Source organism: Rutidosis leptorrhynchoides, chromosome 3, assembly GCF_046630445.1.
Source record: "Rutidosis leptorrhynchoides isolate AG116_Rl617_1_P2 chromosome 3, CSIRO_AGI_Rlap_v1, whole genome shotgun sequence".
NCBI lineage: Eukaryota > Viridiplantae > Streptophyta > Magnoliopsida > Asterales > Asteraceae > Rutidosis > Rutidosis leptorrhynchoides.
This window is the reverse complement of record NC_092335.1, coordinates 418,451,217-418,523,305: the sequence shown is the minus strand read 5'-3', so window position 1 is coordinate 418,523,305 and position 72,089 is coordinate 418,451,217.

The window sequence follows — 72,089 nt, the reverse complement described above, 5'->3', positions numbered from 1 at the left end:
AGTTTAAAAGGGACTATATACTCACCAAACTGTATTTTGTAGTAAAAATACATATAACATCATTGAACAAATGTAGGGTTGGCCTCGGATTCACGAACCTATATCATTTGCATATTTATTAATACATATAATGTAAATCACAAAAGTTCATTTATTAGTAAGTATTATTTATATATTTGTAGTTTCATAGATTTTATACCAAAATCCATTTTTATAAAACATATAATTATATTATTTCTTAGATTATGTTGTATATATCGATTTTTGTGTATATATATTTGTTTGTAAAAAAAATAATAATTTAGATAACAATGATTTACTACTACTAATATTAATAATCTTATTAATAATGATAATACTAGTAGTAAAAATGAAAATGACAATTTTAATGTTATTAATAATAATATTTATAATAATAACCATAATATCATCATCAATAATAATAATATTAATAATAACAATAATAATAATAATAATAATAATAATAATTTTAAATACTTAATATTAATAATTATAATAACATTAATGATAAGTGTAATACTAATAATAATAACCACAATGACAATAACAATACTAATAATATTAATAATAATAATAACATTAAAAGTAATAATAATAATTTAATAGTTACCTTATATGACAGATTTTTTTAAAAAAAAAAAAGTCCAGACCGGGTCTCGAACCCCCGACCTCTCGTTTAGAACACCAACACCCAACCATTCCCTCTACCATACTTTTTTCTGGAATTATAGCAGTTTATCATTTATTTATACGATTACAGTCTGTTATCATTATCCTCCTCCTTCTTCTTCATACTCAAAATCAATCGACCCAAAAATCCTTCAAATCTCAGTTTACTCGTTTGTATTATGATTTATTTGATAACCAGAAACGATTACAAATTATTCACTTTAATTAAAACAGTCGACAAATTAAACTAAACAGAGAAAAAGAAATGAAGAACCCGTTTTGAAAACCCACAATCGAATTCGAATCTAGAGACAGTTTTAACCGAAATTTTCTATATGAAAGATGTTGCAAATCATGTTTATAATCTTCAGATATCATTAACTTAACCAAACATATTCGTACGATCTCGAATTTTTGCTAAGATCAAACCGCTTGACTTTTTCTTTTAAACTTTGAATTGAAAAATTGGAATTCAATATGAAAATTTGGACATTGAATCTTTCCAGATAGTTTGAATGCAAGATTTCTAACCAAATTGCATTATCAGATTTTGGAAATTCGCTAGAAATTGAGTTATGGTGAAAAAGTAGAAAAAAAACAGAGACCGTCGGTTTTATTTTTATTTTTCTGTTTGATTTCCTTTTTGCTTCCCTTTCATACATGGTAATCTATGTGCTTATCCAGTGTAAATGAGATTAAAAAAGCCTAAATATTCGATTGAATTTTGTTGTGTAGTTGCAATAGTCGACAGACTATCAAAATCATAAACAGAAGAAAGATAGAAATTTGTATAGATGAAAATAATACTGAGATCGATGGATTTGGATTCATTCAGTAAATAAATCTTTGATTGATACAATTCAACGACAGGAGAATCAAAAATCGAGAGACTGAAAGCGATTCCCAACATATTATATACTTCCTGTATTTTTTTTTATATAATTATCCTTATTTGTGTATTTATGTAACAGTATTATTAATTATATTCTGTATTCTATATATCTGTGTCTGTATATCGTTTTTCCTATATATCTATATTAAAATAATATTAAATTTTTTTATTATATATAATAATGGAACTAATAATGATAATAATATTACATTACTAATATTAATATTAATTATATTAATAATAATGCTAATGTTAATAATAATTATTTATGATCATAATAATAATAATTAAGATAATAATAGTATTTATTAATAACAGTAAAAATTATGACTTTTAATAATAAGGGTAATAACATTATCTACAAGTAATATTTAAGATATAACAAATTACATGTACCGAATTTCATATTTATATATTATATAATAACTTATTGAGTACCAAAATTTTATACATTTTGATATATTATAATATACATACGATCAATAATTATGTATAGCAATCATAAATATATATACATATATATAGACTCATTTTATTAGCACGTTGCAAATTATATATATATATTAAATTCTAAAAAAAAAAATTATATTCTAAATTATTGTTTATATGTATTTATACACATAAATGTTCGTGAATTGTCGGGAATAGTCAAAAGGGTAACTGATTGTCCGAATATAGATTTCAAACTTTTTAGACTCTATATTTAAGATTTTGCTTATCGTGTCGGAAACATATAAAGATTAGGGTTTAAATTTGGTCGAAAATTTCCGGGTCGTTACAATATTATATAAACTATATGTATAAACTTAAGTGTGTTATTATAAATTAAAAACTATTTAGAAGTAATTTTAAATTAATAATGATAGGGACAAATAATGTAAATTAAATAAATACAACTTATTTAAATAAATGTAACCTTAATATTAATAATTATAATAATGAAAATATATAAAATATATAAATAAATACTTATGGTCGAATAAAAAAAATAAATAATAAGTATTATTTTATAAAAAAATGGCTAGGACTAAATAAAAAAAGAAAAGAAAAGAAGAAATATTAAACTTGATCTCTAAGCTTTCATAAATCCTAGTCTGATGCAAATTAGTGTTCTTGATCTTCAAGTAAATTGAGTGTAATTAGGAAACCAACACATCTATATAAGGCATCATGTATTCCTAGCTTTTCACCACAAATTAAATCTGAAATCTGCTGCATAACTAGTCGACTTTTCCTCCAGCTTTTCCCTCCTTCATTGTTGACAGTATAACCCTTAAACCACCTGTTGTTTTTCGGCTGAAAACCCTCCAAAATAGCCCTCCATTCTACTAGTTGCTGCTGTTATTCCAGCTTCTGTTTTTGCCACACAGACCACTACGAAGACTGCTTATTTCCTGCTGCTAATCGCCTTTAAAACAGCCCAAGAAAACCCCTTGTTGATCGAATTTTGCTGCTGCTGTGTTGCTATTTTCTGCGATCCAGATCAGACCCAAGAAGACTTCAATTGGGTCGTTATTGCTGCTACTGGTTTCTGTTTCTTTTTCGCATCACCATCATCATCATAGTCTTGATCTTAGCCTCTAAGGTAGTTATAAAACCCTAGTTTAATCATGAATATAAATCAATTATCTTTAAGTATTATGAACTAGTTAAAGATTATGATTATTAATAAGTAAAGGTTGATTGAATATGATTATGATATAGATTATGAATAATGAGTTAAGTATGATTAAAAAGATTAGGTTTATTGATTAATAAGCTAGTTAATAATAATATTTGTATGATTATGATTATAGAGTAATAAGATAAAGAATATGATTATTAGTAATAAAGTTAATGATGATGTTAAAAGGGTTATGAAAAGGTTAAAAGTATTTAGATTATGAATAAGTTTATGGATTAATAAGTTATGTATGAAGTATGATCCTTATTATTGAAGTATTAATAAATTGATGATTAGTTATTATGTTAATAAGATTAAGTGTCATGATTAATGGACTTGAATAAGGTTATGATTTTATGTGATAATGATTAATGTTATTAGGTTAAGTTTATGATAAAAAGTTTTGATTGCATGATTCGTAATGTATAATGATAATGATAATAATACATATGCATGCATGCATGCATGCATACGTATGTACGTATATATATATATAAGTAGGTATATGCTTATGTATATGCAAATATATACATAGGTGTATATATATGTATATATATGTATGTATATGTACGTGTGTATGTATGTATGAATGTGTATTATGTAAGTTACATACGATTAATAAACATAATAAGAAAAGTAATAAGTGCATATATATATGTATCATCTTACACTTATATATATGTAACACATATACCTAATATATATATATATATATATATATATATATATATATATATATATATATATATATATATATATATATATATATATATATATATCATATAGTTATGAACACATACATGTATAATAATAATAAAGAATTATATGTATGTATCATATAGGTATATTCATACATGTAACATAATGATAAGATTACATAATGGGTGATTAATTAGATAAAAATATTATTAATATAACTTATACACTTAACTATATAGTAACACCATAAAGTACACTAAGTATATTAACACTTATATATATATATATATATATATATATATATATATATATATATATATATATATATATATATATATATATATATATATATATATATATATATATATATATAACTAATAAGTATCTTAATAAATTGGTTATGTTTATACACTTATAACGTGAAGGTTATAATTAAAGATAGCATACAAAGACTACAAACATCACCGTTACTTGTGGCCTAGGGTGATCCTTGTTGCCATTATGGGACACGCTTGTGGATCTCGAATGCCAAGACTTAGATTTTGGTCAAGAGTCCTGGGCGTCCGGTAACAACTGATCATTCGAGTGACTTGCAAGGTAGCATCGAAGTTTTGGCGAGATTGTACAACATCTTTGTTAAGAATTATAACCCGAACTTCTTAAACTAGAAACTTACTATAAGTGGAAGCTTTCCATAAATAGTAGGTTTCCAAATATAGAAACTTTTGAGAAATAGGAACTTTTCTCAAAAAACCGTCACTGTTAATATAGTTTGCTATATTAATAAACAAACTTTATGTCTATTAGACATTAACTAATTAAACATTATATCTCTAGGTTGAGATCTCCGATTACATACTCCGTTCATACAACTTGGGTGGAATTTCTTACTTGCTACTAAGGTGAACTTCATAGACCCACTTTTTAACTTTCTCTATTACTTATTTTGAACTTTTGGGGTGAGACAGATGCTTGCTTTCAAACTGTTTTACGCTTAGACACAAGTACTCGAAAACTTTATTTTGATTAGTTCAAACTGTGCTATGACATGCTCTATTTCATGCTTAATCCCTGCCATGATATTGTTAGTTGCTGGAATTAGGCAAGCTTAATTGTTGTGGGTAGCGCTATTGAGAGTGATGTCTCTAACCATTTGACCGTTGGTCTTTGGTTACATAATAATGATTTAACGACACGAACGAATAAAGTGATCACGGGGTAACTTTGTTTAGTCTCGATATCATACACCTCAGCACTACTAACTTACTGATTAAACTTTATAACTAAATCTTGTGGTCTAAAACTATATTAAACCTATGTTGTTCACTCACCCATTTTTGGTTGACACTTTAAGTATGTTTTGTCTCAGGTGAAGATTGCTAGTGGTTATTTGCTATTTGGACTTTGCTGCTTTTGGAGTCCGCATTTTATCATTTATATCATTGCATTAAAACATTTAGTTTACATTTACATTTTTAAGGATTCAATTGTAATGACTTATACTTTCCGCTGCTTTAATACATTGGTTTTTAATTAAAACGTCTCATATAGAGTCGTTCTCGCTTTACACTTGTGTTATGATATTGGTTAGTATCATATGACCCCCGATCCCATTTAGGGGGTGTGACATGGAGAATTTGGCATAAAGTCGTTCTTGTATAAGGAGTTCAAGCACGAGTCGGAAGTGTTGTTCGTGTTCTTCATTGCTTTTAGAATAGACCAAGATATCGTCTATGAATACGATAACGAATTTGTCGAGATATAGTTTGCACACGCGGTTTATAAGGTCCATGGAGACCGCCGGTGCATTAGTTAACCCGAATGGCGTTACAAGAAACTCATAACTACTGTAACGAGTCCGGAAAGCGATTTTGGAGACATCTTCCCCCTTAACCCTTAGTTGATGATAACCCGAGTGGAGATCAATTTTTGAATATACACGAGATTCTTGTAGTTGATCAAAGAGGTCATCGATGCGAGGAAGAGGATATCAGTTCTTAACCGTCAATTTATTTAGTTTACGATAATCGATGCACATTCGTAGGGATCCATCTTTCTTCTTAACGAATAAAATCAGAGCACCCCATGGTGAATGGCTAGGTTGGATAAAACTACGGTCAAGTAGTTCTTGAATTTGACTTTGCAATTCTTGCATTTCGGATGGAGCAAGTCTATACGGTGCATGTGCTACGGGTGCAGCTCTCGGAATAAGATCGATTTGGAATTCAACCGGTCGATGAGGTGGAAGACCCGGCAATTCTTATGGAAATACATTGGAAAAATCACTAACAATCGGCACATCATCGATATGCTTCTCATCGGTCTCGACTTTCTTAACGTGGGCTAGGATCGCAAAGCAACCTTTACGAAGATATTTTTCAACTTTAAGGCACGAGACGATATTGAGTCCGGTGCAACTCTTATCGCCATAGACAATCAAGGGTTCACCATTCTCGATAGGAATTTGAATTGCTTTAAGATCACAAAGGATGTGAGATTTCATTTTGGCTAACCAATCCATACCAATTATTACATTGAAGCTCCCTAGTTCTATAGGTATCAAGTCAATTTCAAACTCTTTACCCAATAAGTTTAACGTACACCCTCGATAAAATTTGTCGGCACTTAAAAGTTTCCCGTTGGCCACTTCAATGACGTAACTAGTATCTAGTGGAAGTGGTGGAGTGCAAAAGGTTTGAGTCAAGGCCTTGGATACAAAACTATTATTGGCACCCGAATCAAATAAGCAAGAAACATAAGAGTTGTTGAGAAGAAACGTACCCGTGACTAGTTCATTGTCATCTCGGGCATCCTTAGTGTTAATTTTGAAAGGTCGGCCACGTGCATTAGGGTTAGCTTTCTTCTTTGGGCATGCATTTATAAAATGACCCGGTTGGCCACTGTTAACACCTATTTCCTTATGAGGTAAGGCTTAGTGTTCTAACACAATACTAGAAGTTATCTAGCTTTAGGAGGGCGGAGTGTTGCCGATTGATGTTTACCCTTGGGAAATAATCCCTGCAGACCCGGTTCACAAGTGTAGAAACTTGTGGGGTGGCTTAATCAATCTGTCGTCTGTAGAGTATAAAAGTGCTAGCCGGATGACTTCTAGTGAGAGAAATTAGAGAGAGAGAAGTGAAGTCTCAGCTCTCAAAGTTGTCAGAATATCTGAACTGTGTAAAATGACGACCCAAGGGGTCTATTTATAGTGTCAGATCCATCGGATTATTCGGGGACACGTGTCAGATGATGATATGTTCTGTTACTTGTGATCCGAAATTCATGCTGAAAGTGGCGTTCTCCAGCCAGGGCTTACGCGCTAGGCGGCCTTCAGGGCTTACACATGACGGAGCAGCCTGTACAGCGGAGAACGCTGGACGGATAACTCCACAAAACTGTTGTTTCCAGCCTTCCTGATGCTACTTTTATGCAACCATTACGTCTTTTATGCGTGTATACGACAGGATACACCATTAAGTCCCCCCAGTTTAATGACTTAAGCATTTAAAAAATGTTTAAGTTATTAAACTTTTGATAACGCATGCCAAACTAGCCTGCTCATTTCCCATTTGCATCGGGGAAAACATTACAGGCATTAAATGCAGATGAATTTTACGGACGCTGTTATGATTAATTTTGCACGGTTGAGATCCTTCACGCGCCTCCAGCTGTAAAAGTGTTATTTCGTACCCCATGTTTAAACTCACCCGTACACGTGTCTCAATCGTGGCCATAAAAATTGCATCGATGAACTCCTATATAAACCGTCATAACCCTTTTACCTTCACTTTTTTACCTTTGCCAAGATCTGAAAAGCACATTTCTCCCCAAATCTTCATCGCATTCTTCAATTTTCAACTTTTTAAGGTTTAGCATCTTCCAAGGTCAGTTATACTTCATCCTTCTACTATTTTCTTCTTGTTGATATCTTTTTACTGTATTATCATGGCTTTTACTCTGAGTACTGGCCAAGAACATGGAAAGCCTTCTTCGTCAAATACCGCTGACATTCCAGAAGTTAGCACGATGGCTTCATCACTGACAAGTGAATACTTAGATGGTTTAAAGATTTCCTTCCGCCATCTTAATCAATACAATCCTGTTCTTCCTACCAACAAACAAACTGCTGACAACCCTCCAGATGGAAAAATTACTTTATACCCTTACAAATTACCCACGGCAACCTCCGTGTTCCCCTTACTAACTTTCTCCTTCGCCTTCTTAGATATTATAAGGTCTGTCTTAGTCAAATGCATCCCCATGGCCTTCAAAAAATCATCATTTTTGAAATGTACTGAAATGCTACTAATATAAAGCTTTGAATTAAAGTTTTTATCTCGTTGTTTAGAATTCGCACAATTAGTGACTGCTGGCTTACTATTGATAGTAAACGAAATACTCATTTTGTTGGTACAAATAGAGTATCAAACTTAAAGGACTGGAAAAAGTGCATTTTTCTTTGTTGATGAGACTGTTATTCCAGAGGAGTACTCCGTTGTCCGGGAATGGGGTGCTATTGATGCTGGTGTAGGAAAGGGTGTTAAGATTTCTGTCGCAGAGCAGCGGATAGTAAATAACTTGAAAGAGCTCCGCCTTCCACCCAGATCATACGAGAGGTATGAGGGAATTCTTGTGCTGTGCAAAGTGAGTCAAGAATGGCCGAGCACTTCTGTGCCAGTACTCCGTGAGAAAAACCAGGGTAGGATGTGATATGATCATCCTATTATATATAAATACGTGTCTATTGTTTGTCATGTTTGCTTATATTGCTGTTTATGTTTAATTTTTGCAGCCAACTCCGAGATGCAAGTTCGTACTGCTCTCTTATCCCTCGATCTGGAGGATGAAGTGGAGGTCACTGCTCGTGACAAAACTGCTGAAGAGCTAGAGGCAGAGAGAGCTGCAGCTGGGGCTAAAGCTACTGCTGATGCTGCTGAAAAGGGTGAAGAAATCGTTGTTAGCAGCTCTGATGAAATATCCCATTCATATTGATTATAAACGTTCCATATTAATTGATTTCGTTGCGAGGTTTTGACCTCTATATGAGACGTTTTTCAAAGACTGCATTTATTTATATAACCTTTATTTTATCAATAAAGGTTTCAGAAGCATTACGTAGATTATCAAATAATGATAATCTAAAATATACTGTTTACACACGACCATTACATAATGGTTTACAATAGAAATATATTACATCGACATATGTTTCTTGAATGCATTTTTTACATAATATCATACAAACATGGACTCCAAATCTTGTCCTTATTTTAGTATGCAACAGCGGAAGCTCTTAGTATTCACCTGAGAATAAACATACTTTAAACGTCAACAAAAATGTTGGTGAGTTATAGGTTTAACCTATATATATCAAATCGTAACAATAGACCACAAGATTTCATATTTCAATACACATTCCATACATAGAGATAAAAATCATTCATATGGTGAACACCTGATAACCGACATTAACAAGATGCATATATAAGAATATCCCCATCATTCCGGGACACCCTTCGGATATGATATAAATTTCAAAGTACTAAAGCATCCGGTACTTTGGATGGGATTTGTTAGGCCCAATAGATCTATCTTTAGGATTCACATCAATTAGGGTGTCTGTTCCCTAATTCTTAGATTACCAAACTTAATAAAAAGGGGCATATTCGATTTCGATAATCCAACCATAGAATGTAGTTTCACTTACTTGTGTCTATTTTGTAAATCATTTATAAAACCTGCATGTATTCTCATCCAAAAAATATTAGATTTTAAAAGTGGGACTATAACTCACTTTCACAGATATTTCCTTCCTCGGAAATAAGACTTGGCCACGGATCGATTCACGAACCTATAGAAATATGTACATATATATCAAAGTATTATCAAAATATAATTACAACCATTTTTATTATGTTTTAAAGATTTGAGTGTATCAAGTCAGCTGTCCTCGTTAGTAACCTACAACTAGTTGTCCACAGTTAGATGTACAGAAATAAATCGATATATATTATCTTGAATCAATCCACGACCCAGTGTATACACGTCTCAGGCTAGATCACAAATCAAAGTATATATATTTTTGGAATCAACCTCAACCCTGTATAGCTAACTCCAATATTACTGCATATAGAGTGTCTATGGTTATTCCAATTAATATATATACATGGGTCGATATGATATGTCAAAACATTTTCATACGTGTCTATGGTATCCCAAGATTACATAATATATTAGAATACATGTATAATACAATATAAGTTAGCTAGGATATGATTTGTATAGATTTGTTAAACATTTCCCGTAGCTAAAAAGATCAAAAATATCCAATCTTGTTTTACCCATAACTTCTTCATTTTAAATCCGTTTTGAGTGAATCAAATTGCTATGGTTTCATATTGAACTCTAACTTAAGAATCTAAATAGAAAAAGTATAGGTTTATATTCGGAAATTTAAGTTACATGTCAATTACTAAAGAGGAAGTCATTTTCGTCGAAAGAACGACATCTTGATGAACATTTTGAAAAACATACTTTCACTTTGAGTTTAACCAAGATTTTTGGATATAGTTTCATGTTCATATGAAAAATCATTTTCTCAGAAGAACAACTTTTAAATCAAAGTGTATCATAGTTTTTAATTATCCAAACCAAAACAGCCCCCGGTTTCACTACGACGGCGTATATCCGATTTTATGGTGTTCATCGTGTTTCCAGGTTTTAAATCATTAAGTTAGAATATCATATAGATATAGAACATGTTTTTAGTTGATTTTAGAAGTCAAGTTAGAAGGATTAACTTTTGTTTGCGAACAAGTTTAGAATTAACTAAACTATGTTCTAGTGATTACAAGTTTAAACCTTCGAATAAGATAGCTTTATATGTATGAATCGAATGATGTTATGAACATCATTACTACCTCAAGTTTTCTGGATAAAACTACTAAAAATGAGAAAAATGGATCAAGCTTCAAAGGATCCTTGGATGGCTTGAAAGTTCTTGAAGCAGAATCATGACACGAAAATAGTTCAAGTAAGATTTTCACTCGAAATAAGATTGTTATAGTTGTAGAAATTGAATCAAAGTTTGAATATGAATATTATCTTCAATTAAAAAGATAACCTACTGTAAATAAAAAAGGTTCCTTGATCTTAGATGATTACTTGGAATGGATTAGAAAGCTTGGAAGTAGACTTGCAAACTTGAAAGTGTTCTTGATTTTTATGAAACTATACTTATGGAATATATGAAGAACACTTAGAACTTGAAGATGGAACTTGAGAGAGATCAATTAGATGAAGAAAATTGAAGAATGAAAGTGTTTGTAGGTGTTTTTGGTCGTTGGTATATGGATTAGATATAAAGGATATGTAATTTTGTTTTCAGGTAAATAAGTCATGAATGATTACTAATATTTTTGTAATTTTATGAGATATTTCATGCTAGTTTCCAAATGATGGTTCCCACATGTGTTAGGTGACTCACATGGGCTACTAAGAGCTGATCATTGGAGTGTATATACCAATAGAACATACATCTAAAAGCTGTGTATTGTACGAGTACGAATACGGGTGCATACGAGTAGAATTGTTGATGAAACAGAACGAGGATGTAATTGTAAGCATTTTTGTTAAGTAGAAGTAATTTGATATGTGTCTTGAATTCTTTCAAAAGTGTAAGAATACATATCAAAACACAACATGTATATACATTCTAATGGAGTCGTTAAGTCTTCGTTAGTCGTTACATGTAAGTGTTGTTTTGAAACCTTTAAGTTAACGATCTCAATTAATGTTGTTAAACCAATGTTTATTATATCAAATGAGATGTTAAATTATTATATTATAATGATATTATGATGTATGAATATCTCTTAATATGATATATACATTAAAATATCGTTACAACGATAATCGTTACATATAAGTCTCGTTTCGTAAATCTTTAGTTAGTAGTCTTGTTTTTACATATGTAGTTCATTGTTAACACACTTAATGATATATTTAAATATCATTTAATCATCTTAAATATAGTGTATCAATATCTTAATATGATACATATGTATTTAGTAGACGTTATCATAACGATAATCGTTATATATATCATTTCGAGTTTCTTAACTTAGTAAACTCATTTCTTATGTATATCACACATTGTTAATATACTTAGTGAGATACTTACTCATAATAATCTCATGTCAACCATATATATATGTCTATATATATCACAACATGTAGTTTTTACAAATCTGTAACGTTCGTGAATCGCCGGTCAACTTGGGTGATCAATTGTCTATATGAAACTTATTTCATTTAATCAAGTCTTAACAAGTTTGATAGCTTAACACATTGGAAACATTTAGTCATGTAAATATCAATCTCAATTAATATATATAAACATGGAAAAGTTTGGGTCACTACAGTACCTACCCGTTAAATAAATTTCGTCCCGAAATTTTAAGCTGTTGAAGGTGTTGAAGAATCTTCTGGAAATAGATGCGGGTATTTATTCTTTATCTGATCTTCATGCTCCCAGGTGAACTCGGGTCCTCTATGAGCATTCCATCGAACCTTAACAATCAGTATCTTGTTTTGCTTAAGTCTCTTAACCTCACGATCCATTATTTCGATGGGTTCTTCAATGAATTGAAGTTTTTCATTGATTTGGATTTCGTCCAATGGAATAGTGAGATCTTCTTTAGCAAAACATTTTTTCAAATTCGAGACGTGGAAAGTGTTATGTATAGCCGCGAGTTGTTGAGGTAGCTCCAGTTGGTAAGCTACTGGTCCGACACGATCTATAATCTTGAATGGTCCAATGTACCTTGGATTTAGTTTCCCCCGTTTACCAAATCGAACAACGCCTTTCCAAGGTGAAACCTTAAGCATGACCATTTCTCCAATTTCAAACTCTATATCTTTTCTTTTACTGTCCGTGTAGCTCTTTTGTCGACTCTGGACGGTTTTCAATCGTTGTTGAATTTGGATGATTTTCTCGGTAGTTTGTTGAATTATCTCCGGACCCGTAATATGTCTATCTGTAGTGACCCGAACTTTTCCATGTTTATATATATATTAAATGAAATTGTTATTTACATGATTAAGTGTTTCCAACATGTTAAGCAATCAAACTTGTTAAGACTTGATTAATTGAAATAGGTTTCATATAGACAATTGACCACCCAAGTTGACCGGTGATTCACGAACGTTAAAACTTGTAAAAACTATACGATGACATATATATGGTTATATATATAGTTAACATGATTTTATTATAAGTATGTATCTCATTAGGTATTTTAACAATGAGTTATATACATAAAAAATGAGACTATTAATTTAAGAAACTCGAAAACGATATATATAACGATTATCGTTATAACAACGTCTTACTAGGTACATATGAATCATATTAAGATATTGATACACTTGGTTAATTATGTTAAATGATAAGTAAATATATTATTAAGTGTATTAACAATGAAATACATATGTAAAAATAAGACTACTAACTTAATGGTTCGAAACGAGACATATATGTAACGATTATCGTTGTAACGACATTTAACTGTATATATATCATACTAAGATATATTATATATCATAATATCATGATAATATAACAATTTAAAATCTCATTTGTTATAATAAACAATGGGTTAACAACATTCAACAAGATCGTTAACCTAAAGGTTTCAAAACAACATTTACATGTAACGACTAACGATGACTTAACGACTCAGTTAAAATGTATATACATGTAGTGTTTTAATATGTATTCATACACTTTTGAAAGACTTCAAGACACTTATCAAAATACTTCTACTTAACAAAAATGCTTACAATTACATCCTCGTTCAGTTTCATCAACAATTCTACTCGTATGCACCCGAATTCGTACTCGTACAATTCACAGCTTTTAGATGTATGTACTATTGGTATATACACTCCAATGATCAGCTCTTAGCAGCCCATGTGAGTCACCTAATACATGTGGGAACCATCATTTGGCAACTAGCATAAAATATCTCATAAAATTACAAAAATATGAGTAATCATTCATGACTTATTTACATGAAAACAAAATTACATATCCTTTATATCTAATCCATACACCAACGACCAAAAACACCTACAAACACTTTCATTCTTCAATTTTCTTCATCTAATTGATCTCTCTCAAGTTCTATCTTCAAGTTCTAAGTGTTCTTCATAAATTCCAAAAGTTCTAGTTTCATAAAATCAAGAATACTTCCAAGATTGCAAGTTTACTTCCAAGTTTTCTAAATCCATTCCAAGTAATCATCCAAGATCAAGAAACCTTTGTTACTTACAGTAGGTTATCTTTCTAATACAAGGTAATAATCATATTCAAACTTTAATTCAATTTCTATAACTATAACAATCTTATTTCGAGTGGAAATCTTACTTGAAATTGTTTTCGTGTCATGATTCTGCTTCAAGAACTTTCAAGCCATCCAAGGATCCTTTGAAGCTAGATCTATTTTTCTCATTTCCAGTAGGTTTATCCAAGGAACTTGAGGTAGTAATCATGTTCATAACATCATTCTATTCATACATATAAAGCTATCTTATTCGAAGGTTTAAACTTGTAATCACTAGAACATAGTTTAGTTAATTCTAAACTTGTTCGCAAATAAAAGTTAATCCTTCTAACTTGACTTTTAAAATAAACTAAACACATGTTCTATATCTATATGATATGCTAACTTAATGATTTAAAACCTGGAAACACGAAAAACACCGTAAAATCGGATTTACGCCGTCGTAGTAACACCGCGGGCTGTTTTGGGTTAGTTAATTAAAAACTATGATAAACTTTGATTTAAAAGTTGTTATTATGGGAAAATGATTTTTATTATGAACATGAAACTATATCCAAAAATTATGGTTAAACTCAAAGTGAAAGTATGTTTTCTAAAATGGTCATCTAGACGTCGTTCTTTCGACTGAAATGACTACCTTTACAAAAATGACTTGTAACATATTTTTCCAACTATAAACCTATACTTTTTCTGTTTAGATTCATAAAATAGAGTTCAATATGAAACCATAGCAATTTGATTCACTCAAAACGGATTTAAAATGAAGAAGTTATGGGTAAAACAAGATTGGATAATTTTTCTCATTTTAGCTACGTGAAAATTGGTAACAAATCTATTCCAACCATAACTTAATCAACTTGTATTGTATATTATGTAATCTTGAGATACCATAGACACGTATACAATGTTTCGACCTATCATGTCGACACATCTATATATATTTCGGAACAACCATAGACACTCTATATGTGAATGTTGGAGTTAGCTATACAGGGTTGAGGTTGATTCCAAAATATATATAGTTTGAGTTGTGATCAATACTGAGATACGTATACACTGGGTCATGGATTGATTCAAGATAATATTTATTGATTTATTTCTGTACATCTAACTGTGGACAAGTAGTTGTAGGTTACTAACGAGGACAGCTGACTTAATAAACTTAAAACATCAAAATATATTAAAAGTGTTGTAAATATATTTTGAACATACTTTGATATATATGTATATATTGTTATAGGTTCGTGAATCAACCAGTAGCCAAGTCTTACTTCCCGACGAAGTAAAAATCTGTGAAAGTGAGTTATAGTCCCACTTTTAAAATCTAATATTTTTGGGATGAGAATACATGCAGGTTTTATAAATGATTTACAAAATAGACACAAGTACTTGAAACTACATTCTATGGTTGAATTATCGAAATCGAATATGCCCTTTTTTATTAAGTCTGGTAATCTAAGAATTAGGGAACAGACACCCTAATTGACGTGAATCTTAAAGATAGATCTATTGGGCCTAACAAACCCCATCCAAAGTACCGGATGCTTTAGTACTTCAAAATTTATATCATATCCGAAGGGTGTCCCGGAATGATGGGGATATTTTTATATATGCATCTTGTTAATGTCGGTTACCAGGTGTTCACCATATGAATGATTTTTATCTCTATGTATGGGATGTGTATTGAAATATGAAATCTTGTGGTCTATTGTTACGATTTGATATATATAGGTTAAACCTATAACTCACCAACATTTTTGTTGACGTTTAAAGCATGTTTATTCTCAGGTGAATACTAAGAGCTTCCGCTGTTGCATACTAAAATAAGGACAAGATTTGGAGTCCATGTTTGTATGATATTGTGTAAAAACTGCATTCAAGAAACTGATTTCGATGTAACATATTTGTATTGTAAACCATTATGTAATGGTCGTGTGTAAACAGGATATTTTAGATTATCATTATTTGATAATCTACGTAAAGCTTTTTAAACCTTTATTTTTGAAATAAAGGTTATGGTTTGTTTTAAAAATGAATGCAGTCTTTGAAAAACGTCTCATATAGAGGTCAAAACCTCGCAACGAAATCAATTAATATGGAACGTTATTAATCAATAAGAACGGGACATTTCAGTTGGTATCCGAGCGTTGGTCTTAGAGAACCAGAAAATTTGTATTAGTGTGTCTTATCGAGTTTGTTAGGATGCATTAGTGAGTCTGGACTTCGACCGTATTTTCTTTAAAAATGATTGCTTAACATTTTTGTTGGAAACTATATATTATTAACATGTATATATTATGTGATATATTAATCTCTTAACATGTTTGATATTGTGTGATAGATGTCTATCTCTAGCACAAATCCCATTGACTCACCTAATAATAACGAAGAGTCGAATATATATTGGACTGATTCACAAGTTCCCGAAGAAGAACCGGAAGAAGAATTAGAACCGAAAGAAGAATCAGAACCGGAAGAGGAGGAACCGGAGGAGGAAATAGAACCGGTGGGGGAAATAATAAAACGGTTAAGTAAAAGAAAATCCTCAACCAACCGACCAAGGTTAATTATGGTCAATGGTGTTTCCGCCAAGGAAGCAAAATATTGGGAGGATTACCAATTCTCCGATGAATCGAATTCCGACGAGAGTTCTGATGATGTTATAGAAATTACCCCAACTGAATTTAAAAAGGCAAAAGAAAATAATAAGGGAAAGGGCATAAAAATAGAGAAATCTAATTCCAACCCCGATGAACTTTATATGTATCGTCAACCCCCGAAGTGTAGTGACCCGAATTTTTCCATGTTATATATATATATATATATATATATATATATATATATATATATATATATATATATATATATATTAAATGAAATTGTTATTTACATGATTAAGTGTTTCCAACATGTTAAGCAATCAAACTTGTTAAGACTTGATTAACTGAAATAGGTTTCATATAGACAATTGACCACCCAAGTTGACCAGTGATTCACGAACGTTAAAACTTGTAAAAACTATACGATGACATATATATGGTTATATATATAGTTAAAATGATTTTATTATAAGTATGTATCTCATTAGGTATTTTAACAATGAGTTATATACATAAAAATGAGACTATTAATTTAAGAAACTCGAAAACGATATATAACGATTATCGTTATAACAACGTCTTACTAGGTACATATGAATCATATTAAGATATTGATAAACTTGGTTAATTATGTTAAATGATAAGTAAATATATCATTAAGTGTATTAACAATGAAATACATATGTAAAAATAAGACTACTAACTTAATGATTTCGAAACGAGACATATATGTAACGATTATCGTTGTAACGACATTTAACTGTATATATATCATACTAAGATATATTATATATCATAATATCATGATAATATAACAATTTAACATCTCATTTGTTATAATAAACAATGGGTTAACAACATTTAACAAGATCGTTAACCTAAAGGTTTCAAAACAACATTTACATGTAACGACTAACGATGACTTAACGACTCAGTTAAAATGTATATACATGTAGTGTTTTAATATGTATTCATACACTTTTGAAATACTTCAAGACACTTATCAAAATACTTCTACTTAACAAAAATGCTTACAATTACATCCTCGTTCAGTTTCATCAACAATTCTACTCGTATGCACCCGTATTCGTACTCGTACAATACACAGCTTTTAGATGTATGTACTATTGGTATATACACTCCAATGATCAGCTCTTAGCAGCCCATGTGAGTCACTTAACATATGTGGGAACCATCATTTGGCAACTAGCATGAAATATCTCATAAAATTACAAAAATATGAGTAATCATTCATGACTTATTTACATGAAAACAAAATTACATATCCTTTATATCTAATCCATACACCAACGACCAAAAACACCTACAAACACTTTCATTCTTCAATTTTCTTCATCTAATTGATCTCTCTCAAGTTCTATCTTCAAGTTCTAAGTGTTCTTCATAAATTCCAAAAGTTCTAGTTTCATAAAATCAAGAATACTTCCAAGATTGCAAGTTTACTTCCAAGTTTTCTAAATCCATTCCAAGTAATCATCCAAGATCAAGAAACCTTTGTTACTTACAGTAGGTTATCTTTCTAATACAAGGTAATAATCATATTCAAACTTTAATTCAATTTCTATAACTATAACAATCTTATTTCGAGTGGAAATCTTACTTGAAATTGTTTTCGTGTCATGATTCTGCTTCAAGAACTTTCAAGCCATCCAAGGATTCTTTGAAGCTAGATCTATTTTTCTCATTTCCAGTAGGTTTATCCAAGGAACTTGAGGTAGTAATCATGTTCATAACATCATTCTATTCATACATATAAAGCTATCTTATTCGAAGGTTTAAACTTGTAATCACTAGAACATAGTTTAGTTAATTCTAAACTTGTTCGCAAATAAAAGTTAATCCTTCTAACTTGACTTTTAAAATAAACTAAACACATGTTCTATATCTATATGATATGCTAACTTAATGATTTAAAACCTGGAAACACGAAAAACACCGTAAAATCGGATTTACGCCGTCGTAGTAACACCGCGGGCTGTTTTGGGTTAGTTAATTAAAAACTATGATAAACTTTGATTTAAAAGTTGTTATTCTGGAAAAATGATTTTTATTATGAACATGAAACTATATCCAAAAATTATGGTTAAACTCAAAGTGAAAGTATGTTTTCTAAAATGGTCATCTAGACGTCGTTCTTTCGACTGAAATGACTACCTTTACAAAAACGACTTGTAACTTATTTTTCTGACTATAAACCTATACTTTTTCTGTTTAGATTCATAAAATAGAGTTCAATATGAAACCATAGCAATTTGATTCACTCAAAAAGGATTTAAAATGAAGAAGTTATGGGTAAAACAAGATTGAATAATTTTTCTCATTTTAGCTACGTGAAAATTGGTAACAAATCTATTCCAACCATAACTTAATCAACTTGCATTGTATATTATGTAATCTTGAGATACTATAGATACGTATACAATGTTTCGACCTATCATGTCGACACATCTATATATATTTCGGAACAACCATAGACACTCTATATGTGAATGTTGGAGTTAGCTATACAGGGTTGAGGTTGATTCCAAAATATATATAGTTTGAGTTGTGATCAATACTGAGATACGTATACACTGGGTCGTAGATTGATTCAAGATAATATTTATCGATTTATTTCTGTACATATAACTATGGACAACTAGTTGTAGGTTACTAACGAGGACAGCTGACTTAATAAACTTAAAACATCAAAATATATTAAAAGTGTGGTAAATATATTTTGAACATACATTGATATATATGTATATATTGTTATAGGTTCGTGAATCAACCAGTGGCCAAGTCTTACTTCCCGACGAAGTAAAAATCTGTTAAAGTGAGTTATAGTCCCACTTTTAAAATCTAATATTTTGGGATGAGAATACATGCAGGTTTTATAAATGATTTACAAAATAGACACAAGTACGTGAAACTACATTCTATGGTTGAATTATCGAAATCGAATATGCCCCTTTTTATTAAGTCTGGTAATCTAAGAATTAGGGAACAGACACCCTAATTGACGCGAATCCTAAAGATAGATCTATTGGGCCTAACAAACCCCATCCAAAGTACCGGATGCTTTAGTACTTTGAAATTTATATCATATCCGAAGGGTGTCCCGGAATGATGGGGATATTCTTAAATATGCATCTTGTTAATGTCGGTTACCAGGTGTTCACCATATGAATGATTTTTATCTCTATGTATGGGATGTGTATTGAAATATGAAATCTTGTGGTCTATTGTTACGATTTGATATATATAGGTTAAACCTATAACTCACCAACATTTTTGTTGACGTTTAAAGCATGTTTATTCTCAGGTGAATACTAAGAGCTTCCGCTGTTGCATACTAAAATAAGGACAAGATTTGGAGTCCATGTTTGTATGATATTGTGTAAAAACTGCATTCAAGAAACTGATTTCGATGTAACATATTTGTATTGTAAACCATTATGTAATGGTCGTGTGTAAACAGGATATTTTAGATTATCATTATTTGATAATCTACGTAAAGCTTTTTAAACCTTTATTTATGAAATAAAGGTTATGGTTTGTTTTAAAAATGAATGCAGTCTTTGAAAAACGTCTCATATAGAGGTCAAAACCTCGCAACGAAATCAATTAATATGGAACGTTTTTAATCAATAAGAACGGGACATTTCACGAAGCCCTTAACTTGTAACAATGACCCGGGAACCTCTAAACCACCAGGTTTTTCTAAACCGTTGTGGAAAACGACAGCTTGTATTTGGGGAACATCATATATCCCTAGAAACTTGGCAAAACGAACCAAAACCGAAGAAGAAGAAATGAGCGAGTCGGAATAAGATAGTTGTATTCGTGTGGTGTAATATATGTAATATAGTGTGCTTATGCTTTATGATATATGTAAAAATTGCTTGTATTAATAAGTATTTTTTTTATGAATCTAACTCTTGTCTATTTTACAGTATAAAAACACAAAAAGGATAGACAACCCAATATTTTAAGAGACCTACCCGGAGACATGATTGATGAAATCTTGTCTAGAGTCGGTCAGAATTCTTCGGCACAACTATTTACGGTGAAATCAGTTTGTAAGACATTCGAAGAACGTTCCAAGAATGTCTTGGTTTATAAGAGACTTTCGTTTGAAAGATGGGGGATATCACATTGGGAAACCCATAAGTTACGATGTGTTTACTTTGACGCATATATTGCGGGGAACCCAAATGCTATTTTACGCAACGGGTTAAGAAATTATTTTGACTCAATGTATCCGAATATAGGACTTCATGATTTAGAAAAAGCGGCTAACATGCAACATAAAGAAGCATGCTATGCTTACGGGTTAGTAATGTTCGCTTCTCACCAAAGTGAGAAAAAGAACATCGGGCTACAACTATTAAACAAAACGTTCCCACAAGTGACGGAGTCGGTAATTGGGGTAAGAAATGAGGTTTTTAGGTTATTACGAGACTGTTGGTCATTACGTAACCCTCGTCCCTTTGACGACGTTACAACACGCTGTCTTATCAACGGCCATAACGGTTATGCTCCACAAGACCAAGGATGGGAAGTAGTCCTAGTAAAACCAGAATGCATGACTTGTTTCTGGACGTATGAATTACGTGTCTTTATTGCCTTTGCTGAATGACTTGTGTACTAGCTAGAATTATCTTCACAACTATCTTGTATCAAAGTTATTGTGTGCTATATTTCATGCTTTATGTAAAATAAGCGGTATTGTAAGTTTGCAAAATATTGTATAAAAGTTTGAACGCGAAATATTATTATAATAAGTTTTTCATATAGAATTGTAGTAGTTGAATTGTATATTAGCTACTAAGTATGAACTTAACGGGTAGGTACTACCCGAATTTAAACTTATAAAACGCTAATATGAAGAAAAAGCTTTTATAAATGAGTTCATATTATGCTACAAAATACTATTAACTACTCTTAATATTCTGTATGATTAACTTGTTCCATTTGACTATTTTGAAGGAAATGACACCGACTACTCGACACACCGTGAATATGAATGAAGAGGAATTCCGTACTTTTCTAGCTTCAAACATAGCCGCAGTACAGGCTGCGCTACATACCAACAATAACCTTGGATCTAGCAGTACAGGAAATCGTGTAGGATGCACCTACAAAGAATTCACTGCCTGCAAACCTTTGGAATTTGATGGAACCGAAGGACCGATCGGATTGAAACGGTGGACCGAGAAGGTCAAATTGGTGTTTGCCATAAGTAAGTGTACTGAAGAGGACAAAGTTAAGTATGCTACGCATACCTTCACAGGTTCTGCGTTAACATGGTGGAATACCTATCTAGAGAAAGTGGGACAAGATGATGCGTACGCACTACCGTGGTCAGCATTCAAGCACTTGATAAACGAGAAGTACCATCCTAGAACCGAGGTCAATAAGCTCAAGACAGAACTTAGAGGGTTACGAACCCAAGGATTTGATATTACCACGTACGAAAGACGATTCACAGAATTGTGCCTATTGTGTCCGGGAGCGTTCGAAGATGAGGAAGAGAAGATCGACGCGTTTGTGAAAGGATTACCGGAAAGAATCCAAGAAGATATAAGTTCACACGAGCCCGCCTCCATACAACAGGCATGTAGAATGGCTCACAAACTAGTGAACCAGATTGAGGAAAGAATTAAAGAACAGACGGCTGAAGAGGCCATTGTGAAGCAAGTGAAAAGAAAGTGGGAGGAAAACGGTGATAAGAATCACCAATACAACAACAACAGCAATTACAATAATAATCGCAACAATTATCCCAACAATCGCAACATCAATCGCAACTACAACAAACGGCCCAACAACAACAACAACAACAACAACAACAACAACAACAACAACAACAACAACAACAACAACAACAGCAGCAGCAACTACAACAATCATCCCAATAACAATAACAACCGCAACAACAACAACAATCAGAAGCAGCTATGCCAAAGGTGTGAAAAGTATCACTCGGGGTTCTGCACCAAATTTTGCAACAAGTGTAAAAGAAATGGTCATAGCGCGGCGAAGTGTGAGGTCTACGGACCAGGGGTTAACAGAACGAAAGGAATAAATGGTGTCGGAACGAGTAATGGCGGAGCAAGTAGTGTCGGAGCAAGTTATGCCAATGTAGTATGTTATAAATGTGGAAAAACCGGGTCACATTATTAGAAATTGCCCGAACCAGAAGAACACGAATGGACAAGGCCGCGGAAGAGTTTTCAATATTAATGCGGCAGAGGCACAGGAAGACCCGGAGCTTGTTACGGGTACGTTTCTTATTGACAATAAATCTGCTTACGTTTTATTTAATTCTGGTGCGGATAGAAGCTATATGAGTAGAGATTTTTGTGCTAAATTAAGTTGTCCATTGACGCCGTTGGATAGTAAATTTTTACTTGAATTAGCAAACGGTAAATTAATTTCAGCAGATAATATATGCCGGAATCGAGAAATTAAACTGGGTAGCGAAATATTTAAGATTAATTTGATACCAGTAGAGTTAGGGAGTTTTGATGTAATAGTTGGCATGGACTGGCTGAAGAAGGTGAAAGCAGAGATCGTATGTTATAAAAATACAATTCGCATTGTACGAGAAGAAGGAGAACCCTTAATGGTGTACGGAGAAAAGGGCAACATGAAGCTACATCTTATTAGTAATTTGAAGGCACAAAAACTAATAAGAAAAGGTTGCTATGCTGTTCTAGCACACGTCGAGAAAGTACAAACTGAAGAAAAGAGCATCAATGATGTTCCCGTCGCAAAAGAATTTCCCGATGTATTTCCGAAAGAATTACCGGGACTACCTCCACATCGATCTGTTGAACTTCAAATAGATATTGTACCAGGAGCTGCACCAATAGCTCGTGCTCCTTATAGACTCGCACCCAGCGAGATGAAAGAACTGCAAAGCCAAATACAAGAACTATTAGAACGTGGTTTCATTCGACCAAGCACATCACCATGGGGAGCACCTGTTTTGTTTGTCAAGAAGAAGGATGGTACATTTAGGTTGTGTATTGACTACAGAGAGTTGAACAAACTTACCATCAAAAACCGTTATCCACTGCCGAGAATTGACGACTTATTTGATCAACTACAAGGCTCGTCAGTTTATTCGAAGATCGATTTATGTTCTGGATATCATCAAATGCGAGTAAAGGAGGATGATATTCCAAAAACTGCTTTTAGGACGCGTTATGGTCATTACGAGTTTATGGTTATGCCGTTTGGATTGACTAACGCACCAGCTGTGTTCATGGACCTTATGAACCGAGTGTGTGGGCCATATCTTGACAAGTTTTCATTGTTTTCATCGATGACATACTTATTTACTCAAAGAATGATCAAGAGCACGAAGAACATTTGAGAAAAGTGCTAGAAGTATTGAGGAAAGAAAAACTATACGCTAAGTTTTCAAAGTGTGCATTTTGGTTGGAAGAAGTTCAATTCCTCGGTCACATAGTGAACAAAGAAGGTATCCAGGTGGACCCGGCAAAGATCGAAACCGTTGAAAAGTGGGAAACCCCAAAAACTCCGAAGCATATATGTCAATTTTTAGGACTGGCTGGTTACTACAGAAGATTCATCCAAGATTTCTCCAAAATAGCAAAACCCTTGACTGCATTAACGCATAAAGGGAAGAAATTTGAATGGAAGGATGAACAAGAGAAGGCGTTTCAATTATTGAAGAAAAAGCTAACTACGGCACCTATATTGTCATTGCCTGAAGGGAATGACGATTTTGTGATTTATTATGACGCAACAAAGCAAGGTCTCGGTTGTGTATTAATGCAACGAACGAAGGTGATTGCTTATGCGTCTAGAGAATTGAAGATTCACTAGCAAAATTATACGACGCATGATTTGGAATTAGGCGCGGTTGTTTTTGCATTAAAGACTTGGAGGCACTACTTATATGGGGTCAAAAGTATTATATATACCGACCACAAAAGTCTTCAACACATATTTAATCAAAAACAACTGAATATGAGGCAGCGTAGGTGGATTGAATTGTTGAATGATTACGACTTTGAGATTCGTTACCACCCGGGGAAGACAAATGTGGTAGCCGACGCCTTGAGCAGAAAGGACAGAGAACCCATTCGAGTAAAATCTATGAATATAATGATTCACACTAACCTTACTACTCAAATAAAGGAGGCGCAACAAGGAGTTTTAAAAGAGGGAAATTTAAAGGATGAAATACCCAAAGGATCGGAGAAGCATCTTAATATTCGGGAAGACGGAACCCGGTATAGGGCTGAAAGAATTTGGGTACAAAAATTTGGAGATATGAGAGAAATGGTACTTAGAGAAGCTCATAAAATCAGATACTCAATACATCCTGGAACGGGGAAGATGTACAAGGATCTTAAGAAACATTTTTGGTGGCCAGGTATGAAAGCCGATATTGCTAAATATGTAGGAGAATGTTTGACGTATTCTAAGGTCAAAGCTGAACATCAGAAACCATCAGGTCTACTACAACAACCTGAAATCCTGGAATAGAAATGGGAAAACATTACCATGGATTTCATTACTAAATTGCCAAGGACTGCAAGTGGTTATGATACTATTTGGGTAATAGTTGATCGTCTCATCAAGTTAGCACACTTCCTGCCAATAAGAGAAGATGACAAGATGGAGAAGTTAGCACGACTGTATTTGAAGGAAGTCATCTCCAGACATGGAATACCAATCTCTATTATCTCTGATAGGGATGGTAGATTTATTTCAAGATTCTGGCAGACATTACAGCAAGCATTGGGAACTCGTCTAGACATGAGTACTGCCTATCATCCACAAACTGATGGGCAGAGCGAAAGGACAATACAAACGCTTGAAGACTTATTGATTTCAGAAACAGTTGGGATCGACATCTACCGTTAGCAGAATTTTTCTATAACAACAGCTACCATTCAAGAATTGAGATGTCGCTGTTTGAAGTACTTTATGGTAGAAAGTGCAGGTCTCCGATTTGTTGGAGTGAAGTGGGGGATAGACAGATTACGAGTCCGAAGATAATACAAGAAACTACCGAGAAAATCATCTAAATTCAACAAAGATTGAAAACCGCCCAGAGTCGACAAAAGAGCTACGCGGACAGTAAAAGAAAAGATATAGAGTTTGAAATTGGAGAAATGGTCATGCTTAAGGTTTCACCTTGGAAAGGCGTTGTTCGATTTGGTAAACGAGGGAAACTAAATCCAAGGTACATTGGACCATTCAAGATTATAGATCGTGTCGGACCAGTAGCTTACCAACTGGAGCTACCTCAACAACTCGCGGCTGTACATAACACTTTCCACGTCTCAAATTTGAAGAAATTTTTTGCTAAAGAAGATCTCAATATTCCGTTGGACGAAATCCAAATCAATGAAAAACTTCAATTCATTGAAGAACCCGTTGAAATAATGGATCGTGAGGTTAAGAGACTTAAACAAAACAAGATACCGATTGTTAAGGTTCGATGGAATGCTCGTAGAGGACCCGACTTCATCTGGGAGCATGAAGATCAGATGAAGAAGAAATACCCGCATTTATTTCCAGAAGATACGTCAACACCTCCAACTGCTTAAAATTTCGGGACGCAATTTATTTAACGGGTAGGTACTGTAGTGACCCGAACTTTTCTATGTTTATATATATATATATTAAATGAAATTGTTATTTACATGATTAAGTGTTTCCAACATGTTAAGCAATCAAACTTGTTAAGACTTGATTAATTGAAATAGGTTTCATATAGACAATTGACCACCCAAGATGACCGGTGATTCACGAACGTTAAAACTTGTAAAAACTATACGATGACATATATATGGTTATATATATAGTTAACATGATTTTATTATAAGTATGTATCTCATTAGGCATTTTAACAATGAGTTATATACATAAAAAATGAGACTATTAATTTAAGAAACTCGAAAACGATATATATAACGATTATCGTTATAACAACGCCTTACTAGGTACATATGAATCATATTAAGATATTGATACACTTGGTTAATTATGTTAAATGATAAGTAAATATATTATTAAGTGTATTAACAATGAAATACATATGTAAAAATAAGACTACTAACTTAATGGTTCGAAACGAGACATATATGTAACGATTATCGTTGTAACGACATTTAACTGTATATATATCATACTAAGATATATTATATATCATAATATCATGATAATATAACAATTTAACATCTCATTTATTATAATAAGCAATGGGTTAACAACATTCAACAAGATCGTTAACCTAAAGGTTTCAAAACAACATTTACATGTAACGACTAACGATGACTTAACGACTCAGTTAAAATGTATATACAAGTAGTGTTTTAATATGTATTCATACACTTTTTAAAGACTTAAAGACACTTATCAAAATACTTCTACTTAACAAAAATTCTTACAATTACATCCTCGTTCAGTTTCATCAACAATTCTACTCGTATGCACCCGTATTCGTACTCGTACAATACACAGCTTTTAGATGTATGTACTATTGGTATATACACTCCAATGATCAGCTCTTATCAGCCCATGTGAGTCACCTAATACATGTGAGAACCATCATTTGGCAACTAGCATAAAATATCTCATAAAATTACAAAAATATGAGTAATCATTCATGACTTATTTACATGAAAACAAAATTACATATCCTTTATATCTAATCCATACACCAACGACCAAAAACACCTACAAACACTTTCATTCTTCAATTTTATTCATCTAATTGATCTCTCTTAAGTTCTATCTTCAAGTTCTAAGTGTTCTTCATAAATTCCAAAAGTTCTAGTTTCATAAAATCAAGAATACTTCCAAGATTGCAAGTTTACTTCCAAGTTTTCTAAATCCATTCCAAGTAATCATCCAAGATCAAGAAACCTTTGTTACTTACAGTAGGTTATCTTTCTAATACAAGGTAATAATCATATTCAAACTTTAATTCAATTTCTATAACTATAACAATCTTATTTCGAGTGGAAATCTTACTTGAAATTGTTTTCGTGTCATGATTCTGCTTCAAGAACTTTCAAGCCATCCAAGGATCCTTTGAAGCTAGAACTATTTTTCTCATTTTCAGTAGGTTTATCCAAGGAACTTGAGGTAGTAATGATGTTCATAACATCATTCGATTCATACATATAAAGCTATCTTATTCGAAGGTTTAAACTTGTAATCACTAGAACATAGTTTAGTTAATTCTAAACTTGTTCGCAAATAAAAGTTAATCCTTCTAACTTGACTTTTAAAATCAACTAAACACATGTTCTATATCTATATGATATGCTAACTTAATGATTTAAAACCTGGAAACACGAAAAACACCGTAAAATCGGATTTACGCCGTCGTAGTAACACCGCGGGCTGTTTTGGGTTAGTTAATTAAAAACTATGATAAACTTTGATTTAAAAGTTTTTATTCTGGGAAAATGATTTTTATTATGAACATGAAACTATATCCAAAAATTATGGTTAAACTCAAAGTGGAAGTATGTTTTCTAAAATGGTCATCTAGACGTCGTTCTTTCGACTGAAATGACTACCTTTACAAAAACGACTTGTAACTTATTTTTCCGACTATAAACCTATACTTTTTCTGTTTAGATTCATAAAATAGAGTTCAATATGAAACCATAGCAATTTGATTCACTCAAAACGGATTTAAAATGAAGAAGTTATGGGTAAAACAAGATTGGATAATTTTTCTCATTTTAGCTACGTGAAAATTGGTAACAAATCTATTCCAACCATAACTTAATCAACTTGTATTGTATATTATGTAATCTTGAGATACCATAGACATGTATACAATGTTTCGACCTATCATGTCGACACATCTATATATATTTCGGAACAACCATAGACACTCTATATGTGAATGTTGGAGTTAGCTATACAGGGTTGAGGTTGATTCCAAAATATATATAGTTTGAGTTGTGATCAATACTGAGATACGTATACACTGGGTCATGGATTGATTCAAGATAATATTTATCGATTTATTTCTGTATATCTAACTGTGGACAACTAGTTGTAGGTTACTAACGAGGACAGCTGACTTAATAAACTTAAAACATCAAAATATATTAAAGTGTTGTAAATATATTTTGAACATACTTTGATATATATGTATATATTGTTATAGGTTCGTGAATCAACCAGTGGCCAAGTCTTACTTCCCGATGAAGTAAAAATCTGTGAAAGTGAGTTATAGTCCCACTTTTAAAATCTAATATTTTTGGGATGAGAATACATGCAGGTTTTATAAATGATTTACAAAATAGACACAAGTACGTGAAACTACATTCTATGGTTGAATTATCGAAATCGAATATGCCCCTTTTTATTAAGTCTGGTAATCTAAGAATTAGGGAACAGACACCCTAATTGACGCGAATCCTAAAGATAGATCTATTGGGCCTAACAAACCCCATCCAAAGTACCGGATGCTTTAGTACTTCGAAATTTATATCATATCCGAAGGGTGTCCCGGAATGAAGGGGATATTCTTAAATATGCATCTTGTTAATGTCGGTTACCAGGTGTTCACCATATGAATGATTTTTATCTCTATGTATGGGATGTGTATTGAAATATGAAATCTTGTGGTCTATTGTTACGATTTGATATATATAGGTTAAACCTATAACTCACCAACTTTTTTGTTGACGTTTAAAGCATGTTTATTCTCAGGTGAATACTAAGAGCTTCCGCTGTTTCATACCAAAATAAGGACAAGATTTGGAGTCCATGTTTGTATGATATTGTGTAAAAACTGCATTCAAGAAACTGATTTCGATGTAACATATTTGTATTGTAAACCATTATGTAATGGTCGTGTGTAAACAGGATTTTTAGATTATCATTATTTGATAATCTACGTAAAGCTTTTTAAACCTTTATTTATGAAATAAAGGTTATGGTTTGTTTTAAAAATGAATGCAGTCTTTGAAAAACATCTCATATAGAGGTCAAAACCTCGCAACGAAATCAATTAATATGGAACGTTTTTAATCAATAAGAACGGGACATTTCACTATCCTCCACTTCATTCCAACAAATCGGAGACCTGCACTTTCTACCATAAAGTGCCTCAAACGGTGCCATCTCAATACTAGAATGATAACTGTTGTTATAGGAAAATTCTGCTAACGGTAGGTGTAGCGACCCGACCAAATCGTCATTGACGGCGCCGTCTACTTAGGTCCCGTTACGTGGTCATAAGTCTTTAAAACAACGTTTGACCAAAAGATATGTCGCATTCATTTCAAATGTAAAGGTTGTTCAAGTTTACAAGAATAGTTCCACCACAAGTTACGATACAAAGTTTTAAGTACAAATGAAACTTATGCGACACAATTTAAAAGTATCCAAAAGACGCTCCATGTATGCATATATACTCGACATCCAATGCAAGTATCAAAATAATGAGCGGAAGCATGTATCATGTATCGTTCAAGGACCTGAGAAAAACATAGAAATCTGTCAACGAAAATGTTGGTGAAATCATAGGTTTAAGTAAGTAAGTACAAATGAACCACAAGATTAGCATCAATGAAATAATAGTAATACATTCCAAAAGTTTGTTTCACGAGCACCCAATTATCAATGCTTAACATTCCTTCCATTGAACCCCATCACTTAGTGCTAGAACATACACTGTTTCTCGAAAATATATTTCATTCGTAAACGGTAGCGAACCATTTGAATGAGGGTTTGTCAAACCCATATGGATCCATACAACATAAGTTCTCGCTTACACCCGGCAAGTGTAACTAATGATAATCGAATTGAGGATTTTGTTCTAAACTCGTATGTAGAATGTTTGTTTTCCTGTACTTGTGTTCACTTAGTAAAGAAATGTTTATGTTTTCTCATCCCAAATGTAAGTTCAAAAAGAGTAAAAGTGGGACTATGATCTCACCTTGAGTGCACGAGTAGTAAAGTACTTCGACAAGTAAACGTGTGCAAAGAACAATGCTAGTCTTGACCTAAACAATAGGTTTGTATCAATAATGGTAAACACGATAGGTCAAAGGTGTTCAATTAGTCCTATGGCTCGTTATGACTCAATAATGTAGCATGTGAATCAAGTTGTCATGTTTCATGCAAGATACAAGTATAAAAGCATGTTAGAACGATTGCACAACCATTTGGTTAAGTTTGATTAAAAGTCAAACTTGGTCAAAGTCAAAGTCAACGGGGTTGGGTCGGGTATCCGACAATTTTTCTAAGTTATATAATCATATATGAGCATGTTGGCCAAGTTTCATGTTAATCGGAGGTCCGTAGCATAGCAAACATTTTTACGTCAAAAGACAACCCAAACAGCCAGTTTTAGTACAATGGGACGGCGTCCCAAATGGCTAGACGGCGTCCCACAATGAAGGGTGGGACGTCGTCCTGATATCCTAGACGGCATCTAGGTTCAAAAGGTGGGACGGCGTCCCCAGTATCTGGACGTCGTCCTGATCGGTTCCCAGGCCCTGTTTGCTGTATTCCTCAAATGGACGAACCAAAACACAAACAATCACATTTTATGATCCGCAAACAATTAGAACATGTATTTTATATCATCGGAAAGCTCTTTCGACAAGGAACGCAACTAAGCACTTTTCATCAAGCAAAAACATCATATACTATAACCGAAATCCCGTCAAGTGATCAATAGAGGTTTATTTTCAAGTTTCAAGTTTATCAATTGTAATTTAAGTTTCGGGAATCCAATTTATACATATGATATGCCGTTTTGAAGGTAATGAAACATGTAATACAACTAAACACTTATCAATAACATTAACAAGCATTCAACGCATCAAAAGTTCGTTTTAAGAGTTGTCAACCCTAACCAAAAGTTCACAAAATCAATAATCGCGTTTATGAAGTTTCTTTAACCAATCTATACATCAAAATGAAGCTAATGATACTAGTAACACTTTTAAAACATGCACATTAACAATCTAATAACATTTGATCATCCAAAATCAAGGATTTAGCAAGTAATTTTCATAATGAACTAGTTACACCAAAAACAACAAATCGAGCATACAAATTACATACACGACATCACAATGAGCCATAGACACTAATTAACATACTTTTAAGTCAAGAACACAAATTTAAAGAAAACTAGTGTTTTAGAAATGTTACCTAAACGAGATGAAGTTGGTACCAAAACGAAGAGGATGAAGAGAGGATCACGAATATGTAATTTATTTTGTTGTAAGCCTCCTAGATCGAATTTAGATGATGATTGAATGAATTTGGAAATTGGGTGTGTTCTTGCTAGAGAGAAAGAGAGAGAGAGAGAGAGAGAGAGAGAGATGGTTGAATGGTGGTGATTGGGGTAGACTAGGTGACCTAGTCAACTAGTTTGCCCCGTGTCAATTTTAGTCCCTCGAGTTTGTAGTCGGGTGCGGAAAATACCTAAACGGAATATTTTAAAACGCGTATTAACGGGAGATGTTATAGACATATAACGGAGTTTAAATTAGTATAACGGAAAAGAAAACGGAAAAAGGCGGGATGTTACATTACCTACTCCTTAAAAGAAATTTCGTCCCGAAATTTAAGTAGGCGTAGTAGTCGTTGTTTCTTCCTCGAGATCTTGCGTTTCTGAATTCACAAATAGATGAGGATACTTGCTTTGCATTTGATCTTGTCTTTCCCAAGTAAACTCGGGTCCCCTTTTGGCGTTCCAACGGACTTTAACAATCGGGATTCGGCTTTGTTTCAATGTCTTGACGGAGGTGTCCACAATTTCAACCGGTTCCTCCACAAAATGAAGTTTGTCATCAATAGTAAGTTCCTCGAGAGGGATGATGATATCGGGTTCGGCAAGACACTTTTTCAAGTTAGATACATGGAAGGTAGGATGAACGGAGTTCAATTGAGGCGGAAGATTTAAACGATAAGCAACGGTTCCAATACGCTCCAAGATTTCGAAAGGACCAATATACCGTGGATTTAGCTTCCCGCGTTTCCCAAAGCGGATTACACCCTTCCAAGGTGCGACTTTTAACATGACGCGGTCACCGACTTGAAATTCAAGGTCGTTGCGTCTTTTGTCGGTATAGCACTTTTGACGACTCCGGGCCGTCCGAAGCCTATCTCGGATTTGAACGATCTTCTCGGTGGTTTCGTGAATGAGTTCGGGTCCGGTGATTTGTACGTCGCCTACTTCGGCCCAACAGAGAGGTGAACGACATTTTCGGCCATATAGCGCTTCAAAAGGTGCGGCCTTTATACTCGCGTGATAACTATTATTGTAAGAGAACTCGGCGAGAGGTAAGTGCTTTGCCCAAGCTTTTCCGAAATTAACCACGCAAGCTCGTAACATGTCCTCTAAGGTTTGAATTGTGCGTTCGCTTTGTCCATCGGTTTGAGGATGATACGCGGTGCTCATGTCTAAACGCGTTCCCAACGCTTCTTGCAAAGTACGCCAAAATCTAGAAACGAAACGGCCATCTCGGTCGGAGATAATCGATAAAGGTACACCGTGTCGGGCTACGATCTCCTTAATGTAAAGTTGTGCAAGTTTCTCTGTTTTGTCCGTTTCTTTCATGGCCAGGAAGTGTGCGGATTTGGTGAGACGGTCAACAATAACCCAAATGGTATCATAACCGCCCGTCGTTTTTGGTAGTTTGGTGATAAAATCCATCGTTATTCTTTCCCACTTCCATTGCGGGATCTCGGGTTGTTGAAGTAGTCCGGACGGTCTTTGGTGTTCGGCTTTGACCTTGGAACATGTCAAACACTTGGAAACATAAGTAGCTACGTCCCTTTTGATATTCGGCCACCAATATAGTTGTTTAAGGTCGTGGTACATCTTATTGGCACCGGGGTGAATCGAGTATCGTGACTTATGGGCTTCATCTAAAATAAGGCTTCGTAGGTCCCCATAACTAGGCACCCAAATCCTTCCGGCGTAATATCGGAGTCCGGTCTCCCTAATTTCGAATCGAGAGACGAGAATGTTCAAGAGCTCGTGTGAAAGGTTTTCATCCTTGAGGGCCTCATCTTGGGCTACCCGAATTTGGCTATTAAGGTTTGTGTGGATGTGATGTTTAAGGCTCGGACACGAAGAGGCACCGCTCTTTCTTTTCGACTTAAGGCATCGGCTACTACGTTTGCCTTCCCGGGATGGTAACGAAGCTCGCAATCGTAATCGTTCAAAGTTTCAATCCACCGTCGTTGTCTCATGTTTAGTTGCTTTTGATCGAAAATGTGTTGGAGACTTTTGTGGTCGGTAAAGATAGTACTCTTGGTTCCATAAAGATAGTGTCTCCACATTTTAAGTGCAAAGACGACGGCTCCGAGTTCGAGATCATGCGTCGTGTAGTTTCGTTCATGAATTTTGAGTTGTCGAGAAGCATAAGCAATGACTTTCGTTCGTTGCATCAATACACACCCAAAACCATGTTTCGAGGCATCACAATATACAACAAAGTCATCATTGCCTTCGGGAAGTGACAAGATAGGAGCGGTGGTTAGCTTCGTTTTCAAGATTTGGAATGCGGATTCATGTTCGGTCGCCCAAATGAATTTCTTTCCCTTGTGAGTCAATGCGGTTAGAGGACGTGCAACCAAAGAGAAATTTTCGATGAATCTACGATAGTACCCGGCGAGACCCAAAAATTGACGAATGTGAGTAGGAGTAGTAGGAGTCTCCCATTTGCTAATGGCTTCAATTTTCGTTGGATCGACTTTAATACCTTGGTCACTTACAACATGACCAAGAAATTGAACTTCCTTTAACCAAAATTCACACTTGGAGAATTTGGCATAGAGTTGTTCTTGTCTTAAAAGTTCAAGCACAAGTCGGAGATGTTGTTCGTGCTCTTCTTCATTTTTAGAATAGATCAATATGTCATCGATGAACACAATAACGAATTTATCGAGATACGGTTTGCACACGCGGTTCATAAGATCCATGAACACCGCCGGTGCGTTAGTGAGACCAAATGGCATGACGAGGAATTCATAACTACCATAACGAGTCCGGAAAGCGGTTTTGGAGACATCTTCCCCCTTAACCCTTAATTGATGATAACCCGAGCGGAGATCGATTTTCGAATATACACAAGACCCTTGTAGTTGATCAAAGGGGTCATCGATGCGAGGAAGAGGATATCGGTTCTTAACCGTCAATTTATTTAGTTCATGATAATCAATGCACATTCGTAGGGATCCGTCTTTCTTTTTAACAAACAAAATCGGAGCGCCCCATGGTGAATGGCTAGGTTGGATAAAACCACGATCAAGTAGTTCTTGGATTTGACTTTGCAATTCTTGCATTTCGGATGGAGCGAGTCTATATGGTGCACGTGCTACGGGTGCGGCTCCCGGAATAAGATCGATTTGGAATTCAACCGGTCGATGAGGTGGAAGACCCAGCAACTCGTCGGGAAATACATCGGAAAAGTCACTAACAATTGGCACATCATCGATATGCTTCTCATCGGACTCGACTTTCTTAACGTGGGCAAGGATCGCAAAACAACCCTTACAGAGTAGTTTTCTAACTTTAAGGCACGAAACGAGGTTGAGTCTGGTGCAACTCTTATCGCCATAAACAATCAAGGGTTCACCATTCTCGATAGGAATTCGGATTGCGTTAAGATCACAAAGGATGTGAGATTTCGTTTTGACTAACCAATTCATACCGATTATTACATCAAAGCTTCCTAGTTCCATGGGTATCAAGTCAATTTCAAATTCCTTACCCAAAATGTTTAACGTACACTCCCGGTAATATGTGTCGGCACTTAATAGTTTCCCGTTAGCCACTTCAATGGTATAAGTGGTATCTAATGGAAGAGGTGGAGTGCTAAAAGAATGAGTCAAAGTCTTGGATACAAAGCATTTATCGGCACCCGAATCGAATAAACAGGAGACATAAGAATTGTTGAGAAGAAACGTACCCGTGACTAGTTCGGTGTCATCCCGGGCTTCCTCGGTGTTGATGTTGAAAGCTCGGCCGCGCGTGTTGGGGTTATCTTTCTTCTTTGGGCATGCATTTCTATAATGACCTGTTTGACCACATTCGTAACAAGTGCCCGTCTTTGGTGCATTGGGCCACTTTCGAGCAACGGGAGTGGCACTTTTACAATCGTTGGCCTTATGACCAACTCCTTGGCACCGGTGGCAAAATTAACTTGCCACATTCACCAAAGTGATGTTTGTTGCATTTGTTGCAAAGAGGTAGGTTCCCGGCATAACCCCGCTTGCCGTCGGAGGTGTAAGGCTTCTTAGCAAAGTTGTTGTTGCTTGATTGGGAGGGTTCCCACTTTCTTTTGTTGCCGCCCGATTTATCCTCGGCCTTAGGTGCCGGAACTACGATTTCGTCAACCGTTTCAATTAGTTGGCGAGCCATGTTCATAGCGGCTTGATGAGTAGTGGGTTTGGATGACATCACCCCTTGTTTGATGCTTTTTGGAAGACCGAGCATGTAGAGCTCAATCCTTTGAGATTCGGGGTTAACAAGATTAGGACACATCAAGGATAGTTCGGCGAAGCGTTGATTATAAGCTTTAAGATCGTTTCCGACCGCTTTCAAAGCTGTTAGTTCTTCCTCAAGCTTTCGGGTGTCTTCGCGCGGAAAATATTCAACAATCATATTTTCCTTTAGGTCGGCCCAAGAGAGGGCATGAGCTTCATCGGTACCCACCGATTGAACATAGGTGTTCCACCATGTTAGAGCAATTCCGGAGAAAGTGTGAGTGGAGTATTTGACCTTGTCTTGGTCCCGACAACCGCTTATGCTAAAGACGGCTTCCGTTTGCTCAAACCATCGGGTGAGCACGACCGGTCCCCCGGTTCCATCAAAAGTGTGAGGTTTGCACCCCATGAAAGCTTTATAGGAGCATCCCTCGTTTGAGTTTCCGGCTCCATTGTTGTTGTTGTTGTTGTTGTTGTTGTTGTTGTTGTTGTGGTTGTTATTATTATTGTTGTTGGATGAGTGACCGGCCATGGCCGCATCTACGGCGGTAGCTATCATCCGTTCGAGAGCTTGTTCGGGAGTTTCATTGCGGCGTACACGACGAGGAGCCATTGTTCCTTCAAGACACAAGAATATCATTGATTAGTATTCTCAATAATACTAACCGTGATATAGAATAAAGATAAAGAGAAGTTTTTCCTCGACTCGCCTTAAATTCTTTATGTCATAATGTCGGAACGTTCATATGAGTCACCGTAATATAATCCCGGAAATTATATTACCCTGATTCATATGTGCATTCGACATCATTTCATATAGTCAAGGTGGCGCGTCAATCAAATTAAACAACGTGAGATTAAGATGAACTAAGAGTAGATATGAGTAGAAGCATTCGAGTATAAATGCACAAGTAGTCAAGTAATTCCTACTTCAAGTCTATATGCCGGTTGTAGTCTAGACTCACCAATGTACCCTATGACTCGGGGTTGACACTAATGAACTCTAAATCCCTACAACCAACGCTCTGATACCATCTGTAGCGACCCGACCAAATCGTCATTGACGGCGCCGTCTACTTAGGTCCCGTTACGTGGTCATAAGTCTTTAAAACAACGTTTGACCAAAAGATATGTCGCATTCATTTCAAATGTAAAGGTTGTTCAAGTTTACAAGAATAGTTCCACCACAAGTTACGATACAAAGTTTTAAGTACAAATGAAACTTATGCGACACAATTTAAAAGTATCCAAAAGACGCTCCATGTATGCATATATACTCGACATCCAATGCAAGTATCAAAATAATGAGCGGAAGCATGTATCATGTATCGTTCAAGGACCTGAGAAAAACATAGAAATCTGTCAACGAAAACGTTGGTGAAATCATAGGTTTAAGTAAGTAAGTACAAATGAACCACAAGATTAGCATCAATGAAATAATAGTAATACATTCCAAAAGTTTGTTTCACGAGCACCCAATTATCAATGCTTAACATTCCTTCCATTGAACCCCATCACTTAGTGCTAGAACATACACTGTTTCTCGAAAATATATTTCATTCGTAAACGGTAGCGAACCGTTTGAATGAGGGTTTGTCAAACCCATATGGATCCATACAACATAAGTTCTCGCTTACACCCGGCAAGTGTAACTAATGATAATCGAATTGAGGATTTTGTTCTAAACTCGTATGTAGAATGTTTGTTTTCCTGTACTTGTGTTCACTTAGTAAAGAAATGTTTATGTTTTCTCATCCCAAATGTAAGTTCAAAAAGAGTAAAAGTGGGACTATGATCTCACCTTGAGTGCACGAGTAGTAAAGTACTTCGACAAGTAAACGTGTGCAAAGAACAATGCTAGTCTTGACCTAAACAATAGGTTTGTATCAATAACGGTAAACACGATAGGTCAAAGGTGTTCAATTAGTCCTATGGCTCGTTACGACTCAATAATGTAGCATGTGAATCAAGTTGTCATGTTTCATGCAAGATACAAGTATAAAAGCATGTTAGAACGATTGCACAACCATTTGGTTAAGTTTGATTAAAAGTCAAACTTGGTCAAAGTCAAAGTCAACGGGGTCGGGTCGGGTATCCGACAATTTTTCTAAGTTATATAATCATATATGAGCATGTTGGCCAAGTTTCATGTTAATCGGAGGTCCGTAGCATAGCAAACATTTTTACGTCAAAAGACAACCCAAACAGCCAGTTTTAGTACAATGGGACGGCGTCCCAAATGGCTAGACGGCGTCCCACAATGAAGGGTGGGACGTCGTCCTGATATCCTAGACGGCGTCTAGGTTCAAAAGGTGGGACGGCGTCCCCAGTATCTGGACGGCGTCCTGATCGGTTCCCAGGCCCTGTTTGCTGTATTCCTCAAATGGACGAACCAAAACACAAACAATCACATTTTATGATCCGCAAACAATTAGAACATGTATTTTATATCATCGGAAAGCTCTTTCGACAAGGAACGCAACTAAGCACTTTTCATCAAGCAAAAACATCATATACTATAACCGAAATCCCGTCAAGTGATCAATAGAGGTTTATTTTCAAGTTTCAAGTTTATCAATTGTAATTTAAGTTTCGGGAATCCAATTTATACATATGATATGCCGTTTTGAAGGTAATGAAACATGTAATACAACTAAACACTTATCAATAACATTAACAAGCATTCAACGCATCAAAAGTTCGTTTTAAGAGTTGTCAACCCTAACCAAAAGTTCACAAAATCAATAATCGCGTTTATGAAGTTTCTTTAACCAATCTATACATCAAAATGAAGCTAATGATACTAGTAACACTTTTAAAACATGCACATTAACAATCTAATAACATTTGATCATTCAAAATCAAGGATTTAGCAAGTAATTTTCATAATGAACTAGTTACACCAAAAACAACAAATCGAGCATACAAATTACATACACTACATCACAATGAGCCATAGACACTAATTAACATACTTTTAAGTCAAGAACACAAATTTAAAGAAAACTAGTGTTTTAGAAATGTTACCTAAACGAGATGAAGTTGGTACCAAAACGAAGAGGATGAAGAGAGGATCACGAATATGTAATTTATTTTGTTGTAAGCCTCCTAGATCGAATTTAGATGATGATTGAATGAATTTGGAAATTGGGTGTGTTCTTGCTAGAGAGAAAGAGAGAGAGAGAGAGAGAGAGAGAGAGAGAGATGGTTGAATGGTGGTGATTGGGGTAGACTAGGTGACCTAGTCAACTAGTTTGCCCCGTGTCAATTTTAGTCCCTCGAGTTTGTAGTCGGGTGCGGAAAATACCTAAACGGAATATTTTAAAACGCGTATTAACGGGAGATGTTATAGACATATAACGGAGTTTAAATTAGTATAACGGAAAAGAAAACGGAAAAAGGTGGGATGTTACAGTAGGTGTCGATCCCAACTATTTTTGAAATCAATAACACATGCTCGTAGCATGTCTTCAAGCATTTGTATCGTCCTTTCGCTCTGCCCATCAGTTTGTGGATGATAGGCAGTACTCATGTCTAGACGAGTCACCAATGCTTGTTGCAACGTCTGCCAGAACCTTGAAACAAATCTACCATCCCTATCAGAGATAATAGAGACGGGTATTCCATGTCTGGAGACAACCTCCTTCAAATAAAATCACGCCAACTTCTCTATTTTGTCATCTTCTCTCATTGGCAGGAAGTCTGCTGACTTGGTGAGACGATCAACTATTACCCAAATAGTATCATAACCACTTGCAGTCCTTGGCAATTTAGTAATGAAATCCATGGTAATGTTTTCCCATTTCCATTCCGGGATTTCAGGTTGTTGTAGTAGACCTGATGGTTTTTGATGTTCAATTTTGACCTTAGAACACGTCAAACATTATCCTACATATTTAGCAATATCGGCTTTCATACCCGGCCACCAAAAGTGTTTCTTGAGATCTTTATATATCTTCCCCGCTCCGGGATGTATTGAATATCTTGTTTTATGTGCTTCCTTAAGTACCATTTCTCTCACATCTCCAAACCTTGGTACCCAAATTCTATCAGCCCTATATCGGGTTCTGTCTTCCCGAATGTTAAGATGTTTCTCTGATCCTTTGGGTATCTCATTCTTCAACTTTCCTTCTTTTACAACCCCCTGTTGCGCCTCCTTTATTTGAGTAGTAAGGTTACTACGAATAATTATATTCATAGCTTTTACCCGTATAGGTTCTCTGTCCTTTCTACTCAAAGCTTCGGCTACCACATTCGCCTTCCCAAGGTGGTATCGAATATCAAAATCATAATCATTCAACAGTTCAATCCACCTGCGTTGTCTCATATTCAGTTGCTTCTGATTAAATATATGTTGGAGACTTTTGTGGTCGGTAAATATAATACTTTTGACCCCATATAAATAATGCCTCCAAGTCTTTAATGCAAAAACAACAGTACCCAATTCCAAATCGTGAGTTGTATAATTTTGCTTGTGAATCTTCAATTATCTAGACGCATAAGCAATCACCTTCGTTCGTTGCATTAATACACAACCGAAACCTTGATTTGATGCATCACAATAAATCACAAAATCATCATTCCCTTCAGGCAATGACAATATAAGTGCCGTAGTTAGCTTTTTCTTCAATAACTAAAACGCCTTCTCTTGTTCATCCTTCCATTCAAATTTCTTCACTTTATGCGTTAATGCAGTCAAGGGTTTTGTTATTTTGGAGAAATCTTGGATGAATCTTCTGTAGTAACCAGCCAATCCTAAAAATTGACGTATATGCTTCGAAGTTTTTGGGGTTTCCCACTTTTCAATGGTTTCAATCTTTGCCGGGTCCACCTGGATACCTTCTTTGTTCACTATGTGACCGAGGAATTGAACTTCTTCCAACCAAAATGCACACTTTGAAAACTTAGCGTACAGTTTTTCTTTCCTCAATACTTCTAGCACTTTTCTCAAATGTTCTTCGTGCTCTTGATCATTCTTTGAGTAAATAAGTATGTCATCGATGAAAATAATGACAAACTTGTCAAGATATGGCCCACACACTCGGTTCATAAGGTCCATGAACACAGCTGGTGCGTTAGTCAATCCAAACGGCATAACCATAAACTCGTAATGACCATAACGCGTCCTAAAAGCAGTTTTTGGAATATCATCCTCCTTTACTCGCATTTGATGATATCCAGAACGTAAATCGATCTTCGAATAAACCGACGAGCCTTGTAGTTGATCAAATAAGTCGTCAATTCTCGGCAGTGGATAACGGTTTTTGATGGTAAGTTTGTTCAACTCTCTGTAGTCAATACACAACCTAAATGTACCATCCTTCTTCTTGATAAACAAAATAGGAGCTCCCCATGGTGATGTGCTTAGTCGAATGAAACCACGTTCTAATAGTTCTTGCAGTTGGCTTTGCAGTTCTTTCATCTTGCTGGGTGCGAGTCTGTAAGGAGCACGAGCTATTGGTGCAGCTCCTGGTATAAGATCTATTTGAAATTCAACAGATCGATGTGGAGGTAGTCCCGGTAATTCTTTCAGAAATACATCGGGAAATTCTTTTGCGACGGGAACATCATTGATACTCTTTTCTTCAGTTTGTACTTTCTCGACGTGTGCTAGAACAGCATAGCAACCTTTTCTTATTAGTTTTTGTGCCTTCAAATTACTAATAAGATGTAGCTTCGTGTTGCCCTTTTCTCGGTACACCATTAAGGGTTCTCCTTCTTCTTGTACAATGCGAATTGCATTTTTGTAACATATGATCTCTGCTTTCATCTCCTTCAGCCAGTCCATGCCAACTATTACATCAAAACTCCCTAACTCTACTGGTATCAAATCAATCTTAAATATTTCACTACCCAGTTTAAATTCTCGATTGCGACATATATAATCTGCTGAAATTAATTTACCGTTTGCTAATTCGAGTAAAAATTTACTATCCAACGGCGTCAATGGACAACTTAATTTAGCACAAAAATCTCTACTCATATAGCTTCTATCCGCACCCGAATCAAATAAAACGTAAGCAGATTTATTGTCAATAAGAAACGTACCCGTAAAAAGCTCCGGGTCTTCCTGTGCCTCTGCCGCATTAATATTGAAAACTCTTTCGCGGCCTTGTCCATTCGTGTTCTCTTGGTTCGGGAAATTTCTAATAATGTGGCCCGGTTTTCCACATTTATAACAAACTACATTGTCATAACTTGCTCCGACACTACTTGCTCCGCAATTACTCGTTCCGACACCATTTGTTCCTTTCGTTCTGTTAACCCCTGGTCCGTAGACCTCACACTTTGCCGCGCTATGACCATTTCTTTTACACTAGTTGAAAAATTTGGTGCAGAACCTCGAGTGATACTTTTCACACCTTTGGCATAGCTGCTTCTGATTGTTGTTGTTGTTGTTGTTGTTGTTGTTGCGGTTGTTATTGTTGTTGGGATGATTGTTGTAGTTGTAGTTGTTGTTGTTGTTGTTGTTGTTGTTGTTGTTGTTGTTGTTGTTGTTGTTGTTGTTGTTGTTGTTGTTGTTGTTGTTGTTGTTGTTGTTGTTGTTGTTGTGCCGTTTGTTGTAGTTGCGATTGATGTTGTGATTGTTGGGATAGTTGTTGTTGTATTGGTGACTCTTATCACCGTTTTCCTCCCACTTTCTTTTGACTAGCTTCACGTTGGCCTCTTCGGCCGCCTGTTCTTTAATTATTCCCTCAATCTGGTTCACTAGTTTGTGAGCCATTCTACATGCCTTTTGTATGGAGGCAGGTTCGTGTGAACTTATATCTTCTTGGATTCTCTCCTGTAACCCTTTCACAAACGCATCGATCTTCTCTTCCTCATCTTCGAACGCTCTCAGACACAATAGGCACAATTCTGTGAATTGTCTTTCGTATGAAGTAATATCGAATCCCTGTGTTAGTAATCCTCTAAGTTCTGACTTTAGCTTATTGACCTTGTTTCTGGGACGGTACTTCTCGTTCATCAAGTGCTTGAATGCTGACCATGGTAGCGTGTAAGCATCATCTTGTCCCACTTGATCTAGATAGGTATTCCACCATGTTAACGCAATACCTATGAAGGTATGCATAGCGTACTTCACTTTGTCTCCTTCAGCATACTTACTTATGGCAAACACCGATTCAACTTTCTCGGTCCACCGTTTCAATCCGATTGGTCCTTCGGTCCCATCAAATTCTGAAGGTTTGCAGGCAGTGAATTCCTTGTAGGAGCATCCTACACGATTTCTTGCGCCGTTAGCTGTATTGCTAGATTCAGAGTTATTGTTGGTATGTAGCGCGGCATGTACTGCGGCTATGTTTGAAGCAAGAAAGGCACGAAATTCCTCTTCGCTCATATTCAAGGTGTGTCGAGTAGTCGGTGCCATTTACTTCAAAATAGTCAAATGAAACAAGTTAATCATACAGAATATTAAGAGTAGTCAATAGTATCTCATAGCGTAATATGAACTCATTTATAAAAGCTTTTTCTTCATATTAACGTTTTGTAAGTTTAAATTCGGGTACTACCTACCCGTTAAGTTCATACTTAGTAGCTAATATACAATTTAACTACTACAATTCCATAGGAAAAACTGATTATAATAATATATCACATACAAATATTCTTCAAACTTACAACTTCGCTATATTACATATAACATGAAATATAGTACACCATGATACAGGACAATTTTGAAGATAAATCTAGTTAATACGCAAGTTGTTCAGCAAAGGAAATAAAGACACGTAATTCATAAGTCCAGAAACAAGTCATGCATTCTTGTTTTACTAAGACGACTTCCCATCCTTGGTCTTGTGGAAAATAACCGTTATGACCATTGACTAGGCAGCATGTTGTAATGTCGTCAAAAGGACGAGGGTTTCGTAATGTCCAACAGACCCGTAATAATCTAAAAACCTTGTTTCTCACCCCAACTACTGAATCCGTCACTTGTGGGAAAGTTTTATTTAAAAGTTGCAATCCGATGTTCTTTTTCTCACTTTGGTAAAAAGCGAACATACTAACCCGTAAGCATAACATGCTTCTTTATGTTGCATGTTAGAAGCTCTTTCTAATTCACGAAATCCTATGTTGGGATATGTTGAGTCAAAATAGGTTCTTAACCCGTAGCGTAAAATTGCATTTGGGTTCCCCGCATTTAACGCTTTAAAGAAAACACGGCGTAACTTAAAGTCTCCTCAATGTGATATACCCCACCTATCTAAGGAAAGCCTTTTATAAACTAAGGCATTTCTGGAAAGTCTTTCAAATGTTTGACAAGTTAATTTCGCCATAACTAAATGTGCTGATGAATTCTGACCGACTCTAGACAAGATTTCCTCAATCATATCCTCTGGTAGGTCTTCTAAAATATTCGGTTGTCTATCCTTAAAGTCCATTTTGTTTTTATACTGTAAAATAGACAAGGATTAGATTCGTAATAACAAACAATACAAGCAATTTTTACATAAAACATAAAAGTACAAGCATACTACAATACATTTATTACACAACATGCTCACACCCCTCTAATCTGAATCACTGGTTTCTTCTTCTTCGGACTTGGTTCTTTTTCCTAATTTTCTAGGGATATACGATGTTCCTCTAATACGAGCCGTCGTTTTCCACATTGGTTTAGAAAAACCTGGTGGTTTAGAGGTTCCCGGGTTATTGTCACGATATTGAAAATACGGGTGTTGACGGTACATATAAAGTTCATCGGGGTCGGAATCAGATTTCTCTATTTTGATGCCTTTTCCCTTATTATTTTCTTTTGCCTCATTAAATTGGGTCGGGGTAATTTGTATAACATCATCGGAATCCTCATCAGGATCCGATTCATCGGAAAATTGGTAATTTTCCCAATATTTTGCTTCCTTAGCGGAAACACCATTGACCATTATTAACTTTGGTCCATTGGTTGAGGATTTTCTTTTATTTGACCGGTTTTATGTGGGTCCAACTATTCCCCCCTCCGGAACCTCTTCTTCTTCTTCCGGTTCCTCTTCTTCCGGTTCCTCTTCTTCCGGTTCCTCTTCTTCCGGTTCCGTTTCCTCTTCTTCCGGTTCTTCGAGAACTTGTGAATCTTGCCAATATATATTCGACTCTTCGTTATTATTTGGTGAGTCAATGGGATTTGTGCTAGAGGTAGACATCTATCACACAATATCAAACATATTAAGAGATTAATATATCACATAATATTTACATGTTAATAATATATAGTTTCCAACAAAAATGTTAAGCAATCATTTTTAAAGAAAACACGGTCGAAGTCCAGACTCACTAATGTATCCTAACAAACTCGATAAGACACACTAATGCAAATTTTCTGGTTCTCTAAGACCAACGCTCGGATACGAACTGAAATGTCCCGTTCATATTGATTATAAACGTTCCATATTAACTGATTTCGTTGCGAGGTTTTGATCTCTATATGAGACGTTTTTCAAAGACCGCATTCATTTTTATAACCTTTATTTTATCAATAAAGGTTTCAAAAGCATTACGTAGATTATCAAATAATGATAATCTAAAATATACTGTTTACACACGACCATTACATAATGGTTTACAATAGAAATATATTACATCGACATATGTTTCTTGAATGCAGTTTTTACAAAATATCATACAAACATGGACTCCAAATCTTATCCTTATTTTAGTATGCAACAGCGGAAGCTCTTAGTATTCACCTGAGAATAAACATGCTTTAAACGTCAACAAAAATGTTGGTGAGTTATAGGTTTAACCTATATATATCAAATCGTAACAATAGACCACAAGATTTCATATTTCAATACACATCCCATACATAGAGATAAAAATCATTCATATGGTGAACACCTGGTAACCGACATTAACAAGATGCATATATAAGAATATCCCCATCATTCCGGGACACCCTTCGGATATGATATAAATTTTGAAGTACTAAAGCATCCGGTACTTTGGATGGGGTTTGTTAGGCCCAATAGATATATCTTTAGGATTCGCATCAATTAGGGTGTCTGTTCCCTAATTCTTATATTACCAGACTTAATAAAAAGGGGCATATTCGATTTCGATAATTCAACCATAGAATGTAGTTTCACGTACTTGTGTCTATTTTGTAAATCATTTATAAAACCTGCATGTATTCCCATCCCAAAAATATTAGATTTTAAAAGTGGGACTATAACTCACTTTCACAGATATTTCCTTCCTCAGAAATAAGACTTGGCCACGGATCGATTCACGAACCTATACAAATATGTACATATATATCAAAGTATGATCAAAATATAATTATAACCATTTTTATTATGTTTTAAAGATTTGAGTGTATTAAGTCAGCTGTCCTCGTTAGTAACCTACAACTAGTTGTCCACAGTTAGATGTACAGAAATAAATCGATATATATTATCTTGAATCAATCCACGACCCAGTGTATACACGTCTTAGGCTAGATCATAACTCAAAGCATATATATTTTTGGAATCAACCTCAACCCTGTATAGTTAACTCCAACATTATTGCATATAGAGTATCTATGGTTGTTCCAAATAATATATATACATGGGTCGATATGATATGTCAAAACATTTGCATACATGTCTATGGTATCCCAATATTACATAATATATTAGAATACATGTATAATACAATATAAGTTAGCTAGGATATGATTTGTATAGATTTGTTAAACATTTCCCGTAGCTAAAAAGATCAAAAATATCCAATCTTGTTTTACCCATAACTTCTTCATTTTAAATCCGTTTTGAGTGAATCAAATTGCTATGATTTCATATTGAACTATAATTTAAGAATACAAACAGAAAAAGTATAGGTTTATAGTTGGAAATTTAAGTTACATGTCAATTACTAAAGAGGTAGTCATTTCCGTCGAAAGAACGACATCTTGATGACCATTTTGGAAAACATACTTTCACTCTGAGTTTAACCAAGATTTTTGGATATAGTTTCATGTTCATATGAAAAATCATTTTCCCAGAAGAACAACTTTTAAATCAAAGTTTATCATAGTTTTTAATTATCCAAACCAAAACAGCCCCCGGTTTCACTACGACAGCGTATATCCGATTTTATGGTGTTCATCATGTTTCCAGGTTTTAAATCATTAAGTTAGCATATTATATAGATATAGAACATGTGTTTAGTTGATTTTAAAAGTCAAGTTAGAAGGATTAACTTTTGTTTGCGAACAAGTTTAGAATTAACTAAACTATGTTCTACTGAATACAAGTTTAAACCTTCGAATAAGATAGCTTTATATGTATGAATCGAATGATGTTATGAACATCATTACTACCTCAAGTTTCCTGGATAAAACTACTGGAAATGAGAAAAATGGATCTAGCTTCAAAGGATCCTTGGATGGCTTGAAAGTTCTTGAAGCAGAATCATGACACGAAAACAGTTCAAGTAAGATTTTCACTCGAAATAAGATTGTTATAGTTGTAGAAATTGAATCAAAGTTTGAATATGAATATTACCTTGAATTAGAAAGATAACCTACTATAAATAACAAAGGTTCCTTGATCTTAGATGATTACTTGGAATGGATTAGAAAGCTTGGAAGTAGACTTGCAAACTTGGAAGTGTTCTTGATTTTTATGAAACTATAGTTATGGAATTTATGAAGAACACTTAGAACTTGAAGATGAAACTTGAGAGAGATCAATTAGATGAAGAAAATTGAAGAATGAAAGTGTTTGTAGGTGTTTTTGGTCATTGGTATATGGATTAGATATAAAGGATATGTAATTTTGTTTTCATGTAAATAAGTCATGAATGATTACTAATATTTTTGTAATTTTATGAGATATTTTATGCTAGTTGCCAAATGATGGTTCCCACATGTGTTAGGTGACTCACATGGCTGCTAAGAGCTGATCATTGGAGTATATATACCAATAGTACATACATCTAAAAGCTGTGTATTGTACGAGTACGAATACGGGTGCATACGAGTAGAATTGTTGATGAAACTGAACGAGGATGTAATTGTAAGAATTTTTGTTAAGTAGAAGTAATTTGATATGTGTATTGAAGTCTTTCAAAAGTGTAAGAATACATATCAAAACACAACATGTATATACATTCTAATGGAGTCGTTAAGTCTTCGTTAGTCGTTACATGTAAGTGTTGTTTTGAAACCTTTAAGTTAACGATCTCAATTAATGTTGTTAACCCAATGTTTATTATATCAAATGAGATGTTAAATTATTATATTATCATGATATTATGATGTATGAATATCTCTTAATATGATATATACATTAAAATATCGTTACAACGATAATCGTTACATATAAGTCTCGTTTCGTAATTCTTGAGTTAGTAGTCTTGTTTTTACATATGTAGTTCATTGTTAACACACTTAATGATATATTTAAATATCATTTTATCATGTTAAATATAGTGTATCAATATCTTAATATGATACATATGTATTTAGTAGACGTTATCATAACGATAATCGTTATATATATCATTTCGAGTTTCTTAACTTAGTAAACTCATTTCTTATGTATATCACACATTGTTAATATACTAAGTGAGATACTTACTCATTATAATCTCATGTCAACCATATATATATATATATATATATATATATATATATATATATATATATATATATATATATATATATATATATATATATATACCACAACATGTAGTTTTTACAAATTTGTAACGTTCGTGAATCGCCGTCAACTTGGGTGATCAATTGTCTATATGAAACTTATTTCATTTAATCAAGTCTTAACAAGTTTGATTGCTTAACACGTTGGAAACATTTAGTCATGTAAATATCAATCTCAATTAATATATATAAACATGGAAAAGTTCGGGTCACTACATCTGACAGTGAGTCCGGGTCTGAACAGACAGACACTGAGAGGACAGCGGATGACACAACCACCGCCGAGCAACAGACATCAGGCTCGGTTGACATCACAGGTGAAACAAACCCCACTCCTCCTCCAACCCAAAAGACAAGAAAGAAGAGCATAGGCTCTAAGAGGGCAAAAAGTACAGAGGGGAGCTAAAAACAGAAACGCAGAAGAAGTATGTCCATTCTGCTTTTTCTTGATAATGCACATGTCTTTGCTTATAACTGTTATATTTGTTCATAATGCTAATTTGTTTCTGTTAGTAAATTTAGCAGAGTCTGATGATAGCCAAGGGAAGGCTACGGAAGGCGGTGAGCAGAGGCCGGAGGAGAACCTTGAAGGCGAAGGAGATAAGGGTATGAAAACTCCTGACCCAAACTTTACTCCATTTGAGGAATCTGAATTCCATGAAGAGAGGCCAGAAGGTGACTCTGCTTATCATTCTCCTCTTCCTAGTGCCACTAACCCTGCTGTCACATCGTCCAATGTTCAAGATCCATCTCTTCCTGCTCATGTGAGGACATTGCAGGCGATCATTCAAAATCCTACTACTAAGGACAAAGAATTTTCAACTCTTCTTCAGGTATGAATAATAAAACTTCCTGCACGTAAATACTTCCAATTTATTTATGTGAGTTGCTTGAAATTAACCATTAAATTTTTATTCTACAGGGTTATGCTATCCCTGAGCTAAAACCCCAGTTCACCGCTCTCCGCTCTGAGCAGCTCAGGGAATCAACTGCTGCAGCTCATGTATTGCTGACCAACCATCTGGATTCTGTGCTACAACTGCAGAAGCAACAGGAGTCCATACCTGCCTTTTCCCGTGCTGAGATTGCTCAAGGTGCAAATGCTCGCAAAAGAGCAATTGATGTCGAACGTGCCTTGACTGATGCTCAGAATATATTGAAGGCAAGAGAGGCTGAGCTAAAAAGTGCTCAAGATACTGCTGTTTCTTTGCAAGAGGAGAAGGATAGATAGGTGAATGCTGAAAAGAAAAAATTTGAGGAGGAGCAGCTGAAGGTGAGTGAGCTAGAGAAGGAGTTGAGTGCAGAGAGGGAGAAATCTGCTGAGCTTCTCCAGAGGGTGGAGAAGGCTGAGAGTAATTTTGCTGAGCTTAAGAAGGGGATACCAGGTGTGATAGTGAAGGTGCTTGGATCTAATCTTGTGGGGAATCCCTACAATGATTATGTTGAAGCTGTTCGCACTCATTTCATTTCTGATGTTACAAATAAAATTACCAAATGCCTTGCTCTAAACCAGACGCTTCCTGCTGCTATTGCCAACCTTATGCGTCCTGGAACCATGGAGAAGGTTGATGAAGCTAAAGACAGATTGATTAATCTGAAAATAGGTGTCTATGATGAAGTGTGTAGCAGAGAGGAGTCATCTGCTCAGGATGTACTTAATGTTCAATTTTCATAAACGTGCAATTATTTGATGAACAATCGTTGGTAATAAATGTTGATAATTTGAATGCCATAAACATATGATGATTGTAGTGATTATGCTTGTTTGTATGCTTGCACCAAATACTTTAATGTTTGTTGTTTATAACCCATCTGCTATGCACGAAGCATATCATAAAATTTGTTGCACAATTGTATATTGTACAACTGAACAAAGCATTTTGAAAAGTGTTTAAGATAATTCGCTTTTGGGTGTCTTGCATTGTTAACTTTAGTTAAATGAGCAGCATATCAAAAAATAAACACTATGCCTTCAAATATTCAGTAGGACACTTGTAGTCTGTTATACGCTTTCCGTCATCAAAGTGATGGGAAATAGTTATGAAGTGTGTTTGAAGAGTGATTATAAAATAACTTTTCGCCGTACGCCTTCCGTCATAAAGTATATGAGGAAGAATTTTTGAAATATTACATAAATATTAGTTATGAGTTAGTGACTTGTCCGTCATACGCCTTCCGTCATAAAATATATGAGGAAGAATTGTGAATATATTTGACCTTCATAAAATATAAACTTCCTTCGTTCTGTGAAATAAGTTTTTATAATGTTTGTCATGACAAGTATCTGAATTTTGTATTTTGCCTCGGTGCGTTCTAGTAAAACTTTAACGTTTTCTAGCTGATCCATTGTGCCTTTGCTGGCCGGCACAAAAGCTTCCACCATCGGAGGTATAAAAATACTCTCCTTCTGAGGGCAGGATATAAATGTAATGTTTTACATTTGTCACAGGCAGCACTTTGCATAAGAAAAAATATAAAATTTTATTGATCAGTACTGTGCAATACATAAACAATTGATGACGAATTTAGGTGGATCAAGCCTAATTAGTACATCATGAACGTTTAGTGTATGCAATTGAAAACATATGCACTGTAAAGATGACCACAATGATCTACAGTAAATTGATAAATTCTGCTCTTCAGAAATGCTAACAAACTGCTCTTATTGAAATGATAAATTTTGTTCTTGAGAAAATGCTGGAACTTGCTTCTTCAAACGCCAAGCGCCTAGTCCGGCCTGAACACATGATCATGCTATAAAGAACTCCTAAACCTCATCCTTAATGAACTACCAATTACTCCTCCTCGGACTCATATTGCCTTCTGGTGAGCTTGCAAATGTGGATCGTTCCCTTGTTGGTGCCACATACTGTGAGTGTATGGCGTCTACTCCATTCGGAGTTGAGAATCTAATCTCTGCATGAGCCGTTGATGTTATCACTCCAAATTTAGCTAACGCTTCCCGTCCAAAAAGGACATTAAATCGAGAGTTGCCATCCAGAGTAGTGAAATCGATTGGTTCGGTTCTCAATAGTGGAAATGTTCCCAAAACGACCTCCAAACGAACTCTTCCCATTGCATTCACTAGCGCTCCTGTTAGCCTTGAAACCTTCAAACTCGTCCGCCTAGCTCTTACCTGCACATGCCTTGGAAAAGCCTTGAAACAATGCCAATAAATTATGTCAGCCTCACTGCCTGTATCTGTGTAAATATGGCTGATGAACTTGTTTGCAATTTCTGCTGAAATGACCACTGGCTGAACGGACAAAGTCCAATTTTGAATTGGTTGAAAAATAATTGGAGCATATCTTTAGCTATCAACATTGTTATTCGACTGCTCACCGTCCTCATAGTGACTTCCATTCAACCACACCATTTTAATTACAACATCTGGAGTTGACTCACGCTCCGTGATCTGGTTTCCGTACTGGTTTCTGTTATCTCCTCCATCTTCCCTTCTTCTATTATCTCCTCGACGACCTCTTCCACCATCATTCTTTTGCCATCCAAATTTCCTGTAAGGATCATTCCTCCTGTATTGTTTGCCTGGCAACAAATGGTTTAACTCTCCTACTTTGATCTTTGCAATGATCTCTCTCATCAGAGATTTGCAATTATCTGTATCATGACCCCATGCTTCATGAAAGTCACACCATAGTTCACTTTTTGGACCATCTCATTCCTCCAAGGGTGTCAGCGGATTAAAAGTGGTCCGGATTGGTTCGGTGAAAAGAATCTCTTTTGGAGTTTTAGTCAGCGCCATTATCAACGGATGCCTCTCTATTGGCCTTCTATTGTGATGAAAATCATTGGGATGATTGTTACCTCTCCATCCTCCATTGGAACTATCATTCCTCCTCTGATTTCTGTCAAAGTATCGTCCTCCGTTGTGTGGTTTGCTACTGTTGCTGCCGTCAAACTTATTCATCCCCCGCTCACTGGCTAGAACATGCTTCTGTGCAACTTCCAACGCCTGATGTAGAGTTTTTGGCAAGTCATACCTTAACGCATGAACAAGTGCACTAAACCATCGCTGATCCAGACAAAAAATAAAACCAGATACTATCTGAGATTCTGGACAATCAGGTATCTTCTGTGCTTCAAGTGTGTATCGCTTCATGAAATTACTCAAGGATTCATTGTGATACATTGTGATCTCATGTGCATCAAGATGTGTCAAAGTACAGCTTCGAAGGTTTTGATACTGCATAACAAACTTTGCACAGAGGTCCAAATAACTGGTGATGCTTCTTGGCGGCAATCTAGCAAACCATTCCCTTGCCATTTTCTGCAGCACCATTGGAAACATATGACAAGCTACCTCATCATCCCAATGCTGCAACCTCATAGCGCCTTCAAACATGGTGAGGAAATCCTCAGGATCTGTTGTACCATCATAAACTCCAATTGTCGGTATGCCAAGATTCCTGGGCAACGAATAGTTGGCAATTCGATCAATGAAACACTGAGTGGATTTTGCCATAGCTGGTGGCTTTGTAGCTTGCTCTCTAGTAATGAGGGCGAAGAAATTATCTACAGCCACAGCACGGACGGCGGGCTGCGCTAAGCGTTGCTTATACTTTGCCGGAGCTGTCTGCTTAAGGATGTCATTTAAAAGCAACACTGCCTGCTTCTCTGACATGAACTCATCTTTGTCAATTTCATCATCAGAGTCATTATTACCATAGCTCAGGTCATTATTATCCTCAGAATCATCAATAAGACTGCCCAGCTTATCAAGTAGCCTGGATAACCTGTATTTTGATATAGATTTCCTTTTCATGATTTGCTTGTCTTTGCCATCCGCCATCCGCCGAAAAGGTATAAATGATGGACATCGCCGTGGTTGCATCAATGGTCGTCGCTCTGGATTAGTAACAAAATTTGGAAGTCTTTCTGCACTTTTGGTTGTAGTTTCTTCGATTACTGGCCTTTTCTCCAAATTAGTTGGCAAATGCTTAAGCCTTTCTGCAGTTTCAGCAACTGTTTCTTCAATCGTACCATCTAGTGGCGGAATAGGTACATCTTCAATAGTTATCAGGTCGTCAGTTGATAGATTGTTGACTGCTTCAAGTACAAATGGAGCTTCAGTTATTTTTGTTCCTTTTCAGTTTTGTGTGTTCTTTGCATTAGTGGATGGCACCATTGTTAACACCTATTTCCTTATGAGGTAAGGCTTAGTGTGCCAACACAATACTAGAAGTTATCTAGCTTTAGGAGGGCGGAGTGTTGCCGATTGATGTTTACCCTTGGGAAATAATCCATGCAGACCCGGTTCACAAGTGTAGAAACTTGTGGGGTGGCTTAATCAATCTGTCGTCCGTAGAGCGTAAAAGTGCTAGCCGGATGACTTCTAGTGAGAGAAAGTAAAGAGAGAGAGAGAAGTGAAGTCTCAGCTCTCAAAGTTGTCAGAATATCTAAACTCTGTAAAATGACGACCCAAGGGGTCTATTTATAGTGTCAGATCCACCGGATTATTCGGGGACACGTGTCAGATGATGATACGTTCTTTTACTTGTGATCCGAAATTCATGCTGAAAGTGGCGTTCTCCAGCCAGGGCTTACGCGCTAGGCGGCCTTCAGGGCTTACACATGACGGAGCAGCCTGTACAGCGGAGAACGCTGGACGGATAACTCCACAAAACTGTTGTTTCCAGCCTTTCTGATGCTACTTTTATGCAATCATTACGCCTTTTATGCGTGTATACGACAGGATACACCATTAGCCACATTCGTAACAAGTAACCGTATTTGGTGCATTGGGTCCCTTTTGAGCGACGGGAGGGGTATTTCTACAATCATTGGCCACATGGCCATTTCTTTGACACTTGTGAAAAAATGGCTTGCCACATTCACCCAAATGATGTTTGTAGCACTTGTTACAATAAGGTAGATATCCGGCATAACCTTTCTTGCCATCAGAGGTGAAAAGTTTCTTGGTGAAGTTGTTGTTGTTGTAGTTGCTTGATTGGGAGGCTTCCCACTTTCTTTTGTTGCCACCCAATTTATCCTCGGCCTTAGGTACCGGCACTTCAACTTCATCCACCGTTTCTATCAATTGATGGGCCATCTTTAAAGCCTCTTGTAGGTTAGCGGATTTGGATGACATTACCCTATGTTTGATGCTCTTAGGGAGGCCATCCATGTAAAATTCAACTCGTACTGACTCGGGAGTCACGAGGTTTGGACACATTAAGGCTAGCTCGGCAAACCGTTGATTATAAGCCTTGAGGTCATTTCTGACCGCTTTCAAACTTCTTAGCTCATTTTCGAGCCTTCGGGTCTCTTCACGTGGGAAGTATTCGGTGATCATATTTTCCCTTAAATTGGCCCAGGAGAGTGCGTAGTCTTCATCGGTACCCACCGATTGAACATACCTGTTCCACCAAGTGAGAGCAATACCGACAAAAGTGTGAGTGGAAAACTTGACCTTATCTTGGTCCCGGCAACCGCTTATGCTAAAAACAGCTTCCGTTTGTTCGAACCATCGGGTGAGGGAAACTGGTCCCCCGGTTCCATTGAAAGTCTGAGGTTTGCACCCTATGAAGTTCTTGTAGGAGCACCCCTCGTTTGAATTACCGGCTCCATGGTTGTTGTGGTTGTTGTTATTGTTATTGTTGTTGTTGGAGGAGGAGTGACTGGCCATGGCTGCATCTACGGTGATGGCTATCATTCGTTGAAGAGCTTGTTCGGGAGTTTCATTGCGTTGACCTCGACGAGGAGGCATTGTTCCTTCAAGACACAAGAATATCGTTGATTAGTATTCTTAATAATACTAATCGTGATATGGAATAAAGATAGAGAGAAAATTTTCCTTGACCCGCCCTAAATTCTTTATGTTATAATGTCAGAATGTTCATATGAGTCACCGTAATATAATCCCGGAAATTATATTACCCTAATTCATATGTGCATTTGACATTACTTCATAAGGTCAAGATGGCGTGTCAATCAAATTAAACAGCGTGAGATTAAGATGGAATAAGAGTTAGATACGAATGAAAGAGTTTAAGTATAAATTTACAAGTAGTCAAGCAAGTCCTACTTCAAGTCTATATGCCGGTTGTAGTCTACACTCACTAATGCACCCTATGACTCGGGGTTGACACCAATGAACTCTAAATCCCTACAACCAATGCTCTGATACCATCTGTAGCGACCCGACAAAATCGTCATTTGACGGCGCCGTCTACTTAGGTCCCGTTACGTGATCATAAATCCTTAAAACAACGTTTGACCAAAAATATGTCGCATTCATTTCAAATGTAAAGATGTTTCAACGTTTATAAAGTAGTTCAATGACTAAATAAGTTACAACGTTTTAAAGTACAAATGAAACCTATGAGACACAATTTAAAGTAAAGTCAAAAGATGCTCCATGTATGCATGTATACTCGACATCTAAACAAGTATCAAAAATAGCGTGCGGAAGCATGTATCACTTAGCATTCAAGGACCTGACAAAAAGATAGAAAATCTGTCAACGAAAACGTTGGTGAAATCATAGGTTTAGTAAGTATATCGTATCAAACCACAAAATTTAGTATAATTTGATTATCCAAATCGTTTACATTCCAAAAGGTGTTATTTGTATCACGAGCACCCAATTATCAAAGCTTAACTGAATAATACCTCTGAATCCATTGTGTTAGAACCTACACTATACACGATAAAATTATATTTCATTCACTAACAGTAGCAAACCGTCCGAATGAGGGTTCGTCAAACCCGTATGGCCACATAACATAATTACTCGCTTACACTCTCCAAGTGTAACTAATGATAATTGAATTGAGGATTTTTGTTCTAACTCGTACGTGGAATGTTTTTTTTCGTACTTGTGTTCACTTTGTAAAACGAAACGTTTATGTTTTCTCATCCCAAGTATAGGTATAAAAGAGTAAAAGTGGGACTATGATCTCACCTTGAGTGCACGAGTATATAAGTACTTCAGAAAGTAAACGTGTGCAAAGAACGAATGCTAGTCTTGACCTAAACAAATAGGTTGTATCAATATCAGTAAACACGGTCGGTCAAAGTTGTTCAATTAGTCCAAGCTCGTTACGACTCGATTATATAGCATGTGAATCACGTTGTCAAGTTTCATGCAAGATACAAGTACAAGAGAGGGGTTATAACTATTAAACAAAGTATTGGTTAAGTTTAAATTAAAGTCAACTTTGGTCAAGTTAAAGTCAACAAAAAAGTCAACACGTTCGGGTCGGGTCTCGGACAATTTTTCTGAGTTACATAATCATATATGAGCATGTTAGAATAAGTTACATGTTAATCGGAGGTGCGTAGCATAGTTAGAATTAAACGGTAAATGACCAAGTTGGTCAGAATTATGCAGGTCATTTGGACGGCGTCCAAACTAGCTGGACGGCGTCCAGCAATGAATGCCAGGACGGCGTCCCAACACCTGGGCAGCTAAAATTGCACAAAATTCACAAGTGCACGAACCAAACTTCACTCAAACACATTTTATGATCCGAAACCACTCAAAACGCATATCATACATCGTTGGAAAGGTAATTTGATGAGGAACACAACTAAACACATTTCTTCAACCAAAAACGTCATTTACAATAATCAAATCCAAGTTAAATGCTAATTTAATGTTCATCATAAATGCTTCAAGTTCATAAATGCATTTGGATGATTCGGGAAATAAATGTACACATATAATACGTCATTTCGTAGGTAATTATGCATAAAATACTATTAAACACTTACAAACAATATTACAAAGCATTCAATACATCAAAAGTTCATTTTACTTCTATCAAACCCTAACTCAAAATCATAAATTTAACAATTATGTTTATGAAGTTTTTCCTAGTCAACCTACATACCAAAATGAAGCTAGTGATGCTAGTAACACATTTAATACATGAACTTTAATATTTAGACAACATTTAGTAAATCAAAACTCAAGATTAAACATACCCATTTTCAAGTTCATGCTAGTTACTCAAAATAACAAGATCGAGCATATAAATCACATATTCATGTTAGACTTGAGCCATAGACACTAATTAACACTTTTATAAGTCAAAAACATCAAGAACAAAGAATCTAGAGTTTTTAGAAAGTTACCCAAAAGAGATGAAGTTGGTATGGAATCAAAGAGGAAGATGCAAGGATTCCAAATATGTAATTTGTTTTGAAGAACGCTTGCTAGATTGAAAATGGATGATGATTCTTTGATTTGGGTGTTGAGAGTAAAAAGTTGGAAGTATTAAAAAGTAAGGAGGTGAATGAATGGAGGAGATGGGGCTTGACCATTTGACCTAGTCAAAACTTTGGTCCATTGGCAAGTTTAGTCCCTCTAGTTTCAAAGCGGGTGCGTGAATTAACCAAACGAATTACCTTAAATACGTAGAGTAAATGAGAGATGTTATAATTATGTAACAGACTTTAAAATAAATTAAACGGAAAGTAAACGAAAAAAGACGGGATGTTACAGGATGCTCTGCATGATTGCGAAAGTTCAAAAGCACCAGGCTCGAATGGGTTTAACATGAAATTTTTAAAAACATATTGGTGGCTAATTAAAGAGGATCTTATCAAAGCTCTTGACTAGTTCTGGCATAATTCAGAAATCTCAAGAGGATGCAATGCCTCGTTCTTCACACTAAGCCCAAAAAAACCTAATCTGATTGGCTTTAATGAATATAGGCCAATATATCTCATAGGTAGCTACTATAAGATCTTAACGAAAGTTTTATCCAACTGCCTTGCAAAAGTCATTCATAAAGTAATTTGCTCAGAATAAACAGCATTCCTAAAAGGTAGAAATATCCTCGATAGTGTTTTAATCGCGAACGAACTCATTGATGAATTAAAATGCAAAAAACGTAAAGGACTCATTTTCAAAGTTGACTTCGAGACAACATTTGATTGCATTGAATGGGAATTCCTCTATGATAGAATGAATAGTATGAGGTTTGGTAATAAATGGATTGGTTTTATCCGTGCGTGTCTCTCTTCGACGTCTATCTCCATACTAATCAACGAATCTCTAACTAAAGAATTTACCCCTGGAAGAGGTATAAGACAAGGAGATCCAATATCTTCCTTCTTATTTATTATCACGGCTGAAGGACCAAACATTTTAATCAAACGGGCTATTGCAAACGGTCAACTGAATGGTATTAAAGTCGGGCAAGATAATGTGACTATCTCGCATCTGCAATACGCTAATGATACAATTTTTTTCAGGGAATGGAGTAAAAGAAATGCCAAATATATCCAAGCTCCTCAAATGCTTTGAAAAAATCTCCGGACTTAAGGTGAACTTCAAGAAGAGCAACCTATATGGAATAGGTGTTTCTAAAACAGAGATAGAAACCATGACTAAAAGCATGGAATGTACAGTGGGCTCAACCCCATTCACCTATCTTGGATTTCCTATCGGATCACCAACGACTAGTGCTTCATCATGGCAACCTATCGTTGAAAAATTCGACAAGAGACTCTCGGAATGGAAGGCGAAATCTATATCCTTTGGTGGTAGACTAATAATTGTTAAATAAATACTTAGTAGTATTCCACTTTATTAATTTTTCTCTTTTTCATGCCCCATCAAACACACTTAATCAACTTGAATCTAAGAGAAGAAAATTTATTTTGGGGGGGGGGGGGGGGAGGGAGCACCGGATCGGATAAAAATATTAGTTAGATAAAATGGGATCGTATTTTACTTTCTTACGAAAAAGGGGGCCTTAATGTGGGTTCTCTTTTTAGTAAAAATATCTCCTTACTATGTAAATGGTGGGGGGATACAAAAATGAAAAAATGCATTTTGGGTCAAAATCATCACTAGTATTTATGGTGTGGGTAATGGTTTGGACTCTAATCGTTTATGCAGGAACATATCAGGGCAAACAATATGGAAAGAGATTATAAAATCCGGAAAAATGGCTTACAACATCAGAGCTGGCTTCACCAACTCCTTCACAAAAAGCATTGGAAATGGGTTCAACACACAATTTTGGCTCAAAAATTGGGTTGGTCCCTATTGATTCTGCGATCTTTTCAGCAGATTATATAATCTGAACCTAACAAAGAAGCATTTGTTGCTAAAAGAGTTACAAAAAATAATACAGTCACTTTTGGAGCCTAAAACTGGATTCGCCCACCTCGTGGTCGATGCTTAAATGAACTAACTTATCTTAATAATCAAATCTCGTGTCTTACTTTGTCTAACGGGTCTATTGCATGGGTGTGGACACTTGAACCTTTCGGTAAATTCACAAGGAAGGCACTCGCTTCAATACTCGATAATCTAAAGCTAAGATCCTTTGCCTCAATAGATGAAACAATCCGTAATAATGGTTTGTCCCAAAAAGTTAGCATATTCATTTAGAGAGCAAAACAAGGTCGAATACCAACAAGAGTAAAACTTGATAAACGAGGCATCGATGTAGATTATATTCTTTACCCTCTATGTAATTCCCAAGTTGAAACTATTGATCACGTGCTCATTCATTGCTATATATCTAACAAATTTGGAAACTCGTTCTACATTGGTGGAACCAACACCATAACAGTATATCTAATTTGGAAGACGCTTTCAACTCTAACCAAATTGAAAATAGCTTATTAGGGCCTCCATTTGGAAAGTTACTAATTGGACTTGTGGCTACATGCTATAGAAATATAGAAATCTCAAGATCTTTTGTAAGAAGGAATGGGTACTCGTCACAATCCTTTCAGAAATACAAACTGTTAGGTCCCTAGAAAGAGCTAACTATATCCTTAAGATTGTAACAGAGGTGTTCTATAGATGAGGGCTATATACAGATACCAAGCCTCCCTTAGTCACTAACTTAGCCACTGTTATGTAATGTATTCAAGAGAGCCGTGGAATGATAATTTGACTATTTGACCATTTCTCTTAAGCATTCATGTGGTTAATGCTCACATTCATGGTATTTATATACATAAGGTCCTAATAATTGGTATCAAGTGTGACGACCCGGAAATTTCTGACCAAATTTAAACTTTATCTTTAAATGAATTCGACACAATAAGCAAAGTCTGTTAGGTTGAGTCTCAACAATTTTGAACTGTTCAATTGACCATCGACCGTTACCGACGATTCACGAACAATTAATTGTAAATAGATATGTGTGTATGTATATATAAATAATAATTCAAAATATAATTTGAAGTATTATATGTTGTTGTTATAAAAAAATTTAATAAAATAAAAATAAGATATTATAATAATTATTACTTAAAATATATCTATATATAAATAAAGTATATTAAAAATAAATATTAAATGATTGTAATACTCATTTGTCATCTTGATAGTTATTAATTAAGTTAAAAATGAACTTATGTGATTTTAAAGTAAACGGTGATCCGAAAATGAGTTATATAAACTATAGGCTTATTAAAAGTACATTTAGGATCTAATTATTAAATTTTAATATTTTTTTATATTTTACCCAGGATCGAGTATGGACAGCTGATGTAATATTTATTTAATTAATGACTAATTTTATACCATAATGACCAAAATAAATAAAGATGTTTAATATAAAAATTTGGGATTTTTCTGAGTAATTTTATCCGTCACTAAAATTTATCACGGAGCACGATACACTACCCGAAATAACTATCGGCAGAGTATAACAGTTATTTGGTCCGTTAGTTTTAACATTATCAATCAATTCTTTACTTTATCTAACTTGTGTCTTTATCTAATTAATATATATATATATATATATATATATATATATATATATATATATATATATATATATATATATATATATATATATATATGATCACCCCACAATGCATTATTAATATCAAAACCATCCCACTCATCTCTTTATTCATTTCAATTCAGTTCTCTTTCACAAATCACAGATTAATTAAAAGATAGAGATTTCAGGCGACACCATCTCATCCTATGTCGCTTCTTCTACTTCGAATCTTATTATCTTGCTGCTTTATCTATCTCATGCTGCTACTATATGTACGCCCCTATAACCCTTTGTGAACCATCCTCCTTTACATACAACCACCATGAACAACCATTTGACCACCATCCACCTATGTTTTGATTTCTGTTTCATATGCATCTTAGACGCCACCATCACCTCACCCATCGAAGTCATTAGTCGACTACTACCATCACCAAACCGTCACCAGTACACTTCATCACCTCAAATAGTTCGTAAAAACCACTTGCATATACAACTATTATCGAACAACACAACCATTTTTTGTTAACTAAGCACTCCTTTCTGTTTTCTGTTACGATTAGTATCACCACCATCTTCAACCTTGAACTAAACCACCATTTATAAACACATCTCTTTTCTCTCACTTCTCTCTCTCTACATTTTTTCCTTCTTCTTTTTCGTGAACCATGAAACCCACTTCCCACAACTCATCACTATTACTCGATTCTTGTTATTCTTGCTACAGAAACTGTTATGATCCTGTTCTACTTTAAAACCGTAACGAATGAATAATGATGATGATTAAAGGTTCCTGCAGCACGCTATGTTTCTCCTTACGCAAACAATAACCAAATTCCATCAAAAGTTACTACTGTACGCGTAAGTTCTGTTCCTAATCATGCGAAGGTGATGATGTAACAAAGTTGGACCTTATTGTTATTATTCATTTATTTATTTCTATGATACAGCCGACACCAATTAATTTAATGAATAAATACATGGGCCAAGTTACAGCTAGGATTATTCTTTATCTATATGTTAAAATATTGATAATGGAAGATGATGATGCGTTGTTGTTTCTGTCTCCTAATTCCCTGACAACAGGAAACCGAAACCCTTTTAAATTGTGAATAACCTACCTGGGTCGATTATACCATTGCCGATTGGGCTTACGTTTGTTGGGCCCTTTTAAAACCTTTCTAACTGGACCCATAAACCTATTGGGCCTGTTAACGGGCCGAATGTTCAGACAGTTATTGTAGTTTGTTGGGCTTGTATTAATACCGAGCTATAAACTTGAAATCCATCGGTTTAATTTTTTTGATTTATATTCGACAATCATTACTCATCATTATGGTTTACTACAAATTTTAACCAAGGAAAAACCCATCAATAACCACCTTGATTCGTTGGTAGGCTACTGCTATTTTGTTTCCTTTCTTCTGTGATCGATCACCCAACACCTTTACTAACTATTCGATCACTAAATTTTGCTGCTACGTCTATCTTGTTGTTCGAAGAAACCATTTAAACACCACACATTAAAATACCACTACTGATATTGTACCTTTTGCTCATGATAAATATCGAAGAAAAAGATGATTAGAGAAGTTTGATGATGTTGTTTAAAAGAAAAATGATAACGAATATGATTATGACTTCGGTAATAATTATTTTATATGAGTGACGATTTAATATGATTATGATACATAATAAATGAAGATGGGGATGAACCGTAATGATTATAGAGATGGCAATCCGATTAATATGGTTAATAATGATGATGTATGTAATGTTGATGAAGAAGGTGAAAACAGTCGAATAAACTGGATAAATAGATTTAAGATGTTAATTAAAACAGAAAAGTGAAGGTAGAGTAATGGTTTAGGTGAAAAGCTTTTGAGGTAGTTAAGTTATATTTATTATTATTATTATTATTATTATTATTATTATTATTATTATTATTATTATTATTATTATTATTATTATTATTATTATTATTATTATTATTATTATTATTATTATTATTATTATTATTATTATTATTATTATTATTATTATTATTATTATTATTATTATTATTATTATTATTATTATTATTATTATTATTATTATTATTAAGTATTAAGTATTAAGTATTATTACTAAAACTATTATTTTCATTATCATTATTATTAAACTTATCATTTTTATTAAAAACTACTTTTATTATTAAAAGTGTCATTTTTATTAAAAATTATCATTTTTATTATTATTAATAGTACTATTATTATCATTATTAGAATTATTATTATTATTATTATTATTATTATTATTATAATTATTATTATTATTATTATTATTATTAGTATTATTATTATTATTATTATTATTATTATTGAAACTATCCTTATTATTATCATTATTACTATTATTATTATTTTCATTAATATGATTTTTATATATAATTTTATTTACATTATATTTATTTACATTATATTTATTTAAATTATTTTTATTTACATTATTTTTATTATCAATAACATTATTATTATTACAGTATTATTATTACTACAAACATAATAACATTATTTACATAAATATTTACACATAACAAATTTTGATTTAACAATATAATTATATAAATATATATGTATTAGTATAACTATATGTATAAATATTAATATACAAAATAAATATATATAACCTTTGAAATAACAAATATATTACTAGATTAAATAAGTAATATATATAAACTAGTTTGATTATTATTACATGTTAATTATATGTGTTAATATACATAATTGAATATAGGTTCGTGAATCCGAGGCCAATCATGCATTGTTCAATGTCGTCATATGTATTTTTACTACAAAATACAGTATTGTGAGTTTCATTTGCTCCCTTTTTAAATGCTTTTGCAATATATATATATATATATATATATATATATATATATATATATATATATATATATATATATATATATATATATATATATATATATATATATATATATATATATATATATATATATTTGGGACTGAGAATACATGCATTTTTATAAATATTTGACGAAATAGACACAAGTACTTAAAAACCTTCTACGATTGAGTTACGAGTACACCGGATATCACCCCTTTATAGTCAGGTAATCTAAGAATTAGGGAAACGAGCCCCAAATTGACGCGAATCCTAAAGATAGATCTATGGGCACTAATAAGGCACAGTCAGAGAATTTGAACTGCTTTAGTACTTCCATATAGGTATACAACTGCCAGCTTTAAAAGATATGATTTGTTTGTGAGGTGTACACAACCATCATATTTAAAAGAGTGGCCTGTTTGTATGCTTTTTGCATGACTGTACAGAATGCCGGTATGCGGGGGATATTCTATGTGCATGTTGTTAAGGTCGATTACCAGGTGTTTATATATCGTATGAATGATTTTACAGCAGTGAGCAGACCTGCACAGATTGCTTTCAAAATATGAGTATCTTGTGGTCTATTATATTATTGGAAATGATTGTTTATGATAAACTAATGAACTCACCAACCTTTTGGTTGACACTTTAAAGCATGTTTATTCTCAGGTATGAAAGAAATCTTCCGCTGTGCATTTGCTCATATTAGAGATATTTTACTTGGAGTCATTCATGACATATTTCAAAAGACGTTGCATTCGAGTCGTCGAGTTCATCAAGATTATTACTAAGTCAATTATAGTTGGATATATTATGAAAGGGTATGCATGTCGTCAACTTTCGATGTAATGAAAGTTTGCCCTTTAAAAACGAATGTAATGTTTGTAAAATGTATCATATAGAGGTCAAGTACCTCGCGATGTAACCAAATATAATGTATTCGTCCAGATGGATTAGGACGGGTCTCTACAGGTGGTATCAGAGCTGGTTTAAGCTGTTTAATCGGCTTAATCGTAGAGGGGGTTCTCAGTTTTACCTGTGATAAGGCATTGGCTCTTACTCCTCGCGGTCCGATTATGGTTGGCTTTGTCGAGAGGCAGGGCTGTAAAATTAGTGTCTCTGAGGTACGCTCAATGGTCACCGGGTGGTTAGCTGGGAAGGCACTGAGTGGGATGCGTCCCCACATGTCTTAGGTGGTATCAGAGCTGTGGTCGTAGCGAACCAGGTCTTGCATTAGTGTGTCTAACAGGTAGTTGTTAGGATGCATTAGTGAGTCTGGACTTCGATCTAGTAGTTGTTAGGATACATTAATAAGTCTGGACTTGAACCTGGTCTGCATGTCAAAAGTTTTGCTTATCATTTTTGTCAAAAATTACCTGCTTATCTTTCTTAGTCTAGACACAACTTATTGCATTGATTTCATGATTAGTGTATAGACAAAATTCATATCTTAGCGTTATCTGCTAAATTCATATCTTAGCATATCAGTTACTGTAAACTTTGCCTGACATATTCCGTAAATTCCTCCGTAATCTAAGAAATCTTTTGCTCTATATATATAGATATTTTATGTAATTAGAATACCATGCGATAGCTGGAAAATCATTTCATGTCGAAAAATCCTTTATTCAATCGTACGCAATGGAATTCGTCATTAGTTCCAGTCCCTCGGATTCCGACAGCTATTTCGATATGGATTTTCACTCGAGTTCCGAAAGCAGCGTCACCAGAATGAATTAACCAATCAGCCATCCCCAATTCATCTGATTGGTTCGTAGTTGACTTAATCAATGGAGACGCGAAGAAGGCGATCCTTTCCACTAATCGAATTCACCTCTAGGTGAAGAACCTGAATCACTTACCGACGAACCTATCCGAAACACCATTTTCAACCTCATTTCCAGGGTATCTCGACACGATTATATTCTATCCAATATTCTAAACCTTATTCATCCGTTCGTTCGAACCGCCGATCATCCCGGTGTAATAGAAGAAGTCAACGAGCTTCGCGCTCGAGTAATCAATTTAGAAAACATGGTGCAAAACCTACCAGCATCTGCAACAGCACCGGCAACACCGGTACCACCAATAACAACATCCGCAGCACAAGCTTCAACACTACACGCGTCAAACTCACAGTCTGTATCTCCAGCATAATCATCATACTACATGATGACCTACATTGATTATCTTCGTTATACATGACGTTCTACATCATTTATCTTCGTTCGACATGATGATTATGTAATCTTTAATGTTTTAGAGATTACATATTCTTGTTCTAACGGTAAATCAAATGAGTTTAATATCATACTGACTCATTAAATCCATGATTATATCTGATCATATACATAGCGTTGTATATGTATATTTTATTTGCTACAGGCCAAGAGCAGAATTACGTGGACCCTAAAGCCAAGACATGCAATATTCGCTGAAAATAAAGTGCAGCAGTTATGTTTCCTCATTAATAAGAGATTGCGGTATAATCCGCTGAGTTTCCGTGGATGGTTAGGTAATTCGCAGACCACGGATATCTTGAATACTATAAATAGGGAGCATGGCCTCTCATTTATGGGTTGTTGATTCTCTGCCATTTTGCCTAAGCCTTTGTAATTTCCACTTGTGATCTTGCCCAAGGGATTTTTACATCGCATAAAGGTGAATTATGCTAATTAACAATCAAGACCGGGTCGGGGTGGTTGATCACTTGATAGTTAAAGTGAAAGACGATCATCGGTGCCCAAAATAGTCATCAAACATTCCATCCTCCATTGTAATCTTATTGCACTCAATCCATAATTAAGTAACATCGCTAATTAAGGATTGAGCAATTGGCACCATCTGTGAGACACGTTTTACAAATTAAACTGAAAATTTTTTGTTTCGAGCCATCAAACAACTAATTCGTCGGTTTAATTTCAATCGTGTTTTTGTTGTGATGATTTACAGGTAATTTTTGAATACGTAATCAGTTGATCTGCTTAACAGTCATGATGACAAATGCAAAGCAAATTGGCATTTCTGCGAATGCTGATGCACTGCCCGGTGATTCGCAGAACGTCGTGATATTTCTGTTGCAAACAAATGCTAGTATAACCGCGGGAAAATCGGTTCAGGAACCGATTGCCAAAACATCCACTGTGAACAACGCTAGTGATTCGCAGCCAGAAATTGCTGCTGAGAAAATGATTGTGCGCAGAACTTTGCTGCAAAATCGCATTGAAACAATTACTGCAGGAAAGCGAATGAGGGCTTTGGCTGGAAAATCTAGTTTGCGAACTGAAAAAATTGGTGGCACTACCATTGAACAGGCTAAGAAAGATGTTAAATGTAGTCGCGAGTCCCGCATACCGCGAACTTACCTATGGCCGTTAAATGATTCAGGATCACTGGTCGATCGCCTATTTATTGAGCAAAACGATAGTGATACTGATAATGCAGAAGAGCGCATTAATTTGAATTCTGCATATAACTCAAAAATGGCTAAGGCGCCTAGAGAGGAAAGCGAATTTTCTGATGATTCAGATAGTGTGGAAGAATTTGTTAAAGTTCCACATATTAAGCGAAAATGCCCACCAACACCTTTCCCTCGTTATGGGGAAGAAGGTGAAGCATATGATGCTGCCCGCAGAGAAAATGCTCAAAATTTTTTGGCGGATGCTTTCAAAAGCATTGCGCCAAAATCAATGCAACATAAGTTTGATCAGCCAAATTTTTGCAAGACATGCTTACCAAGTTTTGTGCGGAGAATGCAGATACTCGCACAAAGAAGGCAACATAAATCACTACTGATGCGGACAAGTTTGCCCAGCATATTTCTGACTATCCAATTATTTCTCCGCCGATCGTGCAGGCAACTCTGGGAGTCTATTCGGGTTTAACCGATCCCTTAGATTTTCTGCAACGCTTTGAAAGGGTGGTAAGCACCTATAACTGGGATGAACCAGTTGCGTGTAGAGTGTTCCCCATGGCTTTGTAAGGGTTAGCAAGGGAGTGGTTTCATAGTCTGCAATCTCGCAGTATTATTGGCTTTGTTGATCTTCGCGAAAAATTCTTGTTACAATTCCAGAATCTACTAGCGCAGAAAAAGATGCATATCGAATGTCACGATATTAAACAAGGCAATAAGGAAACCTTGAATGCGTTAATTACGCGGTATATCTACCAATGTCAAAATATTCCAAGCCTGCATGAAGATCAAAAAATCTCTGGATTTTTGCATGCTATTAATCCGCAGCGACATCCAACTCTGGTGCGAAGGCTGCGAAGAGATGTCCTGCACACTTTTGCTAAAGTTCAATAGGAAACATATGATTATCTCTGAGGTGGAGAGGATAGCACTATAACCCCTGCATGTGGGTGGGGTAGAGACAAAATTTGGCGAGATGACAATGATTCTTTTCGTGATGGTAACATTGAAAATTATCGCGGACCAAGTTTTCCGCGGAGAAATAGCAGCGGTGGATACCTGCGAAATGACAGGTTTCAATGGCAAAATGATAACCATGGATATGGCCGTCGTGATCGCTATTCTACGCAAAAATGGTACAATGAATCTTTCAATATCATTCAGATGCTAACAAAAACGCCTAAGGAAATTTTGTTACAAGAAAGAGTCGCTAAGTCTTTCCCTGATCCGCAGCCTTTGGGAGAAAATAGCAGGCGCGATCGATCAAAGTTTTGTGTTTTCCATGACGATTATGATCATGACACTAATCGCTGTAGAGATTTGGGGGAATTCATTGCAGAAGCATATGAGCTAGGCAAGCTGGACCATTTAATCGCACAGAACACTGAAAATGCGATTATAATGCCTACAGAAGCTAACACCTCAAATGCATCAAATGCGGTTGAGCGAAAGGCTCCCGCAGTGAGAAATCTGGGGGTAAAGATGGTGAATAAGAAAGAAAATCAGCGCAGAATTCAAGTAATTAATGTGGTAGAAGTGCAGGGCGAGCTGTCAGTACTTCAAATTTTTGAGCAGATTGTAAGTTGGAGGTGCCCCTCCATTACTTTTCCTCCTGCAAGCTTGACCGCGGATTTTGATAAACCTGTGGTGGTTTCATGCCGCATTACGAACACTGGTATAATGATAATGAAGGTACATGTGGATACTGGTAGCAGTGTCGATGTCATGTACGAACAATGTTTTAGCAAGCTGCCCCCGAACATTCAAGCTTTGATGAAACCTACTGCGGTTTCACTTGCTGGGTTTTCAGGAGAGTCATCCTGGCTGGTTGGTCAGTTGGAATTACAAATGGAGCTAGTGGACGACAGTGATGAGTCGCTAAGACACCAAGCTTTATTGAATCTATACATAATACGAAATCAATCGCGATTCAATATGATACTTGGGCGCACTGCTCTGCGCATGTTTGGCACTATTCCTTCCACTATACATGGCATGGTTAAATTTTCTGCCAATAAGGAAATTGGCACGCTAATTTCTGCGGAGATGGAGCCATTCTGCGCTATGATTATGGCAAATGCGGATATGGGTATTGAAGGACATTCAGTTAATCCTGAATAGTGTGAAATCTTAAAAGTTATAATGAGATGTTAAGGCAAACTTCATCAATGTATGATATAATAATGCGAATATGATTGTTGCATTTATTTTTTGAACCTTGTAATGCGAAACAATAATGAATGAGGCAAAGTTAATTTCAGTGTTAGTAGTTGTTTCTTTAACAAAGCGAATGCATTGCGTGTGGCCACACGTAGTGATAATTTCGCAGAATACAATTACTTATCTTTTATAACACTAAGTTAATGTTTGTTCTGCGGATACTTTAAGTAAGGTGGCATGGTTTTCGCTAAACATGGCCTACTTAAATGTTATAATAATGCAAAAATGCATTGCGAAATAATTTGTTAAAAACAAAGTGATGAAATTGCCCACTTGTGTTACTAATTGCGAAAGGATAAAATTTCCTAAGTATTTGATCTTGCCAATACTTAGATGCTTCGCTATGCTAAATTTGCCTAAGGATCGATTTGTCGGACTTAGAAGATTCATAATGATTAAAAGATTGTTTCGTATAAAGTACGCTTTGTTATGTGCACAATAGCGAATGCGGAAATTGCTAAGGGAAAGTCTGAAGTATGAATATATGATAATGTAAAGCGCTATATAAATAAAAGAAGTTGCAACTGCGAATTATAAATAAGTCACTAATATTAAGCGTGGAAACAACGCGGGTCGTTACAAAAAACGCAATTCAAGATTGCGAGAATACATTCAAAAGCTAGCTAAGCCAAATTTAAAGCTCTAATGCTTCAATATCTGCGAATAAAACGCCCTCGCGCTGACTAAGTTCCTCCAGGGTAGATATGCTAACTTTCTCAACCTCCTTCTTCACTCTCTCGAGTGCTTCGCGAGCATCATCTGTGGCACATATTTCTTTCGCCATGTCAGAAGGTAGAGGTTGAGAAAGATCCCCAAGCTTGCACAATAGATCATACCACTCACAGCGGGTGGCAAGTTTTGCTGCTTTGGCATACGCTTGAAATTTTTTAGTGACTGGATTGGAGTCCATCACTTTATCTGCGAAAGTTGGGAGATACTTGACCAGCTGTGCGAAATTTTGTTCCGCAGTTTCCGCCCTCTTTTTGAGAATGGCGTTCTCTTCCGCAGCCTTTTTTAACCGCGCCTCAGCCCTTTGCGCTTTTCTCTCGCTAGCATTGGCAATCTTCACAACATTATCATACTCATCCGACATCTCGGTATAACGCTCCATACTGTCTACAGTGAGACAAATTGCGTTATAGCAATTATGCAATCGTTGCCTTGCAGCTTCAGGATATGATAAATTGCGGTATTGCTCTTTTGTATCCTTTGGGATAAATTTGTAAAGTTTGCGGTATAGTTGATTGGCCAGTTCTGCTTGTGCGGTTTCTTCCGCATCATCTTCTCCTTCCTATTCTCGATTAGATGCTTCTGCATCCGAAGGAAGTGATAAATTTTCGCGATCAGGCTCTTCAAGAACATCTGTAGGGATGCTCCCTCTGATGTTGTAGAGCGGGGTGGTTTCAGCGGATGACTCTGAAAGAACAACTATGACCAGATAAACAAATGTAGCGAATCTATGCGAAAATAACAATGCGCATAATGAATGAATACTGCGAACTTAGCAATCGCTTACTTGTTTCTTGTTCAGAAAGAGACCGTAGTCGTCTTTTGCGTGGAGGGGGGGCACCTTCCACAACTTTTCGCTTGCCGCGGTCCTCGCCACCAGTAATATAACATGTATTGATGATTGGCTCATCAATAAGTATAATCTCGCCGTCTCCATATTTTAGGCGACGAGCAGGGCTGATCCTGCTAATATCGGCAGACCTCATGATAAGGTCAAGAGCAATCACTGCGAAAATATAAACATATAGTGTAATGTGAAGCAAAAATATACTGCGAAAAGTATGAAAAGTATTATTCGATAAGTTTAAGTGAAATACCATTTTTTGCC